Consider the following 62,907-nt stretch of genomic DNA (forward strand, 5'->3'; position numbering starts at 1 on the left):
AAAAGCCAATAAGCTCAGGCTATTGATCCCCACAGGGCGGTAGTCCAGCTGTGGTCATTCAGGGCTTACCCAAAGCTTATTGTCATAATAGAAGGCGTCCAGCAGTTTGACGATGTAATGGTGATTACAGGATGCCAGGATGTCGATCTCCACCATGTAGTCCTCCAGCTCCTCCTCGCTCTTGGTCTCGATCACCTTGGCAGCCGCCAGGACTCCCGTCTCTTTGTTTTTTGCCTGTAAGACAAGACGTATAAAAAAAGTAAAGCGTCGTACATTTCCCTACGGAGGTCCAAGTACAGCAGGGCTGTCCAACCCTGTTCCATTTCACTCCAACCCTAAAAAAGAATACCTGATTATACTAATTAGCATCTCAAGGAGATATCTAGCTGAATGAGGTGTGCTTTGTTAGAGTTGGAGTGGAAACCTACTAGATGGTAGTAGGTTTCCAGGAACAGGGTTGGGCAGCCCGGCTCTAGCTGGCGAATGAGGTGAGCTTTGTTAGCGTTGCAGTGAAAACCTACATGACAGCACATCTCCAGGAGCAGACTCAGGCAGCCTGGATGTACAGTATGCCAAGTTGATGGTGAATCAGAGCAAATGCAGTCAATTAAGTTTGTACGACCATTTCCTGATTCATGTCACAACCGTTTCCGTGAAACCTTGTGGCGCTTTCTCTGAATGTTTTCCGAACACATACACAGATGACATTCAAAAAAACGAAACACTGCAGGGGGTCGATTTCAAACGAGATTTACAAACACAGACCGCGGAAAAGGCCTCGTGTTGGCTTATATGCTGCTATTGTGTTCCTGTCAACAGGCTATTTAATTAGATGTTGGCTTCAGCGATCACAGGCAAGGTGCCTGGAAAATGCGCTTTGTTTCTGTGTGCTGTTTATTCACTGCTGACAGACTGAACCCGAACAGTATGCACTACGAGAGAAAGAGACTGGGCCTTGCCACTAATGTGACCAAGGCTGAGCTCTGGCCTTTTGGCAGGAAGCTTGCTTGTGCCAGGTGAGCCATGGTTCTGTCCGTGAGAAGTTATTTAATTAGAGGAAGCTAGAGGTGGAAAGGTCAGGGATCAGAAAGTAAAAGTCCTGCCATGTTTCTTCCACCCATTAACTCAGCCAGCTCATTTTGCTCATTAGTTCTACCTCTTGGCTGAGGAGTTGTGCTAATTAGCAAATCCAGGTGATTGTAACAAAATACTGGGGAGGACCTGGATTTTCCACCTATGTTTAGGGTGCTACAACCAGGGATGCACAGCCAGGACCGGTCCGTTTCAGGATTTTGTGCCTTAATAAACTTCTGCTCTGAATTATTTTATGAGCTGAATCATACCTTGATCTGATATTTGTATAAACAACAGCTACAGCTAGAGACTGCAAGTGCAAGATTGTACTGTGCTAAAGTTCAGAAGTGAACCACCATAGTTCATAGAGCTGTCAGAAAACGAATATGTAACTGGTTGGAACAAAAACCAGCACACAGACCAGACCTCCAGGACCGACATTGTGTAGCCCTGGTCTAGTCAGCCATTCTCAGGGCCTTCATTGCACAACCAGAGTCAACTCAGAAGGTGGGGCCCTGTTTGTGGCTAGCTGGGGGTGTTTGAGAGGAAATTACAGTTATGACAACCACCCAGTTTCAAAGATCACTTCTGTTTTCTCAGCTACGATAAACCAGAGAAAGATGCCGGTGGTATTTAAAAACAGCTCTGTGAGAAAGGCTGCAATCAGTGTGAAATGCCTGAATACAGCAGCGCTGAATAAAGCTTAATGGAATGGCATGCCTAAAAACAAATCCACCCTGCTTCTAAAAAAAGTACATTATGAACATCTTCTTGCGATCAAAACTTATAAGGCCATCCAACTGTGATGATCTCCCTGTTTTCTGTGTCACAGTTGTGCCAATTCACAGGAACGACCCCCAAATGAAAACCAAAACTGAACTGAAAGACCTCTTGCAAAACACAAGCATCTAATTAACATCTTGCTGAACCGCATTTTGAAAGCACAAAGGAGAAAGGAAACTCCACGCCCCGGTATTGAAGGAACCTCAACCAACACAACAGCAAAAACACATTTATAAAGACATTCAGCACTTTAAAAAACCCCTGATACTTAATATTACTAATCATCACAACAGGAAATATCAGTGTATCAGCAGCTAGGAAAGCGGGAGACAGTTCAACATGTTCTGTATCACAGTCTGAACTCCAATGGAATAAATGAAATGCTACACTATAAGGCCAGACCAAGGTTACTACAGCAGGCTCCAGATTATCTAGAAGAAAACAGATATGGGATTACTGGAGGAGAGAGAGGTGAAGATGGAGGGGTGTGAGGGAGAGAGAGGGAGAGAGAGAAGCAACTTGTGTGCTTCCATGTGAACCAATCCAAGGGACAGTGATAACCTCAAGGCAAAGTGCTGACCATATTGATCTATGTTCCATTCATACTTTATAACAGATGCATTATTCTGTGTTTGGTATTTAACCATTAAGGTGTGAGACGACAAATATGCGACTAGAATGTTCTCAACGGAACATTATTCATCATCAACCCATCTTCAAACTCCCTTCCAGGACACCTGTTGGTGCTTGTCATGTCCATTATCATAAACAGGACTGCATTATGGCTATCGTTAGCACAGAATACATGGTTTTCAAATACTTCTCTCTCTCTGTTTAAATTCCTACGTATTGTATTGTCTTTTACATTTGAAACTTAAAAGACCTTTAAGGTCATCTTGACCAGGACTCCCTGGCAGAACAGAGATACTGTATCTCAAATGGGACCTTCCTGGCTAAATAAAGGATAAATATATGATTATATTCTAATGCTGATGTAAAAATCCGTAGACTACACACAGACTTCTAGAACAGTGACTTTGAATTTAGAAAAAAACATTCCACAAAACCATTTAAAAAGGGTTAAAGACCAGTCTGTAGCTCCTCTCCCAGGTGCTGTAAGACACTGCCCAGCTCCACTGTTGAACAGCTGACCTGCAACGGCTCTGGTGTTTTTAAGTTGATTTAAAGTGCCAAAAAACAGCTACTCTTCAAAGGGTAAAGAATAAACCGAGAGATCAGGGATGGAGGAGAGAGTCAGGGAGGAAGAGAGCTCTATCAGAAGCACGGTAAGCTGCAGATTCGACCCAGACTAAACACCCCGTGGCCCCCAGCATCTGAGAGCCTTGTGTGGGGGGGTGGGAAACATCTGGATAAACAGCGCAGCCACAGTGAGTGTTGCTACCTTCAGACACATAATCACACATTTACTGTACAGCCATATTTAAACACTGCTGTCCGACAGTTTGTGTTTATCGGACAGGCAGCCTGTTCATGACCCCCAAACCCTGTCTTTAGCTCCCTCTCTCTCCCACTCTCTCGCTCGCTATCGCCCACCCCTCACTCTCTCCATGTCTCATACCCCTCCTCGCTCCCTCCCTCCCTCCGTTTTCCCAGGCTCAGAGGGAGGTCTGGCCTCACCCTCTGCACCCCTGTCTGAGTGGCGGCCCCTACATCTGCTGCGCCTCCGCCCCAGGACCCGGGGGGGGGGGGGGTCGGACGCTCCACAGTTCGGCATCTTCTCATCTCCCCAAAGGAGGGGAGCCAAATGCCGACAGGAAATGACATAGTAATAGGAATGCCTCGCAGTTCCCACACGAGACCCACAATTTCCTGGAGGACATTAAAAGCCTAGAAGCTGCCATCCACTCACACAGAAACCTGGTTATACCAGAGTAAACAGGCCGCTGAAGCACATAACCAAACGCTGAGAACTGAAAGAAGAGTTTTGTGCTTTCTCTCGTCATTTAAGGACGAGAAACCATTTCGCTTTTACCATCACCCTGCAGCCACATCTGAAGGCCTGGTATCAGCCCATGATAGGAAATGATCGGTTGGCAGTAAACTGCATCCTCTTCCTGTTCATTGAGACGACATTACACAGCAAACCACAACAGTTAAACCTGCACTTGCTATTCAGACAAAACCCCTTCTGTGCACAAAAGTGACTTTCAAACATTCAAATCCAAAACGGGTTATATTTTCCGCTGAGTACGTGTGTGACACACACAGCACTGGGATCCACTCCCATTGGTGGATTAGGTGGATTAGCATACCTGCACGAGAGAGGGGTAAAGAGAGAGGGAAAGAGGGGTGTAAGGAGAGAGAGAGGGAAAGAGAGAAGGAGGGAGAGGGAGAGAGGAGCTTTGACCTCTACAGAAGGGTGGCCTCTTGAGTAATCACAGATCAGCAGTGTCAGACATGTGTTCTGACTGAATGTGTTCAGGCACACGTGTGCCGAGCTCTTTACATAAACACACACATGCACGCAAGAACATACATGCAGACACATGCTCATGTGCGCATGCATGGACACGTACACGCACAGACATACACACACACACACACACACACACACATGTCCCTAGCTACCCCCTGCATGGGTAAGCAGTAGGGATTGCCCAATGGGAGCTGACTAAAGGGAAAGTCCAGCACGGTTAGTTTAACATGACTGCTGTGTGATCTTACTAACACAGCGTAACTTCCCTTAGGCAACCGTTTAATTGCATCACAGTGAGGTAACGTTTGATCATGTCGCTCAAAATGTATATCAAATTAAGGATTACCCTCAATCAAAGGCTTGATGTACGTGGTTTAATTTACAGTGGCAGGGTGAGCACTCTGACAAAACCCAAATCTGAATCACTGTATCACTCGGACAAAACCCGAATTATGAGCGCAGACGTGTAGGTGGAGGCTCGTGAACAGGAAGCAATAATCCAGTGAATGTGCAGTTTCCGTTTACCTCCCCCCTTGGTTGGCCACATCTGACATCTTTCCACAGCGTACTCGCAGGCTGACTCAATCAGAACAGGAGACCTAACAGGGGGTTTGTTTAGAGAGGACGAGGGCGATGAAGATTATGGATCGGATTGTCCCGTTCGTATCAGACTCTGTGTGCATTTTTAGGACACGAACCTGCTGTGCTTCCAGGAGCTCTCACTGCAGAGCGTACATCAAAACATCTGCTCCCAGCTCCACTTTTAAACAAGGGGGGGGGAGGCTTTTGATCTTAAATAACTGCAGACAGCACACAAGGCCGAATCTTTGGATCTTTTTTCCCCACACAGGAGTGAAGGCATTCTGCCTTCTGGGACAGCATAGCCAGACCCCTCTCTGTTTTGTGAAGCGCTGCTTTATTATTATTGAGACCTGTGTCCGACCAGGAGCCTGTGATTTCAGAACACACTCACTGAACGACTGTGGTTCTAGAACACGCTCTTCTCTGCAGTAGCTACCCAACCGCTGTGGTTCTAGAACACGCTCTTCTCTGCAGTAGCTACCGAACCGCTGTGGTTCTAGAACACGCTCTTCTCTGCAGTAGCTACCGAACCGCTGTGGTTCTAGAACACGCTCTTCTCTGCAGTAGCTACCGAACCGCTGTGGTTCTAGAACACGCTCTTCTCTGCAGCAGCTAGTGAACGGCTGTATAATGGTTGTGGTTCTAAAGAAGCGAGGAACACACTTGCTTCTTTAAAGCTGCCACTGATAAGCCATGCATCGGAGACACACAGATAACTTGTGTTTTACTTTTTCTTTTTTCTTTTTTTTTTTTGTGCTTAGTCTGCAGAAAAGTCACAGAGCCGTACCGCCCTCCAGTGCAACAATTTCAGGGTCACCGCGGACACCCAAGCTTTCCGACAGGAAGTGACGACCCCGCGTGCAGAGGAACGCCACAGAGGCACGGAGGGGCTCACTTCCTGCACACGCCCAGTGAGACCCTCTCTTATCACACGCGGCACAGCCCAACTGGGACTGCAAGATTAGAGGCCTGCGCTACTGTGTTGGGAACATCTGATTTCACAAAAGCCTTTTTTAGCCTTAGATACGAACAGCAGGGCTATGGAGAGTGCTGCCTCTGTACGCAGGGCTATGGAGAGTGCTGCCTCTGTACGCAGGGCTATGGAGAGTGCTGCCTCTGTACGCCAGGCTATGGGGCCAGGCTTCCTCTGACACGTGTGCCTGTCGTTAATATTTAAAGACCCGTCAGAGTGCTCGCGCTTCACAGACGAGCAGCCGCAGAAAGTAAGAACAGAAAACGCTCGAGTACAAAGGTCAAGTTGACCTGCCCTTCAGTTCACACAACAACAACCATTTAAAAATTCATCCCACAAATAGTACGCTAAAAATAGCACAGTATATGAACAACAGTAACAGAAAATCATTCGTTAGGAGTATTAGATCACAATAATGGAAAAAGCTTAAGCTTAGTTCGGGACTAAATTCAGTTTTGTATGGAGAATCTCCATTCAGAACGGGAATTTAGACTAGGACTCGGCTTAACCTGTGTCTGTGAAACTGGGCCAATTAGTTATCCATACTAGCACAACAGTGTGCACTTATCCAGTAAATACCTGCATAAGCCTTGTGAGTGAAGGCACTTCAGTAATTGCAGTCACGGTCACAGACACGGCGGAAGGCAGATACTGTTCCCCTTCGCACTGTAAACACTGCCGGGTGGCAGCGGCTGTCCGTAGTACCATCTGGCGACTAATCATTAGCTTAAGAGCGATAACGCCGCGCCACCTGCCACTCGGTCCCGAAGGACCACTCTCGCCTGCGGAGGAACGCAGGCCGCGTGCGGAGAACAGAGGCCGTGCGTGGAGAAGGTGCATGCACACACCGTCAGAAAGAGGCTACACCAGCCCGGGTACGGGGAAGAATGCGTGGCGGCCATTCGCTCACATTGAAACGCCCGTCATATCTCCCTCAGACACATTGCCACGGAAATGGCGCTGGGTGATTTCAGCCACCCCGAGATACTGTGCGAGACACTTTCTCTCTCTTATTCTACTCGTTTATACTACTTAAAGTGTCAATCCGTTTAAAAAAAAAAAAAAACATTTCATACGTCCTCGCAATGGCATTTTTGTAGAAATATGGATTCAGCGTGTTTCTATTCATAAGTCTCTGCTTTAGATGTCGGTTTAAACTAGTCGTGTCGGATGCGACATCCCCGCCGCATATTACAATTTGATGACACGTAATGAGCTGCAGAGCTAGAGATTCACCTGAGGTCTGACACATGCACGAATGCACAAGTGTGTGAATTCCAAAAGGTGCATTTAAAATGAGGTCTTCTTTCTCCAAAAACACTACCACTGGTTTATTTCATAAGAAACAAGGCACTGGATTCCATGGCACATGGCACATGGTCTTCCCATGAAATAGCTTTGTTTCCAATGGAACTCTGGTTTTTGTAGTGAAAAAAACAAGGATGTCACTAAATGCACAGAAATGGAAGAACTACAGACAGACACTTTAATGCCCACTTTGCTTTGTGGTGCAGACGGCAGGTCTATTTTAGGCCTATTCATGTAGCATAGCCCCTGAGACACTTCCTACAAGCTTTCCGGGACGTTTTTTTCCTCCCACCACAACTTTCCCCTCTTGTCCGATTGTTCTCCAGGCATGGAAACTCCCACGACCGATCCACTCAGACAATACCACAGTGGGAAGGTGCGAGGTGTAACACAATATCGTCTTCTCATGGTATTTTTTTCTATTTTCCCCCAGTAACTGTTTAGCGCATTATTACCATAGGTTTGCAACATGTGAAAATTTGGGGCAATATCAATAACCAACATACAAAGATCTCACATTCATCGAAAGTAGATGAGCACAGATGTCACCTTATGAAAGAAGCATTTCAATGATATTTGAATAACAAAGTATTTACCTTTGCATACTTCACTGTTAAGCAGAGAGCAGGAGTACAGAGAATCTGTATATCTTTGTGAGTTTGTCTGGTAAAAATGCCCAGAATTATTGAAAATAAACAGTTTCAGATAACTATGAATAGGCTTTTGAGGATGATGGTTTCTCTTCATTGACATTATCAGCAGCACACCAACATACAGTACACGCACCTGCCTGACATGTGTACTGTATGTTGCATCATATTATCAAACAATCATCAGGGCCATAATCGTAGCTCATCGGCTGATGCCTACTCGTTCATTTGAAGCCCTTATGGGCCGATACTGATATGACCCTGATGTACTGTAGGCTATCACGCATCCCCAAATTGAAACCAGAACAGAGAATTCGATTTTGACTGCGTTCCGCTGCCGTGCACTTTGAACACCATTCCTGTTGCCAAACATCCAACACAAAACCGCCAATAATATCAAAACTGGTCATTTCAAATTACAACAGATAAAGCCGGCAGTGAGTAAAAATATTATAAATAAATAATTTCCAAAACGACTGATTAGACTGAGCAGGTGAGTAATTAAGGGAGCTGTGTGGATCTTATCGTGGCTACACTGGGGCTTGCACCACCAACCTTCCGGGTCCCAGTCACGTACCTTAGCCACTAGGGAACAGGCTGCCCCGAATACCTGGGGGAATGTGAATGGGGGGGCTGTTCTGGCTCGTGTTGATGCGCACAGTTCTGACTTATGAACGGGAGCCATAAATTCCAGCAGCAGACTATTATTCACTCGGTGACATCCATAAAAATTCCACGATGCATTCTCACATGTCCGTTCACAAGGCATGAGTGTGTGTGCGTGCGCGCGCGCGCGCACAGACACACACACACACACACACACACACACACACACACACAATGTTCCAGAAAGCTCTCTCACTTCCTCCACAGCGCTGCAGACTCAATGGCAGCTACTGTACTGCGCCGGGCACGGACTCGCGCTTTCCACTGCCGCGTCTCTCTCTGCAGGGGCCGACGGCAGGCCGAGGTTAAATAACAGCTCCGCCGACCCACCCAATACGGTCGTTCAAATTAAACAAACAGCGCTAACTGCAGTGCTGTTAACCAACCCCCCGACACCCCCCTTCGTTCCCCTCCTGGGGCTCACACAGAGAGCGTACTGAACAGTGCTGTAATAGGCCGAGGCACAGGCGCGGCCGTAATTAGTGCTTGATTGGGGCTTCCTCTCGGTCAGCCTTATAAACGTCCAACCGCGAGCACTGGGTCTCCGGACCATTCCAAATCGGTCTTACGGTTCTCTGGGCATTTTTCTTCTATGAAAGGACAGTGAGATAATGTACTGAGCAGCTGAAACCCTGCAAAGTCCCCCCCTCCTCCGTCCGGTCTGGTCCCATCCCCGTCCCACTCCACACATTCCAACTTCCTCCTACCTCCCCAGCATCAGTGTGGTTGGGGTGGAGTTGCCACGGCAACGCACAACCCTGCCAAAACCCACAACACTGTGCAGGTCTCTAGGCCTACTGTAGCAAAACAGCATGACCAAAACGTCGTACTCTTCCGCATCTACATCATTTGTCACACTCAAGTTAAGATATCAGCACGGCCCTTTGGGATCAGTTTTAAGAACTGCACTTCTTAATTTAACATGTTTCTCATATCACGAATGAATTCATAACCCAGATTAAACTATTTAATTTTCTATGCGTATAAAAACATTAATAACTGTTGATTCATGTAGCCTACGGAAGACCAAGGCTTTAGTCTCAAAAATACAGACTGACATAGCAATCAGAAAAACCAAATGGACTTTTGCGTACTTTACAATTATGACAATTACAAGAGTAGGATAGCACGAATTCAATGAAGTAGAAAATTAGTCAACAATTGGTGTGCATTGCCATAATACAGAAAATAATTGACGAGTATGATTTAATTCATAAGGAAATGTTATAGCTCCTGTTTCGAGACTGTAAATGTTAAAGACTCTTGAGCACGCTTTTATTGCTGAAGAACTTCCTGTGAGGTTTTCAGGTCACGCCCAGAGTGCAGACACATAAATCCTTTTTAAGATGCCACAGGAAACTTTTCAAGTAACAATAAATACAGAATATAGAACGGTAGTTCAGAAAAGTTTTTTATAAAATAAAAATAATGTACACACTGGCCGAAGAGAGACTATTTTTTTTCGAAACGGGTATTTCGAACAAATAACAGACGGGAAATGTGGCAATTATTTCACGTGATCAGCAAAAACAATCAGGGCTGGTCTCTCTCAAACGGGAACTGGGGAAATCAGAGTGATCCAAAATGTTAAAATATCTAGCTTTCGTTGGTATCAGACTTAAATGTGCAACAGTACGACCTATAGCCTAGCCACAGTATCAATGTGCTGGATGTGAGTGGCCAACTTCGGCATGTCACTCACAACGTTGAAGTGCTCTGAATGCAGCCTACGGCAGTCGCACTCTTCTCTCTGAGTGATACAGTTGCCTGCCACAGTCTGCATTTGCCTTGAGCACATTTGGGGATAGCGCCTTCTCCACGTGTGGACATTCAACTACAGTAACCGCACTGACCAACGTTAGATTTACTATGGATGAGAAACTGGTAGGCAGACGGTGGCAGATAATGGTAAACACATGCGTGCATTTTGGTTGCAAGAGGAAGACATTTCCGACATCGTAAGATTCTGGCGGAACGAAGCTGTAGGCTACAGGTAAAATGTATTTAAATGAAGCTAACATTGAACGTAGCTTGGCCAGGACCAGTTTAATGTCAGCCCATTGCAATGTCATCTCCGCTTTGAAGCGCTGCTCAGCTCCGTGAGTTCGATCTGACCGAACCGGTTTATGACCGCCACTGGCAAGAACGTATACACAATCGTCATTCGGCTACCGCATGCCATTCGCATCTATTATCGTATAACCTTCAGGTAGAACAACAAAGCCACGTCTCAGCAAGCTTTTTCTTAAATTCACCGCTTTGGTTATATTTTAATGAGTGCTCCGTTTAAAAAATATCAAAGACAGTTTTAGCTAGCCTTTTTTCTAACTTACCTTGTAAACTTTGCCAAAAGCTCCATCGCCCAGTTCCCCGATAATTTCCCATATATCGTTTGGGTTTAGGTCCCGATGAACGTGTTCATATTGTTTGACTTTCTTTTTGATGTCCAGAGCGGAGAGCCGAAGTATTTTGCTGAATTTAGCAAAAGCCATAATAAACAACAGTCAAAAAATGTTCCTGAATGAAAAAGTTGCGAAATTCGCGCTGTACTTTTGGTCAGTCAGTGTCATTCAATAAAACACTAAAATTGTTGTTTCGGTAAAGACAAACCTAAATGCCACTTGAATTTTGTATCTATTATAATGGCAATTGGATCGCCAGTTAGACATCTAAACAACGTCCAAATTAAGGGTTAAACATATTGACTGCACACCGCCCATGTCAGGCTGCGATTTTGCTGCTATAGTCCACTTCTCGAATAATTACAGAAATCGTCGATAAATCCACATGGTTCAGCCACTACCACGCTCATCCCACCTGCTAGCACCAGCTAGACTAACCTAAGAAGAGTTTACTCGGCGTCCAACACGCAAACCCCACCCTACGGCGACCAGCTGGTTCTACTACCATCTTGGAAGTGTAGTTCCCTCGTGCAGAGTTTCAATTTGTTTGTAGTGTTACCGAGACTTTAGTAAAACTTCATCTCCCGACTTCATCTCGGCGCATTATTATTGGACTATTTGACAGTTCAGGGGGAATCGCTCGAATTTACTTGCATCAATGCAATGCGGAGATGCGAATAGCTGACGCATAAAATACATAACTGTAAAAATACATGTGTTTGTTTTTCGCTGATCCTGCGCAGAAGTTATTCCCTATGTATTTCATACAGTTGAAGGATACTTGGCCAAATTAAAGGGGACTGCGTGTATGGTATATGTATGGAAATAAACAACTTAAAAAACGAGCGTTTTGTGGATTGGGCCTCTAGCTCTACATTTAATAATCGTGAAACAACATTGACGTTACGTTCCGAAAATTATAGTTTTGCGAAATAGACATAAAGTTGTTGTGAAATAACTCAAAAACTGTATCTGCGTCATATTACATTGAAGCCATATTTGTGTCAAACAACATGGTAAGTAAATGTATGCATTATTCCTAAACAAACTAATGAAAAAATAAAAATAAAATAAAAAATCTACATACCCTTTACATCTAACTCACTGCTTTTTCATGAAAAGAGAACTACAGGCTCTAAAATGCGTTGAACATGTTGGGCGGGGTAACAAAACTGGAAAGGTCCGTGTCTACCATCTAGTGGTCAAAATCTGCATAGCGTGGCCCGTGGTTACGTCTCCACGGCACAAACAGTAACTTCACAGCGTAAAAGCCCTGGACTAAAAAAGTTTGCTTTTAGGTGCTTCACAGAGACATTTGCAAAGGACCTTTTTTTGCACGGGAATGGGAGTGCTACATGCCTGCCCCAGGCATATGTATATAGAGCTATATGTATCACTACATGTGGCTCCAACCAACAACACCCAAAATCCCCTCCACCAGGCGCGTGAAGGCTGCCAGTTGCAATTAGTGGGAGATATGCAGCCACTCCTGCATTTTGTGCCAGTTCTCTTCAGTTGAACAGTGCAGCAGCGTCATATTTGTGTGTGCTGCAGCTGCAGTGCTTCAGATGAACAGAAGAGGGCAGCATAGCAGTAATTCCACAGGCAAAGTTGTTGATTCCAAGCATACACTCAATGAGGGTTTCACTTTATTAGGTATTTATTAGGTGAGGATAGATAGATTAGACAGACAGACAGACAGACAGACGGTATGTGAGTTCAGAGATTTTAATTTACGGCATTATTAGAATTATTAGACATAAAAACATTAAATGTCTGTTACGGTTGATTTGATCTGACAAAGTGCACCATTCAATAGCAGTGCGTGCATGCATATACACACACACACACACACACACACACACACACACACACACACACACACACACACACACACACACACACACACACACACACACACACACACACACACACACACACACACAATCAAAATTTAGAGCAGGGGTGTCAAACTCCATCCTGGAGTGCTGCAGTGCCTGCAGGTTTTTGTGGTTTCCTTTCAATCCGATTAGCCAATTAGCCAATCAATGACTTGAATGAACCACAGGTGCTGAGAACAACCTGATAACCAGCAGACACTGCGGCCCTCCAGGAGTGGAGTTTGGCACCTGTGATTTAGAGAGAATCAGGATTGTCAATCAGGTTCTGGCTTCTACCATTCACAAAACATGAATACGTCAGCGGAACAAATCAGACAGTACACCATATACTGTAGAGTCAAATTATGTATCTAATTGTGTACAGTCATCTGTGCTGAAGCGCAGGTCCTAAGACCAGAGAGACCTGCTGTGAAGGAGTTATAAAAGTGAAGAAATCATAAACCTTCTCATCACATTGAAATCAAATAAGTGCCTTTCTGAAAATAAAACATTAAATCATTAAATCTCCTAAAATATTTCTACTAGTTCTCTTTTCAAGGCACTCCAAGTAACTACCTTTATTCCATTCCTTTGTAGTTTATTTTTCGCAAAATTAATTTTTCACTTGAAGCACTCACCTTTATGATTCAAAAAAGTTTTGCATGAGTTTCATTGTTGACATTTTTTCGCACAATAAAACTGCAACAGGTTTGGATGACAAAAACATGTTTATGTTTTATATTTCTTTTATTTTTATTGAATGTAACTTGTAGTGTAAATTTCAGCACAGTTGAGATTAAGACCATAGACAGGGGAGAAATACATTTCCAGGATTTAAGGGGCTGACCAAATTTAGTTTCTGTGGGTCAGTCAATTGAAAATCTTGCTCTGTGACGCCTCTATGGCGCGATAAGATCCAGCTGCCAAGTAGTGATTCTCTGCAGGTGGCCTCAACCCGCACCTCCACATTCTTGGCATAATCCAGGCATTCTGGGAAGATTTTTCTTTTCTCAGAATGCTTTATAATTATATTTTCTGGGTTGGGGACGGGAAAGGGGGCGTTATCTGGTAACTGCGATTGCCAACAAGAAAATACGAAAACTCCCATTTGTCCACATTTTAGCACTTACAGTGAACAAATTTATATCCATTGGTAAATAACTGGTACAGTTACATACAGCTACGACGAGCAAAATGGAAACGTCCCGTGCACTTATCCAGAGGGATAGTGGGATATTTACGTACACATGAACAGTCCACTTTGACTTTTTCAAGAAAAGTCTTATTGTTAGAGTTGTATTGTTTACATTTTTCCTATATAATAAAAGGGTCTTTGATGAGAAAAACATGTCGCTGTGAAAATGTTTTCAGAAATATAGTAGGCACTGAGTAAAACCCGGAACCTCCAAAATCTGCAACCTATGGCTGAATTAAAAAGCTGTTCTGAGTTTTTCTCGCAGTTATCCAGGTAAATCCTGCTTCGTGATACAGGACCCAGGATTGGGTAAATCTTCGTCATGACTTAATCGTGCCACTAGATGGCAGTAGTTTCATACGCTATTTAGGACGTATCGTGGGATACCATGTCTGCAGAATTATCGTGTAGAACTGTTTGATTAGCAGCAGCAAATTTGTAATATTAAAATTTTCACTTGAAAACATGAGGGAAGTGTGTACTTCCCCCTATCAAATTGATCATCATCGGCATTCAAACCAAGATAATGTATTTTATGAATGCGTTCATGTGGAGAATCTCCATTCAAAATGGAATTTAGTCTAGGACTAGGCTTAATCTGCATCTGTGAAACCGGCCCTCAGTTTAACACCAACGTGAATTCTTGGCATGCAATAGCGAGTAAAATGTGTTTCTCTGTTGAGGGGGCAAGCGAATAATTGTGGATTTGCTTGAATTCCCCAATTGCTTAAATATGTAAAAGTCAGCCATGGAGGTGGATCAACTTCAGCCACAATCATTTTGGCAAGCTTTATTTGGACAAGGGTAATCGAAGAGAACGTGCTGAATTGCATAGGCTACTATACTTTGGCACATAAACTTCGCTGACAATTAAGTCCCGCCGCGATGAAATCTCTAATGGATGGATGCACTTTATGGAGTCATTACTTAATGCTGCGTCTGGTCAAATATAAAGAGTCGAGGAAAAGTGTTATACTAGAGGTGCCCAACCCAACGCCTACTAAGTTTTCCATCCTGCCATTGTTCTCAACCAAAATATTGTCGTTGTTGATTGTGTACGGATAATTAAAGTCAAATCAAATAATAAATGTACATTTGCTCATTATACAGTATACCTACCTATTACCCAATAATTTCCATCACAGTAGGGGGAGTGGGTATCATAAGACACTGGCATTACATAAAATAAAAATAAGTTAATAAAATAAGTAAAAATAAGTTTCAAAATTGGACAAATTCACTCATTATTCTAACAGGATAACTTGTGTAGATTTGATCGTGAGGTGCCTTACAACTAGATTTTCTCAGAATCTTTCCAAAAGTGTCGCATTGATCGTCTATTCAAATTACGAAAGAAGGCTGCTGTCGTTGTACTTTTCCATTGTCTGCACAGTGAATTTAAATACTCACAATATGCTAAGAGCATAGGACTATGTGCAGATCCCACATTCACAGACGTCCACTAGCAAATGAGAAGTGACACGGGGAAATACCACGGTGTGAGGTAATCAAACGAGACACGGAGGGGGAGTCGTTGGTCGCTTATTTCAGCTGACAGTCTGCGCACTGACACCGCGCAGCCTTGGTAAGCTTTCTTTTCGGCCGTGGTTGCAAACAAACATCGGCTACGATTCATCGAAATACGAGACCACACACTTCACTTGCGTTACAGTTAAAACGCGCAGCCCGCGTCGCCAGTCAGCCGGTTGCTCCCCGGTCGGTCGCAGGTGCCCAAATACTCCGAAAGCTGCATCTGACGGCTGATGCCCGGACCAACTCACTCTTCACGTGCCTTTAGTTCGCTGCCTGTTTTTGGATATGTGCTTTATATGACAAATCGCTGCAATTAAAGGTAGGCATTGGTTTTTCTATGGTATATTTTCAAGTATCTGCATGGTCATTCTTTATCATTGCGTAACGGTGCAGAGCAGTATTGTAATAATGGCATAGGCATCAGAAGTCGGAAGGAATGGTTTCATTGTACGGGAGCATCTCAATTAAGTTTTGAATACTGCTCTCAATAAATGTAGCTCTATGGGTAATATTTTGACCTCTACAAGGTTAAATGCATTTTTTTCCTCAAAACTGGCGATATCAACGGGAACTAACTTTATGCAGATACATACACCGATGTAAGGCAATTGTGTTTACAATAAGGCGTTCTGTAACTGTTGTTTGTCGTGCGTAAATGGTTCCACCTTGCGCATTTTCTGGTAGTCTAATGCAGTCCTAATCCTGGATTTGTGCAGTGCACGCTAACTGCATATATTTGTTTCAGTTTAGCTCCACTGAGATACCAAAACGACATTTTCAAGGACAAAAGTTATACGTTCCTTTGGAAACTTCAGCCGTCTTAATATACTATTGAAAGATAGTTGAGCCCTCGGTGAGCATCCTGCATGCATTTTCATTTTATCTTTTCTTTTGAAAGGTTGTGTAGTATTACAAAGAACACGGGAGTCAAAATGATTGCGTTTATCAATCTATTGTATGATTTTTCCGTTCCCTCTTCCCTCTTACTTGGTTTATTACATTTATTTCGGAATGACAAACTATACATCAAGGCATGGCACGAGGTTGTAGCAAGGCTACCCAATTTAATTTTCTTTGTAAAAGCACATCACGGTAATTCATCATTCTGCGGCAGCTTCCTGGGAGATGGCAAATGGGAATTCTAAACGACTTGTAGTATGAAGCTTCTATGTTGAATGTTTTTTCGCTGATGGTTGAAGAGCTCACCTTCTATAATGTTTATGTTCGCTATTGTTTAACGTCACGATGGTTTTTTATGTATATAAGTGAATCTAGATAAGTATAGCCTTCTGATAATTGTGAAAGATATTTTCAGCTACTCAAGTTGGAAGCAATTTTTACATTCGCACAGGTTGGGTTGCAGGTAACATAAGTCGCCAGTGGAGCCGCAGGCTGAATGATGAACCATTTCCTCGACAATGTCTCTGAATTTTATGAGATGATTTCCGTGCTGAACTGAAGAATTACCAGCACAATAAAGACATGGGTCTCGGACAGTCCAGCAAATCACCTGTCGCCTCGGACACTGAAGAGGGTGAGAGACTCAATTTCCCAATTTAAACATGGATTGATAGTCGTAGGTTTTAGTCATGTGTATAAATTTGTCATCATTCTCAAGTTCTAAGCATATAGAACTATATAATGTTTGAGAAACTGCTACTTTCATGTTTTCATGCAGTTTTGTGAACATATCTATTCAAAGCTGTACACTATTATTCTTACTGTTGGTAATTTTCTTGGTTTATTCTTTAAAAAAATATAATCCATTAGTCAGTTATTTTGTGAACCAATTCAGGTGAAGTCTGTGTGTGCTGAGTGCACTTTTAGTAAAGGATTTTGAAAGGGTTATTTGACCTGATTCCATTAGGGAACCCTTTTTATTTAATTATGGAATTTATGGAACCCTCTGTCATAGGTGTGATGTGTTAAAACTATCAGACAAATAACTATTTTACCTGGCAAAGAACGCTTTAACTAGATAGGGTCCTTCTATGGAATTGCAGGAAATCCCTTTTGGAACCAAATATATATATTTTTTGTGTGCACTGTTTTGACCTCTTGGTTACAAGCTCAGAGCCCAGCCCACACCAACTAATCACTCCTTTATTTAAATAATATAAACGCACTGCCCAAATTGTCCCTGTCTGAAGTGACACTTTGCTCCTGAATTCAGATGCACTGAACACATTTTAACCTGAAGTGGGGCATATTTTTTTAAATAGATCTTTTTGCTAAATATTTATGAGGTCTCTTAATTATTAACCTGCTTTAAATGTTCAGTTTTTTCTTTTTTAAAGCCATTACATTATTTATTTATTTATTAATGATCTGTCATTTAGGGGTTTTCATTTCTTAAAAATGGATGTAATGTCTCTGAAGTTGCTCAGTCTAGCATAATAAAAATGTAAATGTCTTCAGATATCCCTTAGGGTGGCACACTCACTAGTACGTTGATTTGTCTCAATAGAGGAACCATTTTTACTTCTTTATAGAACCCTCTATCATAGAAGTAAAGTGTTTTCTGACTAAGAGCCCTTGAACTATATGGGGTTCTTCTATGGAATCACAGGTTTTCATTCCAACCCTAACTAAGCTGACCTCATTCAATAGCTATGGATCTTGTTGAGCTGCTAATTAGTATAATCAGGTTTGCCAAATAGAAATGAAAACCTAGGGGAAGGTAGATCTCCAGGAACAGGATTGGGCAGCCTTGAACATGACAGTGTATGACCATTCAGTTGTTATGCTAATGATACTAGTGGACATTGTTTTTATGTACAGTAGATACCTGGAAAGTCTACTAACGCAATACACATTATCAATAGCAATGTCTCACCCAAGTATTAAACATGTGAGCTTTGATTTGTGGGTTATTTTACAGACACAGGTAAAGTTAACTGGAGCAATTTACATTCTTGGTGCAGATATTGTAGAGAAATAATACCTTCATAACGCAGTGACCTGAATTCACGGAATGACAGCAGGTGTTGGAGTTGATGAACAGGCTGATTAGATGGCTATTGACATACAGTTTACTGCATTGATTGGGCTGACTGTGGGAGACAGATAGACAGGGTGAGGACAGGTAATTAAATACATCTCTTCAAAGCAGGAAAAAGCTTGAGAAAAACCACCAAAACTCACTAGAGTATAGTACATGCCTTCAATCAAATAGTCTGAAATATCATCATCTTTATGAAAAGGAAATGTGAGCTTGGGATATTTTGGATAAAAATTCTGGGTTAGACAGGAATTACCAGTGATGAAAGTTCCAGCCCGAAGCGAAAAGTGGTGCTGAAGACCAGTTAAAAAGTGAATTTATGACAAAATACAAGCTGCGGTACTGAATCTTACATTGATGGTGGAGTCGATGGCTTTTCAGTGCTATGTGGTCACACATACATTATTATACAGAGAGAGGGCTGTGTCTTTTATAATTGCTGCAGTTCTCCAAAACGCATTTCCCTGTGAGTGTGTCTGTTAGCAGATCATGCTTTATTAACGTTTGGATGCTGGAGTCCATGGGTCTGGTTTCAGTCAGTATAGTGTACAGTGACTCCCCCATGGCTGTTCGGGGGTAGGAGTTGTTGTTTATTTCCTTTATGTTTTTCTAGCAGATGCCATTAGGCTGTTTGACTTTGAAAGCTTAATAATTCTTTCTGCACTTTTCATTACATTTACATTACATTAAAGGCAATTGGCAGAGCGAGGTACAACAAAGTGCACACCCACAGCCAGGGACAAGTGCGTTGAATGACCCCCAAGGAAAGTACGGCTCCGAATGCTAAGAAATACAAAATGGATATCTACCAAATAAATTCTGGTTGCAAACCTTTCTCATGGACGCTGTGTCCCAGGAGATTGAACCAATAACCTGGTGGTACAGCGATGCAGTGGTCAGCACTGTTGCAGTTAGACCCTATCCTCATGGAGTTATCCCCATGATCACATGGGACTTCCTCTGGATACTCCAGTTTCCTCTCACCGGGGTAAGATGGGTCAAATGCAGAGGACAAATTACCCCACACGGTCAATAGGGTATAACCTAAAATGAACTTAACTTAAACCTGCTGCTGGTTGTTGGCTCGATTTCCGAACCTCAATACAGCACTGCTTCCAAAAACACGTATGATTTGCGAACATCATCTCATTGCGACCGTGAATTAAACCGAGCGCGACAACAAAAAAAACAGATTGTACTGGAAAGCGCTTGGAGACGTTCCTTTGGCAGAGGCGGCAGACGGAATAGATTGCAACAATACACAAACAGCAAAGCCGCGATATTTCACCGGCTTCCTCCGCACCGCGAGAGGGATGGGTAAAACGGCCACAGAAATAGCAGCGGCGGAAGTGGGTCTGGCGAACGGCTAACAGAGCATATCATTACCTGTCAGATCGCATTCGTCCTCTGTGGGCGGGGGGACAGGAGGGGGTCCGCGGAGTTAGCGGCAGCTGCTCGGCGCGGCAGGAGACGGGGGGGGGGGGACTTAATTCGCAGAATAACGGCTGAAGACGAAATAACCTTCAGTCCCACGTCTTTCCGCCGGGCTCCAATTTGAGATGGATTTATGCAGAGGGTGGTGGAAACAGACCGTGTGTGTGTGTGTGTTTGTGCGTGTGTGTGTGTGTGTGTGTGGGGGGGGGGTGTCAGTCAATATGCAGACGTAACACAAAGAAAAACTGAGAGACAGGCAGAATGCCTACCGCAGGGATCATCACATCGTGGTCCTTGAGGGCCGAGAAAGGCTGGTTTTCCACCCTCCCTTTACCTGGGAAAGAAAGAAAGAAAACCAGCGCTGGGTTTGGATTCGAGGGCCAGATTTGATGATCCTTGGCCTGCAGCTTTTAGGTGGGATTTATATATTTTTATTTAATTTTATTTTTAAAAATTATATTAACATATAATGCTCCAACTTTATTTTTCTGCCCATTTGCATTCTCATTCAATGCAAATGGCATACAGTATGAGGATGCCTGTAAGTCCATTGGTCAATGTCATAGGCAAAAGTCCAAACACAGAAAGGCAGTCCAAACAAGCAACGGTACAGAGCATAATCCAAAAGTTGAAATCCAATAAACCAAACAAAGTTCAATAACAGGTAATCCAAAACAGAATGCAGATCCAAAAAGCTGGAAAGTACGGTCAAGACACATAATAATCTGTCAAAGAAACTAGGGAACAGGGCGAGTAAAAAAAACCACCAAAAATTTATTATCAAATAGGCCCTAGTCCTTATCTTTGTTGCACAGGTAGCAGTTGAAAATGTACTTCCCTCTAGGGTCTTTCAGCGCACTTACCCCTGGTAATGGGTATGCACTTTGCACTATGTCACTCTGGATAAGAGTGTCTGCCAAATGCCATTAATGTAATGTAATGTAATGTAATGGGTATAAATACACAAACAAATGAACTGAAACAATGAACAGGTATGAGTGCAGGGAAACGGGTGACGAGACACATGTGAGTGAATGACTACGGAAAGCGAACCAGGACAAGAAACACAAAAACTAAGCAGGAAACGGAAAACGCTAGGACAAGAGGGCACAGAGTGTGACACCTGCATTAAGGGGAAAATAATCACAGCATTATGGAGATGGGCCCAGTGGAAATAGAATATGTAATTGGCAATACGTTCTCATCGCTTTCCTCAGGGATATCCAGGAGAACATTGCATTGCCCAAGAAGGCAGGTTCATATTCACTTCATTCAGCATTCAGCTCAGTTTTCTGTTATTGGAATAAAGCTGTTCTGTTCCTCAGAAACGTTTGGCTTGTAGCACTATTCACAAACGTTAGCAGCCTGGATAGCTTTAGCAGACACAATAACACAGAACAAAGTACGCCTTAACCCTTAGCACCCAATGAGATGCAAAATACACAGTGAAATGTCCAGTGTTAATTCAACTCTAACAGAGTACGTGAGTCCAATCAGCACCATATTTACTCTTTCAGGTGATTCAACACTGAACATTTTACTGCTTAGGGCCCAGTTTGAAATACAGATTACACATTAACCCCGAATCATTCTATGTCTGATATCTACATTTAGAACAGCAGATTTACATGTTCTTCACGTGACATAATAGTTGAAAGTAAAGGTATTTATAATAAAGGCAATGCTACCACAGTATACACAATGAATTAAAAGAAAATTAGTCAATGATGGGTGATCCTCACTAAAACAGGAAAACTCTAGGACTTTTTGGATAGGATGTTCAATTTTGGTCATTAGAGATCCAAAAGCACTTATTGAAATGGTAGGGGTGTAGCCCCCAGCATTATAGTAAAATTTCCACACTCTCAGTCTGGCACATGTGATTGCCTGCTTTGCAGCTGGTTGGTTGCAGTTAACTGACCTAGCCCCCTGGTGGAAATTTCATCTCCCAGCCGAAGATGGAGTCTAGTTGGAACCAGTTTCTGCTCCAGCTGTACACTGTCTGGTTTGGTGATGGTCTATTCTCTGGACAAAGCTGGCCCAACAGCTGGACGTGGTCTTCCTAGCATGGTCGCTATGTGCACCATCTTGTTTCCAGCTTCACCATAGCCTAACCACCTTCAACCAGCTGGACCATCTTAAACCAGCTTAAACTAGACCAAGCTGGGATTTCCACCAGGGCTAAACTTCTGAATGTGTAAAATCATTTTAAAGGTAAGACCTCAGAGCCAAACCTCTGCAATAAATTAGAGTAGAGTAATCCCATGGCAGAGCTTGAACCCTTTAAAACAGAGAATATACTAGCTCCACCATTACTGTAAAATGGTAAGATGGCTGCCAAAGCAATGTTCTTTTATCTGGAAACAGTTGAGGGCTTGGAACAAATAAAACAAAATAATGAACAACAAAACAAAAAAGAAACAGGCAAAGTAATATAACTGATTGAATATGGCATGATAAATTACATTATGCAAAATGAAAGTTCACCATTTAATTAAAACATTGGCAAGTATTTGCAATGTGGTAGTCAAGGTTTCCTAAGTGAGAACTTTTGGTTTCAGTCATGGCTGTTTTATCCATGCTCACCCTGACCTCCTTAATAATTAAGATAAGAAGAGTTATGGAACATTTCTGAGGTATGAATAAGCGCACTACATAGTGCTCAGACTGACTTCAGGCTCCTGTTTGACTGATAACCCCCATCAGTCAACAGGTGAGATGTCATGGTTCTGGCTCAGTCCAAGGCCACCATTCTTGCTGAGGACACAGTCTGAAAAGGATTGAGACACATGTCATTAAATTTCACCTCAATAATTTAATTAACCTGGGGGGGGGGTTCACTGTACTTGCTGATCAAGGTGAGCCAGGTACAGCAAGGCTGCTCAACTCTACATTCTGTGGACCACAGTGTCTGCACCTATTTATCCAACCATGCACTACACCACCTGATGAGCACGAATAAGCTTACTTAAATGCAGACATTTAAATGCAGACATTTACCTCTAGGTATAAAATTACAATTTAGATGAGTTGAAATGTAGCCAAATGGAAATGAACTGTTGGTATGGAGAAATGGAAAATGCTTGCTAGCCATTGACAGTATATGGCAGGTGAAATAAATGACTCTCTCTGTCTGTCCACAGTGAATTTTGACCACTTCCAGATCCTAAGGGCCATTGGGAAAGGTAGTTTTGGAAAGGTGAGACTTCTTCCAGTTGCCTACAGTAACAGTACAGTACAAAACAGCAATTTTCTACAGAAAAAGAGAAATGAGTATTCTCAGTTAGATGGTGTCCATTAACCTACAGTATTAAGGTATAAGATCATGAATAAGTGATTACAATGTTCTTAACTGAACATTCTAATGCTGATGTTACTAACACTATTGGTAGAAGTGGTGTTCTAGAACATTGATTTAGAATTTTGAGGGGGAAAAAAACATTCCAAAAAACCTACTTGTCAAAGGTTCTGTCTGATATCCCAATTCCCTTCTGCTGATGACATTAACACAGCACTCCCTGTCCCTGTGCAGGTCTGCATCGTGCAGAAGAGAGACACCAAGAAAATGTACGCCATGAAGTACATGAACAAGATGAAGTGTGTCGAGCGGAATGAGGTCCGGAACGTCTTCAAAGAGATGCAGATCATGCAGAAACTGGAGCACCCCTTCTTAGTCAACTTCTGGTGCGTCCTTATATCCCACAATTCTCAGAGTGTATGAGTGTGCGTGCTTGTGTCCACATGTCTTTGACAAGTGCTGGAAATTATTGTCATCCACAAGAGAGAAATTTAGCCCTAGATTGGATATCCAGACATTTTAGTGTGACATATGATTCACAACTGCAGCTTTGACACAGTTGATAACACTGTGACCGCAATTTCTTTTTAAAGACAGGAACACTGAACGTCATAAAAATCCAGCTGTGAAATATCTTGATTCAAAAACGGAGAACTGTAAACCCTGAAACCCTCTAACATGAGACTCCCCCAGTGAAGGAAAATGCATTGCTTATAATGTTCGGGTAAGATCATATTTGTGAACTTATTTGCGTAACTACGCAATCTTACACATTACAGGGTTAATGTGGTTCATCCGATGTCCATGTGTTCTTTATCCAGGTGGACAAGCCACCAATCACAAGGCAAAACTACAGTGTGTGGGAATGTTTGACAGTTGGTGAATTCGCTGTATAAACCCGTAAATACCGGGAGTATTCTCAGACTTGTCCGAAACTCAATTGCTTCATAGTCACTCTGTACTTGCTGCACTCGGTGAACAGAAACAACTCATGTCCCAGGCGGTGTAGGCAGGAGTCCATTTTTCTGGGTGCCCCGAATCAATAGCAATGAAGTAATTATGCTTTAGAGAATAATAAGCAAAAATATCCAGTGCTGAGCGGTCCAAGGGAAAGACTGGACTAGATAGACAAACGGAGCTGGCACTGTTGCCTGAAAAATTCGATAAAACCTTTAACGTTAATGGTTTTGGCAGCGCTTAACTTTCCAGCTCCCGGGAGATGTGCTGCAGTCAGCTGACGGAGGGAGTCAGCTGGCCACGCTCGCCTGGAGTGAAAAGCTCAAGGTCGGCGATAGTGAAAGAGATTACCGGCCTTTTTCGCTGCGAAGGCTGGCCGCACAATGACCGCGGCGCCTCCGCAAACTCGCTACGTGTCTGTCGCCAGCACGGTACAGCATAGCAACGGGACTTTCTTATTAAAAACACAGAGACTGTTCCAACAGTGTCACAGTAAGATCAGATGTTAATCCATCTGCATAGAGCTGTATCTGTTGCACTAAAAAAAAGACACCCCCTATTTATTGAAAAATAAAACAATGAAGTCAAGTTAACTGATTAATCAATAAGATTAATGAATAATATCACGTGTTATATACATTTTATCAATAATATCATGTTATATTTGTTCAATAATAATAGATGGAAACTGTTACCTTATTTGTATTGGGTAGATACAGTGCAGCATTTTTTTTACAGTGCACGTGAAGTAAAACAAGACGAGTCTGCTTTAGGCCACTCCTTCATCGTAAACCGAACACTGCAGGTTGGCCGCCATATAAATCCTGACCAGAGTGTGCGGTTGATGCTGATTTGACAAAGGTTTTAATCTAGCTGACTGTAATGTCCAGTAAATGCTGACATAGACGGGTGACTGAAGCTGATTATGCTCAACGTCTGCTGAAGCTGACCGAACTATTTCCCACTAAGGCAAAAAACCAACAATATACCTGAATCCTCAGTAAAAAATACGGGTCTGCATTCAATCGACATTTCTCCGCAACCTTCACTTGTTTGTAAATGTATGCTTGTACATGGACACTTAAATACAAATGCTTGTGCAAGTATTGATTGAACTTTGAGCCATGAATTTACTTGCTTGTGACCACTTCAGTTTGGAAAAAGACCTATCCTGTATATAGAATATTACTTCTTGTCTCGCCTCTTTTGACGTTGAGGCTTATTTCAATTTTATTTGAATAATGTACTGTGCTATTTTCAGGGAAATCGTAATGAATAGGCCAGACACAGATCTGCTATGTATATTAATTTCCATAATTTCTAACAAAGTGTTTGTATCTCTCTCTCTCTCTCTCTCTCTCTCTCTCTCTCTCTCTCTCTCTCTCTCTCTCTCTAAATAGGCGTACTGTGTAGCCCATTAAATAAATATGAGTATATCGAAATCAAAATAGGCCAAAGTATTTTATTTCAGCTGTAAAATATGTGCTGGTGTTCCACCTTGTGCAACAAGTACAGTGAATCCTCGGGTTCATTAAGCTAATGAGGTGAACACAAATGACACGTGTCTATCCTTCTCGCCGAGTGTCGCCTCGACAAGGATTGTGGGAAGGCCTCACCTGTTCACAGACGGGGGTTGTCAGTCAAACAGCGGCCTTAAAGTGATCTGACAGGCCGCACTGTGCTCTGTACTGTATGCCTTTTCACTGTTCGTTTGATTTATTTCTGAGTGGAGCGATCGACTACACGCAGCTGTGCACAGTCACGTTCTGTCAATGGTCTGAGACCACATTGAAAATCTGCTCTTCCTTTCCTTGTAATCCTAAAGAAAGTTTTAGGATTTAAAGCTTTGCAAGAACTACTCGAAGACCATCCACAATCACCTGACCCCAACCCCACTGAACATTTATGGGGGCACTTGAAGACTGACAAAAAGCCAAGCATTCAGTAACATCACAAAATGCTCTTGTGCACTGGAACATTGTCAAATAGGTTTTGTCCATGCCAGCTGGAGTGCACATTGCCAAAAGGTGGACATACCAAATACTTGGAAATTCAGAAATTTATGTAATGTTTTTCAAAGATTCAACTTTTCACTCAAATTGTTATACTGATAATATAATTAGTAATGAGAAAGTTTGTATTAGGAAAGAATGCAAAATAAAAACATTAAAAAAAGTAAACATAGCCTGGGAACAGCACTATTGATACCAGTGAAGTCATTGTTATTCTAGCCAGTCTCACTCACTTGTATGGACCATAACATCTGAAGCTTATGTGCAGGAAACCTGAGAAGACAGAACATTATGTGAAATTAATATCGCAATTACATCGCTACCATAGACCAAGGATTAATTAATCACGGTCCTTAAGGGCCTAGAACTACTGGTTTTCCACCCTCTCTTTACCTGCGAGTCAGGAGTGAAGACAGTCTGGCCAATCAGTGGCATTAATTGTTCAGTTAATTACCTTGGAGAAAAGAAAACCAGGGCTGGATTTGGAATCAAGGGTCAGATTTGATCATTCCTGCCATAGTCCCATTTGTCTCGGTGACGGGTATACAACTCCAGTCCTAAAGCCCGGTCTGTGTGTTGGATTTTGCCTCAACCAGTTAGCTAACTTTTAGTGTTCTCACAGGTGTATAACCTACACTGGTTCACCCCTGTACCTGAGCACAGCAGAATGATTGGGATGATTACAGTACTAATGTCAGATCAAGATATGATTGAGCTAATTAAATAATTAAGAGTAATCGGCACAAAATCTTGAAATGGATTGGCCCTTGTTAAGCTCCCCCGGTCTAAATCGTGGTGGGTATTGTAAAATTCTTTGTACTGAGGTTTGCCTGTGGTATGCTGAAAGGAAATTGTTGACGTGAAGGACATGTTAAGGGTCGTATGAAACTGCACATATTGCAAAAATAGAATGGGCAGTCTCCATGCCAAGAACGCTAATGAAAATTCTGGTCCAAGGTAATGATCAGGTACACTATCAATGCAATGCAGACACCCGCTGTTGGCACTCTGATGTTATTTATTTATGTATTTATTTATTTACCTTTTAGAGAAATTCCTACCAAATGAAATTGGTTGTCAGGGGCCGTCACAGTCTAATAAGCATTTTCAAGCAATTCACTAATTGGCTGAGGGAGGCATTGCTTGGTTTTCCCTCTGTGGTAATGGCTTCTCTATCTCTGTGGGAGTCTTATTTACTGCTGGGAAAGTCTTTGGGAGTTCAGGGTGTTAAGGTGATCTCAGCTAAATTATGGTCATCAGAAAAAGAAATCTTTCAGATGAAGCACTCGCAGAAAAACAGCCTCTTCCAATTCAAACCGCCATTGCACGAGAGTTTGTTGTCTAAGTTTGTTCTCATGCTGCTGTTGTGTTTGCCTTGCTCATTTGGCTTGTGTGTAACTGCTCAGAGGCTAACTTATGACACATTGTATGTATTAAAGGTACAATAGGTAATTTTGGACTTCTGACAGTCAAGAGAGGAATTGCAACAACAAACACCATCAAACCACAACACTGTTTATCCCGCCCCCTTCTCTGTGAACGTTGAACGATTTCAGCATTTAAATATTTTTTCAGGGTGATAAGGGGGGCTCCTATTCTGAGGATAAGATTGGACACCTCTGCATTGGATGCTGATGCTAGGCTAAGCATCAAGTAAGCTAACTGACAGGTAGTTTCTTAATAGGTTCATAACAGTTCAAGGACAGTTTATATGTGTATGTAATTATTGTCTGACAGTTTGCTTAGTAGCTTATGATTAAATAGCGTATGATTAAATAAAGACTTGTCAGTGTTGTTTCGTAAAGGGATGACGGCAGGTCCCTCTATAAATGAACTGAGTTGATTGCACGACTTGAGGACAGTGTCTGTGTTTTTCCTGGCTTAGTTGTGTGGATATGACCCGGGGCGAATTACCGTTAGCACAACCCAGATGAGCCCGACTGATATTAGTCTAATTAGACATTATTAAGGTAGCAAGTTCAGCAGGAGATCATTCTGGATATAAATAAACAGTCTAGATGAGAATATGTGATGTGCATTCGCAATACACAGATAATCTGAATGTGTGATTTGATTGTTTTCTGGTGTTTGAGAGATTTTTACAACATTTAGCTTGGTGTGTGTGTGTGTGTGTGTGTGTGTATGTGTGTGTGTGTGTGTGTGTGTGTATGTATGTGTGTGTGTATGTGTTTGTGCGTGTGTGTGAGTATGTGTGTGTGTGTGTTTATGTGTGTGTGTATGTGTCTGTGCGTGTGTGTGAGTATGTGTGTGTGTGTGTGTGAGTATGTGTCTGTGTGTATGTATGTGTGTGTGTATGTGTTTGTGTGTGTGTGTGAGTGTGTGTGTGTGTGTGTTTATGTGTGTGTGTATGTGTCTGTGCATGTGTATGTGTCTGTGCGTGTGTGTGAGTATGTGTGTGTGTGTGTGTATGTGTCTGTGCGTGTGTGTGTGTGAGTATGTGTCTGTGTGTATGTATGTGTGTGTGTATGTGTTTGTGTGTGTGTGTGAGTGTGTGTGTGTGTGTTTATGTGTGTGTGTATGTGTCTGTGCGTGTGTGTGAGTATGTGTGTGTGTGTGTGTGTGTGTGTGTGTTTATGTGTGTGTGTATGTGTCTGTGCGTGTGTGTGAGTATGTGTGTGTGTGTGTGTGTGTGTGTATACTCGTGCGGATCTGTGTTAATATAGCAGGTGCTTATATGACTGCTCATTCACTTTGAAAAGCTAAATTATTTTTTTCTGGATCTTGGGATTTCAATTTTACTAGCTTTGCTCTTTAGTCCGCAATAAGGGAGTAAAAACATCAAGTCATCAGCTAAGCAGAAGAAGCAGATTTTCCAGTAGATTAAACATCTGCCAGGAAAGACTCCACGTGGTCATTGATTCCCCTTTGGAGCTGTCACCTCATCATCCTCCCAACCAGTGCCTCATGAATATTGTATCTGTGGTGTCGGGGTCATACTGTCCAGAGGAACCAAATAAGAACATTAATGTGCACTCAATTCATTTCACAATCTTTAAGCAATATAAAAGTGTGTTTTTCTCCTTTGGGGCAAACCGCAATTAATGTCCCACCTCCTCAATGTTTTGACAGCTCACACAGGCATGAACTTTGCAGAATCCCAAACATCTGAGGTACTGAGGATTCTCAGGAAAGCAAAAAAATAAAAAAATAAAATATATGTCAATCTGTGAATGTTAAAAATTGTTCGGTAGGTGCCTGGAGAAGGTCTTTTGTGGAACCACCGTTATTTTCCGCTATTTTCGGTTGTGTGAGACATTGAGGCTGTTTTTACATTGTTTTTGGTGTCTCTTCTTGTTAGCTTCAGTGGTTTCCAGTCGGGCAATGCTGTGTTTGTGTCGAAGAAAACATAATACCTGCTTAATGGAGTTAAATGGTTCAATTAGTGTTCTGCGTCAGTCAGTTTTGTCTTTTAAATCTCAGCCTGAGTGGTCCAAAACCATGATCATTTCGGCTGAAACAATCCATCTCCCTTGCAAAAATAAAAATAAAAACCCTCCCTGTCATGTAGCAGTCTGCTAATCAATCCTCATTTCATATAATAAATAATACACGTGATATTAATGTGTGTGTCTCTCCTGCTGAAAAAAGCAGCTCAAGCTAGGGTTTGAAACAGCTGGTAGCTGGTTGACCAGTTCAGACCAGCTCCCAGCTCGACATAGTTTAGTTGGTTGCCCAGTTCGCACCAGCTCCCAGGTTGACACGGTTCATCCAGCACAGGCTTTGTTTAGAAACAGCTGGTAGCTGGTTGACCAGCTCATACCCAGCTAGACCATCTTATGGTATGGTATGGTATGGTATGGTATGGACCAGCTCATTCCCAGCTAGACCAGCTTATGGTATGGTCTTGGTCATGCTGGTTGACCAGCTCAGACCCAGCTAAACCAGCTTATGACCAGCTTGGATTTTACAGCAGAGTCCTCTTTATGACTGGTTGACATGTAGCTGCCTCGATAAACCACCTAGTTCTGATCCACAAATATAGAGAACAGTGTGACTTACTAATGAAGGACCATGTGAATATTCAGCCTCTCCTTAGCCTTACACATCCATAAGGTGTTGTTTTCAAGACTGTGATTACTCTGTTGCGTGCAGATGTTTTGATGCTCTCTGGTGCATTTACAACCCCCGTCTGCTTTACCCTGAGGTCTTACTTGGCACAATGTGGAGTACCCCCCCTCTGTCCCCCAAAACTGCTGTCCTATGGAGTACCTCCCACCCCATCCCCCAAAAGTGCTATCCCCTGCATGAACTGATCCATATGCCCTGTCTTTTCTGCCTAGCAACCAGTCTCAGCTATCTAGGATATCTCATGCTCAACTTCCCAATGTTGCTATCTACAAGCTCTGCTGACTAGTGTTTTGATTGGATCTGAGCACACGGTGGCCTTGTGGGTAATGAAGTTTTTTTGTTGTACACGAATGGAGCAGGACCTTCGTGCAGTAGATTCTGTCCTTGAGCCCCATACTGTTAATGCAGTGAATGCATCCAGGCGTATTAATGGGTGGCGTATATGCTATGAGCTATGTGAGTCTCTCTGCCAAGCGGATAAATGATGCATTACCATCAACTGCAGTGGAACTCATTGGCATGGGTCTTTCTTTACTCCTACCACACTATCTGTTTCACTTGTAATTGCTTTCACAGGAGTAGAGTGATGACTATATAAATGAGTGTGGCCTTGTAAGTGTTTGGAGAGGCGAAAGTTGGTGTGTTTGTTTGAGTGTGTGTGTGTGCGTGTGTGTTTCTGTGTGTATGTGTGTCTGTGTTTCTGTGTGTGTGTGTGTGTGTGTTTGTCTGTGTGTGCAAGTGTGTGTGCATGTGTATTTGTGTGTGTGTGTGTGTGTGTGTGTGTGTGTCTGTGTGTGTGTGTGGCTGTGTGTGCGTGTAAGTGTGTGTGCATGTGTATTTGTATGAGTGAGTGTGTGTGTGTGTGCGTCTGTGTGTGTGTGTGGCTGTGTGTGCGTGTAAGTGTGTGTGCATGTGTATTTGTATGAGTGAGTGTGTGTGTGTGATTCAAAAGCATCCTTTGTTCCTCGGGATGCTGACGGTCAGGTCTCTCAGAAGCACTGCATGCAGAAGCTCAGTGTAGTCACATCAGTCATCATTGCTACTGTATTTCATGCAAGTGGAGTAAGGTTGGCGACGGTAACCTCACCTTCATGCTCGGCCCAAATTCTCTCTGGAAGAAGAACAAAACTGGGAATAAAAACAGGCCAATACAATGGGCAGGGCATTATGGGAACAAATCATGACTTTTTCACACAATTGAATGTTTTCTGAAAGATTAGAAAAGAAGCGGTCTCCTTCAAATCATGGGCTGAACCGGGGGGTGGGGGGGTCTCTGTGGGGGCAGGAGGTGGGGGGGGGGGGGCAGGGGGGGTGGTGAGGGTGACTGATGACACTCTGTGGGGGCGGGGGGGGTGGTGAGGGTGACTGATGACACTCTGTGGGGGCGGGGGGGGGGGCAGGGGGGGTGGTGAGGGTGACTGATAACACTCTGTGGGGGCGGGGGGGGGGGGGGGGGGCAGGGGGGGTGGTGAGTCGTAATTTTTTATTTAATGCCCGGATGAAGTCGACCATGCCACAATGCGGCATTTTTTTATTTTGAATGAGTACATGCACCAGTCCAGCTGACGTTCAGAATCGATGGGCGGCTGCTCCCTCGCTCCTGTTTTTGGAATCGATGGCGGTTTCTTACGGAGCGGTCTTTGGAATGGGGGCTGAAATGCCGTGGGATCCCGGGTTCCGCTCAGCTGATTGGCAGATCGATAGGATTCCCGGACTTGCAAGCGCAGTTGTTTGGCAGCGTGTGCATTTGACAGAGCGCTTTTCAGCAGTGCATGCTGGGGGATGAGGTGCTTAACCAATGGGGTGGTTGGAGACTGAGCTGACTCTGCTGTAGAGATCCTGTGGGATCGTCGGCTCGCTCTACTCAAATTAGAGCTTTTTTGTAAAGCAGGGGTGTCCAATCTTATACAAAAAGGGCCAGGGTGGGTGCAGCACTGACCTGGGTCAACTAATTAAGTAATCATGGTTTTCAGTCAAATAGCATCAGTGCTGGGCTTAAACCAAAACCGCCACCCACACCGGCCCTTCTCAGATTGAGTGCCCCTGTTCGAAAATCACATCAAGGATGCATTCCAGTCCTCAAAAAAAAATGCAGCCTCCTTCCCTTCCCTCATCTCTATTCTGCAGTACAGGGGGAGGAGAGGAGTGGAGGAAAGGAGGTTGCATTCTTTGAGTATTGGGACAAACCTCAGTACGTTCACTTCCTTTTTGAAGAGAGCAGCAATCTTCAATCTGTCAGACCTGTTACAAACGCTACACTAACACACAGAAACAGAAACAGACAGCTCCAGACAGCTGGACAGGAAAGTTCAGGGGTCAGAAAGGGAAAGTCCTGCCATGTGCTTCTTCCACCCATGATCTGGGTCAGCTGATTTCGCCAATTAGTTCTACCTCCTGGATGAAGAGTTGTGCTGATCAGCAAATCAAGTTGATTGAAGCAAAATACTGGGCAGGACTTTTAGTTTTTGAACATGGATTTTTTACCTTTGGCAGACACTGATTGACTGTGTGTGTGTGTGCATCTGTGTGTGTGTGTGTGTGTGTGTTCTCCTACAGGTACTCCTTCCAGGATGAGGAGGACATGTTCATGGTGGTGGACTTGCTCCTGGGAGGGGACTTACGGTACCACCTCCAGCAGAACGTGCACTTCTCAGAGAAAACAGTCAAACTGTACGTGTGTGAAATCGGCCTGGCGCTGCATTACCTGCGGAACAAGCGCATTATACACAGGTCAGTGTCTGCCCCAGAGTGCTTACACACACACACACACACACACTTACACAAGCACACACACACACATACAGACGCACATGTACACACACAGGCAGGCATGTACACACACATACACACATACACACACACATACACACATGCGCACACACACACACATACAGACACACACGCACACACGCAGGCATGTACACACACATACACACACACATACACACATGCGCACACACACACACAGGCATGTGCACACACACATACACACATGCACACACACACACACACACACATACACAGGCATGTACACACACACTCTTACACAAACACACACACATACAGACACACATGCACACACACAGCATGTACACACACATACTTACACAAACACACACACACACACATAGATACACATGCGTACACACACAGCCAAGCACACACACAGTTGCTGTTGAAGCAAACACAGCAGGTCATAAGGGAACTAGAGATGTCTGCCCTGCTGATACAACACTGATACAGCATTTCACGTTCACACTGGAAAGCTTAGCCTCTTAACAAGCTTGGCCACAATCGCTCGAACCGAAGGAGATATAATAGGGCTCTTCGTTGTACGTCGCTCTGGATAAAAGCGTCTGCTAAATGCCATGTAATGTAATGTAATGTAATGCTCCCCAATCTTCTATATGCAATAGCATTGGCTGCCCATGAACAGATCTGTAGCATTTGGAAAAACTGACAGATGACTTTATTCTTTAGTTTTTCTTTTTCTTTATTCTTTTCTTTTTTCTTTATTTTATAATTTAGCCACCTGGTACAAGGGATACACAGGGTATTACATAATATTACATATGTATAAAATCTAGACAGATGCAGTTTTTTTAGCAATATACTGGCCTCAGCTTTAGCACAGAACCACATCTCCCTCTCCAAGGGTTACAAATGGGTTTGCGCAAGACTTCTGTCTACTTCTGTCTTTCCAGGGTGGGCAGACAACCCTTTTGGGTGGGCAGTCTCCATCTTTTAGGTGGCCACCCTCTGCCCACCTGCAGCCATGACCCAACCATGGGGCCCTTCCTTGTATTAGACCAGAGCCTTAACAGATACCAGGCTATAGAGCCCATCCATGCACTAGAACAGTGCCTTAATAGATACCAAACCATAGAGTTCATCCATGCACTAGAGCAGTGCCTTAACAGATACCAAACCATAGAGTTAATCCATGCACTAGAACAGTCCCTGAACAGTATGAGCCACTAGCTTGGCCTTTGATATCTAATATCTATGCTTGAAGTTGACCAGCAACTAAACTCATCCCCCCTACAGCTCCCCCCATACCAAACGTCCCCCTGTGTGAGCCTGACCGATTATTCCCAGTGACCCGAGAAGAGGCTGATAATCCCGTGGACGGGCCCTCCGAACAGGACAAATGGGAGGCAGTAATGTTCTGGAAAGGCTCAATTAATCACCGGACCTATAACAGATTACATTATTTAGCGCGAGGATTTAGAGCATATCGTCACCCTCCTGATATATTATCTGAGAAAATAAAAAGGGTTATTGCTCTCATGTTTTCTTTTGTTAACTCATTTTCGCATTTCAACTTTGCTATATATTCAGATTTCAACTTAGATATATAGTGAGAGAGAGAGAGAGGGCAGGAGAGAGAGGGGGAGAGAGAGCAGGAGAGGGAGAGAGAGAGAGAGGGAGGGAGAGAGAGAGGCAGCTTTTAGTTAAGCAGCTCTGAGGTGTTTTCTCTTTGGCTGAGATGGCTGTGCTCTTTTCTACTCCCACGTTATTAGGGCGAGAGCATGATGTGCCGATTCTAATTTTCACCTCATCTGAAAACAAATTAGCACTAATTACCGCTGTTGGAAAGTGAGAGTGCCAGTGAATCAGGTCTGTTGTTTATGTGGAGGGAAAGCACGCCATGCGCCCCGGAGTTGTGCGGCCTCGTCGACGGGTAGCCTGCCTTTCATCTTTTCCACTTCTTAAGCATCGCGCCACAAACCCCCGTCCGTCGCACTTTCGGGTCTCTCTGCCCGAGGGAGGGGGGGCCTCGTGGCAACGGCAGCTCGAAAGGCAACAGGTCTCTGCTAATGCGACAAGTTAGATTTGCCTGAGTCCAAGGTGGGATCCAAAAGAGTCCGAAGACAAACACGATACCAGTCAGCTAAAATCGCCCCGAGCCGAGGGCAACAATGTTATTTTGAATTTGAGGGTTGTGTCGCCAGAGAGTGTTGTCACGGTAACCTACGAGGACTTAGCTTTACCTCACCTCACTGTGCTTCACTAGCGAACTAGCCAAGCAAGACCCTCTACACTTCCACAATATCTACCCACCTAGCCCAAGAAGACATCAGTTATTACATCAGGACTGAATCACAATTCGCCTGATCTTTGGAGACGGGCTTCCCACACAGGTCAAGACGGAGGATCATTGATTGCTTCATCCTGGTCGTCACCGTTCCTGGACTCCCTCAGGAATTATATTCGATGTAGAAGTACGATGACACATGTGCTTGGACAACCCTCATCACACAGCACTGCCATCTTGAATCAAGTCAGGTGGGACACATGGTGGATCGAACTACAGGGGGCATTTTTTGGGCAGTAGGGAGGTGGGGGTATGTAAGACAGGGGCACAGGACATATTGCTGGTAATTGGTTAATGAGGTTTCATAAACCACGATGATGGATGGAGCTAAAATGACTGGCCATTAGGGACCATTGATTTTTGGGATCGTGTGCGAAGTGCAGAAGTAAAGCAGCACTGTATCTATCCAGGTTAGTCAGAGATTGAGTGCCCTGCCCTTAAGATTCAACAGTACACTGCAGGCCATTCCACTTGACAGACACCCCCTTAAAAGCATAAACAGAAACAGGTTGCGCCATAATTTCAGCGTCTAGCTTAAAAACAGATGTGCATGTTTGTGTTGTGTGTCAAAGTAATTCAGAAAATGCATTCATTTTCATTAGAAATTAGGCCTGCTGCCTTCATTACTGAATGAGTATCATATGCCGATGCCAACCCCCATAAAAATAAACTTTATTATTTTGGGCAGCATGTTGACACGAGAATAGAATAGAATAGAGTTTTATTGCCATTTGCACAGGTACAATACAGTACAGGTACATTGGAATTTGTGTGCGTTCTCTTCCAGTCAGGAAGTAAAAAATACACATAAATAATAAATAATAAAGGTGAGGCTAGTGCAAGTAAAAACAGTGCAGATGTACATACAAAACAATACAATACAATACAATACAATCATCTTTAATACAAGCAATGATAATGATGTCTAGATACCTGCTACTTTACTAAATTCATCAAGGACAGAAACACTACCTGTGTTGCTGCCTGTTTCATCAGCTCATGATCTTCCTGCAAATTGATGGAGGTTTTTCTTCTCGATCCATTAAGCACCACACTCAGAAGTCGCTGGCTGCGTAGATTTTATAAAACAGCACTGAATATCAGGAATATGATTGAACATGACACAAATATAAAGACATCTAAATATCCAGACATACCATGTGTTTACTTGTTTGAATGAACGAGGCATATGTAAATAAAATAAAAATGAAGTGTTAGCCAGTTGAGTCAGCTAGCCAGTGGAGTCAAAAACAGACACTAATGCCTTCATGAAAACAGCTATTTTAGGAATTGCATTCATGGGAATTCTTATATTTCCCAGATCGATGAAATGGCAATTAAATCAGTGACTTCAGGAGACCTGTTTACGAAGAGACACCTGTGGGTGTGTGTTTCTTCCCTTGGGCGTATTTTCACATGACAGTTAGGATCTGAACCGAAGACGCGGCGATAACGGGCAGGTATTCTGGGGCGACGGGAGGCTGACGCCCCATTGCATCATGGGAGGCGTGTTGTTTAGATGAGCGCGTGTTACGCAGGTTGTCTTGTGAGGACGGGCCCCTGAGCCCAGGTGGGACCTGCGATTACACGCTTCAGTTACTCCAGAAGCCCCGGGGTCGGTCTGTGGCTCCTTCTCCTCCCCGTCACCCCCCCACACCACCCCCCCACGTCCCCCCCCCCCCCCCCTCCGTCACCCCACCAATGTCATCCTCCACAGCCTCAGCTGCTGCTGTCTCCTGCTTTCAGCTGCGTTCAGCCCGCTCCCACCCCTCTACCCCCTACTCTGCCACTTCAGAAGAAAACCTCATTATAAATGTATTAATACACATGTTTATGCAACTTATAATATCCTAGCCACAGGAGACAGATGGGCACCCCTCCTCCACCGCTTCTCCTCTTATGACAAAGCCGCTGAAAGAAAACGCAAAACGCACTGATGGCAGAGCGACGTCAGCAAGGCATCACAGCCCACCAGCCTTATTTTCTTACTGTCACAAATAAAACGGTGTTTTTGACGAACCAGAAAGATAAAAATGACCGCGTTGAGCGCGATAAAAAGAAATCCGACACAAAACGGGGGGGTGAAACGCTTGATATCGCGTTTCGCAGGTAAAAAATCGGAAAAGATGAGACATCCTTCCCTGGATTTCATGGCAATCACGCAGTTTAGTGCATCAGTCATTTCATATTTAAATGATGTCATATTATGAGTCTAGAACTGACAGGAAGCTAAGAGCGTACAGCATTTCTCAGTGGTCGTAATCATAGTCATCTGTGGGATGATGTTTCCTGTATTGATTCGAATTGTAGGCTTAAATCGCCCACTCTGGTATTCTAGTCGAGTCCTGAAGTGCCGGCTGTTTTTTAGCCTGTCGGAGTCGCTCTCTTTGGCAGTTGGAGTGGGTAAATAACGCAGCAGCGGTAACACGCTCCCTGAGCCGCGTCTGTGAAAGCGCTTCGTTGAGTTCGGTGAAGGTTATTTTAGCGCCCCTGAAGCAACGGGGCCTGTCAGGATGAGAATGGTAGTGTCGCAGCCGTGAATGAATAACAGGCTTTCTCCCGCTCGGAGGGCCAGGACGGACTTTAATGAAGTCCAATGTAGGGGATAAGCGTTGGCACACATCGGGAGAGCAGGTGCCCGTCATATCTCCAGCTGCTGAACGCAGACCTGTCGCCCTGTTGACCTGTCAGTCAAAGAGCGCGTCTCCTTCTGAAATCAACAGGTTGCGCTGACAGGGCGGCGCATTCGCCATGATTTATGTTTTTCGGGACGGGACACATAATACAAGACCTCCCCCACAGAGGGTCGAGGCGCATCAACAGAGATGCCATCAAAAGCTGACACAATTCCGCTGAAAACGCGGTCAAGGACTCTGCTCAGATAACGCTCGGCCAAATTAAAGCCAGGGGAACTACAGCACAAAGCCTTTTCCAGACAGGCTCGGTGATGTCTTTTATGGGTGAGACAGGTGCTAAACAGGTTTGTGGTGCGTCTGGGGTGTGTGAACGAGAGCACAATGGGGCCCGTTTTGGGAGAGGCCTGGGGATGTGGCGGGGGAGATAGGATGGCGGGATCCGTGTCTCGGTTACGCTGCTCATTGGGATAAGTGATGTAATGAGGTCATTAGATCCAGGTAATAGGTTGTCGGACTAGTCAAGCGAGAGAAAAGGTCCCAGTATCAGGTTCAGCCTCGCTCGCCCATCTCATCTGACTCCACAGAATCCATAATGAGCCCGGTCTCAGGGTCAGAGTGGAGCAAAACAACCTCTCATCAGGAGGAGGGAGGGAGAGAGGGAGAGAGGAGGGAGGGGGTGAGAGAGAGGAGATAGGAATGAGAGAGAGGAGGGAGAGAGAGTGAGGGGGGGAGAGAGTGAGAGATGGGAGAGAGGGGGGAATGAGGGAGAGTGAGAGGGGAGAGAGGGAGAGAGAGAGTGAAGAGAGGGGGAAAGAGGGAGAGTAAGAGGGGAGAGAGGAGGTAGAGAGAGAGGAGAGAGGAGGGAGGGAGGGAGAGAGGAGGGAGAGAGGGGGAGAGAGAGGGAGGGGGGGTAGATGGAGAGTGAGAGAGTGGGGACGGAAAGTGAGCGGGGCGAGAGAGAGAAAGAGGGGATGAGGTAGAGTGAGGGAGAGGAAGGGAGAGAGAAAGAAAGACAGGGGTGGAGGGATAGAAAGAGTGAGGACAAGAGAGAAAGGTAGGAACAGAGGGAGGGAGAGGGGGAGAGAGCAGAGGAGAGAGGGGCGCTTGACCATGAATCGCTTGACCATAATGACAGCCCACAATCAGCAGTATAAATGGGTCAGTGCACTTTAAAAAATATATATCAACCACATGATAATTGGGCAAGGACCATCTGCATTTTGCAATACGTCAGTATAGTATGTTCTCATGCTGTTTGTCACATATAATCAGTGTGAATAATCACTGCTGGCAGGTCTCCCAGCATGCACCACATCAGTGTTACTCATCTCCTATTGGCCACCCAGGTCTCTCCACTCTGTCTCACTCCTCTGGCTCTTTGGTATTGGAATGTGCTCCTTGTACCACTGAGAACAGCAGAGACAGAAAATGTAGAGCACTACACTACACTTCATTTGACCTCTCTAGATTAGATTCAACTTTATTGTTATTAAGGCAATGAAATGTGTCCTCTGCATTTGACATTACTTAGAAGCAGGGACCAGCTCCAGTTCTGAAGCCAGCGCCTTGGTCAAGGGCAACAGCAGGAGCACAACAAGGGGGTAGTTCAGACTCTCCAGTTAACCTAACCTGCATGTCTTCTGACTGTGGGAGGAAACTGGAGTACCCGGAGGAAACCCGCGCAGACACGGGGAGAGCCCCACACAGAGAGGCCCGGGTGTGGCTGACCCTGGACCCTGGCTGTGTGCCACCGTGCTTCTCCGTTCCAGGTCCAGTTCTAATTTAGGATACTGTATATAAAATTTATTATTCCTGCTTTCAGTCGATTGGACTAAGCAGGAGCAATGGAGAGTTAAGGGCCGTGCTCAACAGTTGTGGGGCTCCTATCGTGGCTACACCAGGGCCTGAACCACCAACCTTCTGGGTCTCAGTTATGTACCTTAGCCACTGTGCTACATGCTGCCCAAGGCTTCTGTAGATCACTGTAGATAATACAAAAATAACCAAATGCACAATCATATGAACAAATAATGACCTTCTGACTATTGCTAAAATAGATATTGTTTGCTTGTTTGTTTGTTTAATTGCGAGTATCTTGCATGAATTTTATCATGTTAAACGTGTGTATAAACAGTTAAAATATTTTAAACGTATTTAAAATATCTTCGTATTACAGCAAATTACTGCACTTTATCTTCCGTTTTTACTCACTGAAATTTAGGTCCCTTTTATTTTCTACTTTTGCTATAAAGTATGTTGTTTGTGTTTGCTTGATTGGTATTGAGTTTTGTGTGAGCTACATTACTCTAAATATCTATGGTGTTACTGCCTTCCCTATTCTGGTAATTGAAGATCCTAGTTAATTGCACTTGGCATATTCCATATTAGCTGTGGAAGTTGCTTTGGATAAAAGCCTGCATCTGCTGAATAAATACAATTATATAGATAAAATCTTTCCAATTTTCATAACAAAGGCATTGACCTGTCTGTTCTGTAAATGAACAGGAAGGAATGTTTTTTTCTAAACTTATCCCCCCCCCCCCATGCAACCCACAGGAAGTGTATCTATACAACATCATCCAGCAGCATAACAGTATATACAGTGCATACAGTACTGTGCAGAAGGCACCCTAGACTTTATTATATATATGTGTTAGTATAAAAGAACACATTTGAGATTTCCAAATATTCTTTTTCCAAAAGATTTAATTTTACAGAGACATGTTTGTATTTAATTTAAAAAAGTAACATATTACTGTTAGCAATTAACTACATAAAAAATAAAACTTACATAAAAACTTGATCAAGGCTGTCTGAGATCAGAAGCAAGGACCCAACCAAAGTCTGGAGAAGAACTGTGGCAAGTTCTACAATATGCTTGGAACAACCTCTCTGCTGATTGGCTTATAGAACTGCAGGACAGTGTTGGCCTGATCTCAGAGAAGTGATGCAGTTTTAACGCCGAAGGGTGATCTCAAAAAATATTGATTATTCTGTCAAATTACTAAAATGTAATGTAAAATGTATAGTACGTTTATTTAGGATCTTTCATTTAATTATTTTTGTGTACAGAATGTTATACAGGTGCCTAAGACTTTTGCACTGTACTGTACCTGTATCAAATGAAATGTTAATAGGGAGCACTGTACAATTTTGTTTTTAATAATAGTTACAAACTCTCTCTGTCTTGCTTGACATGTCTTTCATTTCTTTGACATAAGCCACATCTGAGGACCCCTTATACATGATTTACACATATTCCCAACAGAGTTGGATAGCGTGGGGAGCAGAACAGAGGCATACTGTAAATTCACCCAAATAATGACCCATTCATTCTATACAGCCCAACCAAGGTCGCATCCGTTCCCTCAACATCACAAGGGAGCTCCAGACACTCTCTCTCTCTCTCTCTCCCCTCCCTTCCTCCCCTCCTCTTTGAAGAAGGAAATGTCAGCTAATTAAATGTTGACAGGCTTGCCCTTTTCACCTTCACTGTGGCCTGGTCCTGCCTGGCGTTCTGCTCAGAACCCAGCGTGCAAGCTCACCTGCGTTGCGCCCCGCTCTTTTGATATGTTAATCTGTCGATCTGACTGATCGGGCTGCCAGGACTAATTAGACTATGACTCAGATCCTCAAAGTCTCGTGTTAAGTGTACATGGCTGGCTCTCTGTTTGACAGAAATCCTCCCTGCTCCCAATTTGAGCTTGAGCGATTTTCCCCAGCACGATAAGCTCTCAAATTTACACCCTGCGCAAAACTGTTTCATCCCTAAAATAAGGTGCAAGTAGGCCCAATTTTTGTAGCAGCTATTAAAGAACTTTGCATTGGAATGATATGCCACTGTGACAAATTGCAAGACAGTCAAAAGCAGCCTTTAAAAGAGATAGGATAATAATGGAAAAGTATTTATATTTCTTAGTATCAGAGTTATGTTGTAATGAAATTAAGCAGTATGTATGTAAATCATGTATGTACAGTACTGTGCAGAAGTCTTAGGCACCTGTATAACATTCTGTACAGATAGGATTCTTTCAAATATAATTCAATGAAGTTTGATTTTAGTTATTTTAGTCATTTGGCAATTGAAATTTTACTTCCCTCTAGGGTATTTCAGTGCACTTAGCCCTGGTTATGGGTATGCACTTTGTTGTACGTCGCTCTGGATAAGAGCGTCTGCCAAATGCTAATAATGTAATGTAATGTAATGGCAGAATTGTTAAAAACGGAATCAAATCAATATTTTTTGTGACCACCCTTCGGCGTTAAAACTGTGTCTGAGATAGCGAACGCTGTCCTGCAGTTCTATAAGACATTCAGCAGGGAGGTTATTCCAAGCATGTTGGAGAACTTGCCACAGTTCGTCTGCAGACTTTGGTTGGCTCCTTGCTTCTGATCTCAGACAGCCTTGATCAAGTTTTTATGTAAAAAGTAGTCAATTGCTTACAGTCATATGTAACTTTTTAAAATTAAATCCAAAAATGTCTCTGTAAAATGAAATATTTTGGAAAATCAAAATTAACATATGTATAAGAAAGTCTAGGGTACCTGACTAGGGTCTAGAGTACCTTCTGCACAGTACTGTAAATTATGTATCATGTATTGACTGTGCGTATTCATTTGTGAAAAACTAATTGCAATATTCTTGCATGGGCATGAAAGTGTAAGCTTGGATCCCGCGTGGTTGCTATGAGAACAGGGGGGTCTAGAGCCATCTCACGGTCATTAATTCTGTTCCCATGGCCACCCCTGCTGTCTGTCCCTCAGGTACTGCTCACCTGATGCTTGGGCCACGCCTTAAAGTAAAGAGGAACAGACAAGAGGGGGGCTCATAGCATAGTGGCTTTGTTCAGAAATGATTCTGCTCAGTTCAGTTGGGCCTGATGATTTGGTAGAAAATGCATTATTATAAGTATTACTAGCAGTAGTTTTTTTTTTAGAATTACATTTTATTCAACCATTGCATTCGGTTACAGAAAACTATAGACAATGATGGTTGATGGGTTTTACAATTTACAATCTCTTACCCTCCTTTGGGTAACTTTGGATTTCTTACACAGTACATTGTCAGTAAGCTGTATTTAATCTTTTAAGCTGATATTCTAAACTCAACATTCTAATGCTGATATAACAATCTCTATTGGTAACTGAAAGCAGTGGAGTTCTGGAACACTGACTTTGAATTTTGAAGGGTGTTTTTTTTTTTTCAAACCTCGTCTGCAAAGGGTTTAATTACTGAAGCAAAGTAACTGATTCAAGGGTTCAGTGATATTTCCTCATCTGGAAAGAAGCAGCCTAACTGTTACTGTCCTATTCTACCTCAATACTCGCACTACCTCGGTCACACTCAGAACAGATCTTTGGAAAGGACATGCATCCCATCTCATGTGGGTTGAGAATGTGGGTTATGAGTGTCCCGGGCGTCCTGGCATGCTCCTTGGGTGGAATTCACCAAGGATGACTCTGTGTCTGGTACACAAGACAGAGCTGATTCACCATAGAAGAAGTAAGCTGAGCTCAGTAATTCACCACACCAGATCAATGCAGAAGGGCAGACTCCACTGCTGTTGGCATGAATCAGTAGAACCTTCTGGATTGTTTTTTAGACCTATTAATAATAATAATAATAATAATAATAATAATAATAATAATAATAATAATACATTTTATTTGAAGTGGCGCCTTTCTAGACACTCAAGGTCACCTTACATTGGGCAAAATACTAAATAAACATGGTAAAAACATGCAACATATCCAATTAAAAATAATTTACAATGAACATACAATTCATATCAAACAAACAGACAGCAGACAGAGATAGACACAAGAACATGTAAGGGAAGGAAACGGTCAGGGGTATGCAAGAGTAAACAGATGAGTTTTGAGAAGTTGGGGTGTAGTCGTGAAGAAGGTCAGAGAGATAGGGGGGTGCAAGGGTGTTCAAAGCCTTGTATGTGAGTAGGAGGATCTTGAAATCAATGCGCTGTTGAACTGGTAACCAGTGTAGCTGAGTGAGGATGGGTGTGATGTGGTCATGAGATTTTGTACCCGTGAGGATTCAGGCAGCAGAATTTTGTATAATTTGAAGTTTGTTGGTGAGTTTGGTGGGGAGTCCTGAGAGGATGCTGTTGCAGTAATCCAGGGAGGTGACAAAGGCATGGATTAGAGTTTCAGCACTGGTGTGGGAGAGTGAGGGGCGGAGTTGGGAGATATTGCGTAAGTGAAAAAAAGCAGTCCTTGAGATGTTTTTTATGTGGGGACCAAAGGATAAAGTATTGTCCAGGATGATGCCAAGGCTTTTGACTTGTGATGACAGGGGGACAGGGAAACCATCAATGGTTGTCGGGAAGCTGGGTGTTTTGGACAATGTGGATTTTGAACCAATGAGGAGGGACGGGGGGGGGGGGGGGGGCAAGGGGACACAGGGCCTGGTTGGGATATAGAGTTGCGTATCGTCTGCATAACAGTGGAAGTTGAATGTGATGGTAATGCATGATACGGCCAAGGGTGAGGAGGTAAATGATGAACAATAATGGACCAAGCACTGACCCCTGAGGGACACCGTGGGTAACTGCAGCTGACCTGGACCTATGGTGTTTTAGCTTGGCTAGGTAACTTTTAGTTGGCTAGGTAAGCAGTGTTTGGATAGTTAACTTTGGTCACTTTTGCTCTGTTTGTTTGTTTCTTTGTTCTCAAAAAAAAAAAAAAAGGCCCTCGTCCTTATCTTTGTTGTACAGGTAGCAGTTGAAATTGTACTTCCCTCTAGGGTCTTTCAGCGAACTTATCCCTGGTTATGGGTATGCACTTTGTTGTACGTCGCTCTGGATAAGAGCGTCTGCCAAATGCCAATAATGTAGGCAAGAACAACTGAGCACAGAAAAGTATTTGAGTCCAAAACAAATTTGTATTTGACTCAGGTCTGGTTAGGATGTCCCCTGTGTGATCAGTGTGCAGCTGTAACTGATGTTTCTCTAGACAGAATATGTTCCCATTTCTTCTAGAGCTCTGATTTTACTGATATTATCTGGTAAGAAGTATTAACAGCAGCTCGTATGGCAACAGCATTAATGTCACTGTCCATCACTGTCGCTTGTGAATTACGTCAGTGTGAATTCCTGTCTAATGCAGTTCCATTTGTGTTTTCTTGCAGAGACATCAAACCAGACAACATTCTCCTAGACGAACATGGTAAGTGCTTTGTCTTGCGTGGAAACTGTCACGCGTGATATTTTCAAAGCTCACTGTGTCACTAGGACTCCTTGGAGAGACCTTTGTTCGACCCCGTCCGCCAGGCTGACGTTCCGTAGCCCCGCTGCACCTGTCCCGGTGGGGGATGCAGATGAACGTGAGATGACTCATTTTGAAATGTGTTGCTGCTTATTTAGCAGGTGTTGTCAAGGAAACGTTCTGTCCGCAGTCCGCACACGTTGCAGACCGCCAACAGCCCTTCATCGGCATGTAAATTCAGCCTGTGAAAATATTCATGTGGCTCACCCACCTCTTATTTCTTCTGGGAAGGAGGGGGTGACACTGCATGGGTGGATGGGGAGAACAAAGGTGGGGGGTTGTGGGGGGGCAAGGCTATAGCCTCAGGGCTGCAGACATGCCTCTACGCTTTACAACCTGGGTTTTCAACAGGGGGTCCCTGGCCCAAGCCAAAGGGAAGAAATGTCTTTCAGAAGCATATCCAAGTAGAGCCATTGGGGATTTCCAGACATGACTGTGTAGTATCAGATATCAGAGCCCTGAGCACCAACAGTAACACTGTGTACCTTCTGTGTCATGCCCCCTCCTAAATTCATACCAGCAAGACTCTAAGGAATTTCTAAAAATACATATTTCAAGCCTTCTGAGGTGCCTAATGCAATTCCATTGTGATTCGACCTTGAGTCTCTCAATGCATCACGTTGCACGGAGACATCACCCATGCCCTCTGTGAATTTCTTTTTACTACTGTGCGCTCACTGAAGCAATTCAGGTTAAAATTCAGGTCCCTCGCTCAAGGTTAAGTGACTACTTGGCACAAGAATTGAGTCTGCTGATTTTGGAGCTGCTTTTTATGTGTTGACCCCAGTGATGACAGATGTTTCTTGTGTCAAATGCTCCACTGAAGTTAAGGACTTGGCAGGCCAATAAAATATGTGCATACTTTTTTGCCTAATGGTGCATAGGGTTCACAGAAGATGGAGACAAGTGGTAATCCCAGTTAACTGTTTATGAAAGCTGTGACAATCGTCTTCCCTGTCCGAATTGGACCTACCAAATAGGTTACGAGGGTCCTGTTTTATTTTTTTTCCACCACAGGCAAACAAATTCCTTCATGCACAAGAGGGAATTAAAAAACGCTAGCGCGTGTCAGTAATTTGTGCCTATCCCGTGAATTAGCTAGCGTAGTTCTTGTTTCCCCGGAGACAACGGACACGGGGCGTGTAATAGCGAGCCCAGCGTGGGAGCGGAGCCGAGCCGAGTGCCCTTGGCCCGTATCCAGCGCTGCTCACAATCCGCCCTGTCGACGGAGAGACCGCACCATCTGTCTGCGTCCGCGGGTTTCACGGCTCTTCCTCTGCCTCTCCTCTCGCTGTTCTTATCAGAGAGGAGCGCAGTGCCGCTCCGACCCTCTCTCGCTAGCCTGCTTTACATTCCCAACGCGAGTCTCGCGCAGGGCTGCCCCGGAACGCCCCCTCCGTTAAGTTCTGTCACTGCGGCAAGTTCCCAGGGAGAATCAGCGGGTAATAAACTAGGTCTGCGCTTGGCCTCCGATCGCTCCTGCTGCCTGCGAGACGGTGACTTTGGCAGGGCCCCCGGCCACTTGGCCCCGCTGATCCTATGCGGCTTCGCCGGCCGGCTTTACTGGGTCATTTTCAGCTCTTCCTGGGAGAATAATAGTTCTTGCCGTAGGTAGGCTAAGTTGTCACAATGTCACATTAGAGAATTCAGAATTAAATTCAGCACGCTTGCTTATGCGCCAAAGAAAAGATGATATTTTTTTTTACCTTTCAACCTGGATGTCTTCATCGGAACAACTCACGTTCAATCCTTGACCTTCAAACGAGCTTGAGAAAAGCGCAGGTTAGGGGCATGTGTGCAGAAGGGGGTTTCACTGAAACTTGTTTTACAGTGTCCAGTGTATTCCCTGCACGTCTTGCGCTGTAATGAGCCCAGTGACATCGGAGCAGAACCGTGATGATGTCACCGACCTCATCAAGGGCCAACCAGCCTCTGGCACAGAAAGAGAGAGCTGAGCTTTGCGTTCCGCCCCATTGGTCAATCGCTTTTCATCTTATCCCCGCAGGACACGCGCATCTCACAGACTTCAACATCGCTGCCGTGGTAAAGGACGACTTGCGAGCCACATCCATCGCCGGAACAAAGCCATACATGGGTAACATTACTAAATTATTAAATTCAGCAGTTATTTAAAATGGAAACGGACTTGCGATAAATATTGTAGGCCTATTCGAGTTTTGGCATACCTTTTCTTTTCAGTTTGTAAAAGGGAAACAGAAAATGAATGAGGTCAATATCAGTCAGTGGCTCTAAGGTACTCCAGGCATCTGATATGCTGTAATTAAATGAATGCTGGATTCAAACTGCCGGCAAATTGACCCTGGAAGCCTGCGTGTCTGGTCCAGCGTGATTAAGTTAAACAACTGATCCTGTGTTTTAGTGGACCTGGCGGAGAAACAGCCATTTTGCGCAGGGCAGTTAGAGGTGAAGCTTTTGTTAGAGACGGCTGAATAAAGCCAGGCTTTAGAAGGGCTCTTGAGGTGGTACAAAAGCAGAGCATCATTAATTATAATTTCATATTCATAAAGTAAGTACATGGAGGCCAATAACTGTGAAACGCCTAGGCAATTTCTTTCATTTGCAAAGTACTGACCTGGTTCTGTTTTGGAAAGGCATACTCTTACGATGGCTAAAATCTTTTTTGTTTTTTGATGACTAAATTGTCAGTGAAAGATAAGTCTTACAAATACAGTTCAACCTTGACCTCAGAGCAAGGGGCTGTGACCTCTGATCTTCCATGTGTTGTACTGTTGCCCCAGCTCCCGAGCTGTTCCAGCCCTTTGAGGGGACCCACCCCGGGTACTCGTTTGCGGTGGACTGGTGGTCCCTGGGCATCACAGCCTACGAGCTGCTGCGAGGCCAGGTAAGACCATGCACATCCCACCACGTCCACCCCACCACGCACACCCCACCACGTCCATCCCACCACGCTCATCCCACCACGCCCATCCCACCACGTCCACCCCACCGCGCCCATCCCACCACACCCATCCCACCACGTCCACCCCACCACGTCTCCTCCAGCTTCAGCAGAGCAGCGCTGGTGTCCATGGAGATGTTTATGGCCCCCATCATGCACCCTGCTCCTGCTGAATGGCTGAAGCTATGCAGGTGTGGGCTTGGTAGGCACTCGGACGGAAGACCTCCTGGGAAAACTTGGCTGCTGGAAGTGGTGTTGGTGGGCCAGTAGGTGGCAATCTTCCCTCTGGCCAAATTGCCCCCAATGCCCCAGCGCAGTGATGGGGAGACTGTGCTGTGGGAGACACCGTGTTCTGAATGAGACATTAAACCGAGGTCCTGACTCACTGTGGTCATTAAAGACCAAAGCGTATGGTGTTCCCTGGTGTCCTGGCTAAATTCCAAACCCTGGCTCTTTCTACCTGCCATGTAATCACCCCCTGATTACTTTGGCAAAAACATTGTTCTCTCCCTCTCCAACTCAGCTGGTAAATCGGTTCTGGCACAAAATGGCTGCGGTGCATCACCCAGGAGGGGTTCTACACGCTGGTGGTGGTTGAGCCGAGATTCCCCCTCAGCACTGTAAATCACTTCGAGTGTCTAGAAAAGCGCTATATAAATGCAATGATCTATCTTTCTATCCATTTCCACTGCAGCGATGATCAGCATGTTCTCTGCCTCTGTTCTCTGTCCTCCTGCGGAGTGCCCACTTGGTAATCATTCTGGTGCTCTCCGCTTTGCCTTTCCCTTCCGGGAATAATTTTCTAACCGTACCATCCGTCTCTCCTGGCCTCTCCCTCTCTCCTCTCCCAGAGGCCATATGTCATGCGGTCCAGCACCCTGGCCAATGATATCCTGCAGACCTTCCACAACGTCCCAGTCAGCTACCCGTCCGCCTGGTCTACGGAGATCAAGCACTTCTTGGGAAAGGTACGCCCGCTAGCTCACATTACACAGTTGGGTACCTACACAGATGCCCACCTGACATAATCCAGTGTTTAGCTTCTTGCTATGGTTTGACCCAGGTTTGATTATATTTGCTAATATTAGTTATATTCTACCTGGCATACCTGAACTATAAATAGGCAGCTAACGTGACACCATGATGGATATCATGAAGCTGGACTATATAAGTATATTCTCCCTTGGTGACTAAGTTAGCTGTGGGTTGTCTCTCACCTGAAGAGGGTCACTGTGATGGTTAAAATGTTCTTGGCTGAAATTATGACATTATTTTCTTGTCCTTGTTAGTTTTTCACCTTTACGGGAACTTTTTTTTCCTTCAGGGAATCTTCCTGTCTCTGTAATTTGAATGCAAACCTGCAGCTAAATGATCATGTGATTATGCATCCCAAACCTCTGGGTGATTCACCATAGCAGTAAGTCTGTAAGATTGCACCCTCCTACTCTCTCTCTCTTTCTCCTCTCTTTCTCCTCTCTCTCTCTCTCTCTCCCTCTCGCTATCTCTTTCTCCCTACCTCCTCTCTCTCTCCCTCCCTCTGTCTCTCTCCCTTTCTCTCTCCCACTCCCTCTCTCTCCCTCTCTCTATCTCTCTCTCCCTCTCTACCTCCCTCTCTCTCTATCTCTCTCTCCCTCTCTACCTCCCTCTCTCTCTCTCTCTCAGATGCTGCAAATCGACGTGGAGAAGCGGCTTTCTAGCCTGTCTGAGCTGAAGGATCTGGAATACTTGTCCGACGTGAACTGGGACGGCGTCCTCGCCAAACAGATCCCGCCCGGATTCATTCCCAATGCAAGTCCAGCTCACTCTTCCACACACACACTCTCTCTCTGCCTCTCTCTCTCTCTCTTCCACACACTCTTTCTGTCTCTCTCTCTCACACACTCTCTCTCTGTCTTTCTCTCTCTCTCACTGTATCGTTTGTGTGTGTATTAGTGTGTGTGGGTATGCACGTGCGTGTGTATGTATGTGTGTGTATGTGTGTGTGTGCATGCGTTTGTGTGAGCGTGTGTGTGTATGTGTGTGTCGGTGTGTGTGTGCAGACAGCAGTCCTCTCCGTGTAAAGGCATCCTTACATTACCTGCATTTGCATTTAGCAGAATCTCATATCCAGAGCAAAACACACAACACTTGTGAAGTGTTACCGACCTGCAGCCTTTAGATTACAAGCCCAGGTCCCTACCCTTTATACAACCCTGCCACCAGACTGCCTTAAAGTATGTGGTCATATATCTGCCAAATGCCGTTAGCACCGAGTCTCCTTGCCTGTTGAGTGCACTTGCAGAGCAGCTGTCCCCCGGCGCTTTCTCCGCAGGTAAACTGGCTCAGCTGACAGGGCGCTGAAGTGACAGAGTAGAGCCTAAATTGGGGCGGACGCAGAGAGGCACACTGCAGAGAACCGGGGCTGTCCTGCCCATTCATTACACTGAGCCATTCACAAAAAACAGCAACAGTGCTCCAGCCAAAAACAGGCCAAGTCCTAGCTTGTAGGAGCTTGCGAAGTACTGGCTGATTAACCCTTTGAAGAGTAGGTTTTTTTGGAATGTGTTTTATTTTCTATTCTAGGTCAGTGTTCTAGAACTCTAAATTTTCTGTTCAGTGTTCTAGAACTTTCAATCAGCAGTAGTGATCAGCATTAGAATGTTTAATTCAGAACATTCTATTCACATATTTGTAATCTCATTGCTTATTTTCTGTTTACTACTGTATGTTAACAGTATTTGATAATGTTTGCTGATGGTAAACTAGAGTGACTGTTTATTACACAGATGTGTAAATATGCTATATGCTACTGTCTGTAAGAAGTGGTGTAAAAAAAAATAATAATTACCACAGGAATGTCTAAAGAAATGGCTTGCTTGACTGAATATAGTTAGCATTTGTTTTTAAGTATGCACAGCACTGTAGTACATAGCCACAAAAGTCGATGCATTTACTTGTTAAATAAAATTGGTCATCCTTGTTCATTTTGGCTTCATAAACCTTGCCTTTCAGAGTTCAGTGTGTAGTAACAGTCCAGAGATTTCCCCTGGTATTAACCAACACTGGGGTATACAGATCAGTTTTGAATGTACTCGCATAGTCCCTAGCTGGACACTCTTATCACATTCTTTATGCCCCCCTCCAGAAGCGTAGGCTGAACTGCGACCCCACCTTCGAGCTGGAGGAGATGATTCTGGAGTCCAAACCGCTTCACAAGAAGAAGAAGCGTCTGGCGAGGAAAACACGGGAACATGGACCCAACAGCTCCCCCCAGGTCAGGCTTCCCGCTGCGCCGTCACCGCCACCTCCGTTTTCTGTCCCACCCGACGCGCCCCAGGGTCAGGTGGTGACGCTCTTCACCACCTGGGGATTAACAGCCAACGTGGGACTCTTCCCTGAGAAGACAAAAACACCACCTCCTTAAATTTTCTCAACCCTTTAATGTGTGAGATCTCAAATATGGGATTAGATCTGATCTAATGATGATGTAACAATCACTACTTCGAGAATTCTAGAATACTAACGTAGTGTTCTAGAAAAAAAAGATTCCAGAAAACCTACTCTTCAAAGGGCTAAAAGCAATACTGGGTGGCTTGAGCACATTTTTATAGGTCTGAATTATTTGAGCGTAGCTTCTGGACATTGAAAATTGAAAGCTGAAAATATTGTGATTCTTTTCTCATGCCATGTACAATGAATCTGCGTGAACCACTTATGGGTGCCTATGCCACCAGGAAGGAAAAACCCAAAAGGTTAATTTGATCTGGCCCCCAGAAAGACATGTCTGATCAGTGTGGCCGAGGTGAGTGTGACGGTTCACCTCTCACTAATTAAGGGTAGATGGGAAGTTTGCGGTCGGCATTTAATTAAAGGTGATTTCAGCTTTGGGCATTTGTCAAGCGCTCTCTTTAGTGTGCCTGTTGTGTGTCTGGCACCATAAGGGCTGATGCCCTCCCCAGATGAAACCAAATGGGTTCTGTCAGACACCACAGTCTCCCAGTGCACCCTGTCCCTTATTCCCCCTTCCCCCAGCTGTGCACCTGGGATTACCGCCAGAAACACAGCACCCTTCAGCGGAATTTCAACTGTGCCTGCTCGCCGTGGGCCACTGGGGTTCGCGGGAAGAGGGATTATGGGTAACGAGGAACTATGGAGTGTTGCGCTCATTCACAGAAGGTGCTGTGTGTTGAACGTCGGTGCGGCGTGCAGTAATGCTGAAATTAATGAATTCATGAATTTTCTTGGTGTCTGTCCAGATGAGCTCAGATACATTAGCGCCTTTATGGGCTTTTCTGAAAGCATTACAGCATTAACTTGCAGACCACACAAATCTTCTGAATTACCCTTCTTATGATTCAGCCCAGTCAAAACACAGGCCACAGTATTTTGCAGTCAGGCTTGTCGTATGGGTTTACAAACTATATTAATGTGATCTCCAGAGGTATATTCAGATATTTATCTTAAAGATGTTCGCCATATTATTTATCATGCTATTGTACATGTATCATACTATACACATGTTGCATTAGGCAGATATACGTGCTGTATTTGGGGAAGTAAATGACCAGAGCCACTACTAAGTATACAAGTAATTTCAGCAAGTATCAATTGACTTGCTGAAATTACTTGTATACTTAGTAGTGGCTCTGGTCATTTATTTCCCCAAATACACCATGATACATGCTGAAACAAACGTCGCCAATTTAATGCAAAATACCTCCCCCTTGTGGTGTGTCAGTATTTACATTGCAATGCTGTACAACCACCTCACGCAATGTGGAATAAACCACAACATTACTCACATATACACTATTCTTTAATTAACCAAATAAAATTTGAAGTATGGTATGTCATTAAGCCAGCGGATAAAAATATTTTGTGAATGGGGATGTTCTGTTTCTAGTTCATATCAGTCCTTTGACGGTTGAGTGAAAGCCAGGTAACAGTAATAGCCCGACACCATGAACCTTTCTGACAGTGTCAGAGTCCGCTGGTACTGTGCTGCATTTAGATATCTGCTGGAGGCGCATTTATTGCCAGTGGCTAATGCTAATGTGTTTCATGAGCTAAGCAAAGCTACAAGCAAGCTACACTTACTGAAAGTGAACAGCTAAGATTCATTTGAGCTAATTAGTGAATTGAAATGCATGGTAGCTCCACTGTTTGCTGTTTTACAATATCTGTAGTGGAACTTCATTGGCAACCTGTCCAAGATGTATTCCTGCTTCTTGCCCAATGCATGCTGGGATAGGCTCCAGTCCCCCCGCAACCCTGACCATGTCCAAATCAGTGCACTTGCCTACTATAGAGTATTCCACAAATTGTATACTCAATAGTAGTCAAGTGTGCTGATTTTGACCAGGCCAAGGAATAAGCAGGTTAGATTACGGATGATTGATGGATGGATGTGAGACGGGTGCGTGGGGGGTTTGGACCCAAAATGGTGTAGTAAAGTCCCGTCAGGGCTTTATTCGGGGAATATCCAGAGAGCGTGGTCAAAAAACAAGCAATGTTCATCCACAAAAAATCCAGCCAAAAAACCAAAGCGCAGTACCAAGGGAGAAGGCAGTCTCGTAATCGGTACACCATGCGGGAAGTCCGGTAGCCAAGAAAGCTGTCTGCGGGGCAGAAGTACAGGCGGGTGGTAGGCAGGCTCAGGGTCAATGACGGTGCAAGAGTCAAGACCGAAGTCTGCTCCGCGGGGCTAAAGTACAAAAACAGCAGGCAAAGTCGTGGTACAGGCAGGCAATGGTCAACAAAACAGAAGTCAATAAACAGGCTTGGATCGTAACGGGTAGACAATGGCTTGACAAAAACGCTCAAAAGATGCACTGATGAACAGGAGGCAACAATTTCGCAAAGACAAGACATGAAAAAGTGTATGCTAATCAATGACCAGTACAACGTAACATGAAACATAAATTGTGACATAAAAAGTTTGCGAAATATGACAATAAACTAAATAACATGATGGCAAGACTAACAATTAAATCGTAACAACAACTAAACATGAAACATAACATGACATGAAGCATAAAAACGTGGTGATACTAGACTAACATAATACGTGACATGACAATAACATAACCAAGACAATAACTAAACATAAAACATGACATGACAAACATGAAACGTGACAGGATGGGTATGAAACGCGGCTCATTCTTCCTCAGAGAAATCAATGCAAAGAGGCTAAATTAATGGACATCTTTCCTTTTCATTTTGCTCCATCGCAAACAATAAAACAAGATTCACGAGCCCTGCTTCACCCTTCACTGCCCTCGTTCTATATGAACGCGATCCTGCGCTGCAGAGCAGGGCTTTTCTGCTGTGTGCTCGCTGTATCCGAGCTCACTCTCAGAGTAAAGGTGCTGCTTTGCACCTGTTCTGTCCCTACACCCTTACAACATTGGCACACTCACTGAAAATGTGTCATCCCTTCATAAGAATATGCGACTCTAATACAAACACGCTTTATTTCCAGGCTTTCTTTAAAAGTAAAATTTGTAATGTTTTTTTTCTGTACGTTTTTATACCAGTGCCCATAAGGGAGAAATAACCAATATGATTCTGTTCAGTGCCTACCTGCCAGTGAGATGTGAGATGCTGGGTGACAGTCAATGCTTGAGAGATGTGGCTTTGAACTGCAGAAAGGATTGCATTTGTGTGCCAGCAAAGAGGTAGAATAACTACCCTCCAGAATGGTTTTTGTATAAATAATTGTTGCATAAATGTGTTTTTGTATAAATTCTTGTAAGAGGAAGCAGAGATGAAGCCTGCTGTGGAGGAAAATGGCGGATCATCCCCGTGACCCAGATTAGTGTCGTCCCCAAACCTCTCACCAGGCTGGTGGAGTTCATGTGCAGCGTGATTCAAAGAAAAGGCAGAGCTGGCGGATCTTGGCAGCGAGGGGCACTTGTGGAGCTACCTGGAGCACAGAGAGGAGCTTTTGAGGAAGTCCATGCCCTGTAGGAGATGAGAGCGTGGGTACACTCTCAGACATAAAGTTACTGAAAGGGCCTAAGCAGTGCAGCTGGATCAATGAAGTCACCGGGAGTGCTGAGACAAATGAACTCGAGCCGTGGCGGGGATTTCGGGAGGGTGGGGACAGAAAAACACATCTTGGCTTTCCCGTTAAAGGTCATTTCATACCTCTCTACTTACCGCCTCTAATTGGCAGCGAGCAGTGTTCCTGCTGAATCACGGAGGCAGGGAGGTCTGCTGTTTGCCAGGACCCTTGGCGTGCGTCCGGCCGCGGCTGGGCAGAGTTTAAATTACAGTGGAGGTGCTCAGCTGTCCCTTCAGATGTCTGCCACCTCTGTGAAGAGTTTTCTGGAATATTCTGTCCTTCTAAATTCTATGTCAGGTTTCTAAAATGCCACTGTTTTTGAAATTACTAGTAGTTATTTGGTAATACTATATTTGAAAGCTCCTACGTAAAAGCTATGTAACCCCTTCATACATAGCACATTCATAAGGACTATATGAGAATTCATAAGCACTCATGTCAATAACCAAAATAAGGAACATGTGTTAGTTCACTATGTCACTTGCTGCATCAATTTGGACATAACACACCATATGCCTATTTGCGGTTATTGACATAAGCGCTTATGAATGTTTATGTAGCACTTATGAAGGAGTTATAAAGGTTCTTATGTGCTCTTACACCTTAACGCAGTGGTCTCAAACTCAGTGCCATGGAGGGCCCTGTTTACACTGGTTTTTATTCCAGCTTCAGATCTTGATTATCTAATTAGTTATTAATGAATTATTTGCTGAATTAGGGCTGTTGGTTTGCACGTCACGTACATAAATTGAAATGTGTTATTTGCAATAAATAATAACTATTGCTTATATATTTTTTATTGTTGCGTCTGAATGAGTTAATTGGAAGCAATTCATGCAGCATTAATTGGTCAACAAGTTTGAGACCACTGTTCTAATGACATTTTTCGGACCTCAAATTTTAAGGCAGAGATAGTCAACTCTGGCCCTCCAATCCAAATCCAGCCCTGGTTTTCTTTTGTCCCAGGTCATTAGTGCTGCTGATTGGCCATACTGTCTTCACACCTGACTCCCAGGTATAGGGAGGGTGGAAAACCAGCCCTGGAGAACCGTGTTCTGCTGATCCCTGCCATAGAGGGTTAAGGAGGGGAGGGAGTCCTGAGCCCTTGAGCAGCCCAGGGGGAGCGGCTGGAGAGGAGCCAGAGCACACTACTGCCAAAAAGGCTTTCAGAGGCGGGGGGAAGGGGGGTTCATCAGCAATAAGAGAAAGTGTTTCTAAAAAGCATTCCTGTAATGGAGCTTTTCTCCACAAAGCCTGGAGGACTGTTCTAGAAGGTCTGTGGGCTGCTCTTCCTCTTCATGTTTATCCTCCTCTTCCTCCTCCTGGGCATCTGCCAGTGCCAGGTACCCCACAGTGAGGGCAGTTGTGGCCCCTACCCTTATTTAATCAGGGGGGGCATTGAGGATGTGGACTCTTTTGCAAGAGACACTGTTGCAAGCGGGGCAAGAGACAGGGGGGGAGAACAGGGGTAAAGCCCCTGGGGCAGTTTTCGGGTTAAGGGCCTTGCTCAAGGGCCTGACACCAGTGTTCTTTTTTCAATTATGGACTCAACGTCATCTCTCCAGATGCGTATCAGTTTCCCTATCTGCCGACCGGGCACTCGAACCCGAAACTCTATGGTTGCCAGTCAAACACCCCACCACTAGGTTACCCTGCCCCGGTGAAGGGGGACACTAGGCGTCAAAAGGACTGTCACTAACTGTTAAAAGGTGTCCCTTTTTGGGGTCTGCTGGGGAGTTGTTGAGTAGTGTTTCTAGTCAGGAGTCAGGGCACATGCACATCCGCATTGCCTTCCCTCGACTGGAGGAAAGGAAGGTGCATTTTGACCCATAGATGCACTTGTCTTCCTCACCTTCCACTGTTCCTTGTAGAGATGACACTTTTCTGGGAGTTATTCTGTTTTGTTTATGCCTTAGTGTGTCTCCGGGGTCTGGAACACAGCCAGCCCGTGAGTCAAGCTGTTCGCCCCTCCTCTGACAGACCTCATACCGCGTGGCATAACGACAAACGTAGGGTGACCTCCCGATCTCCGCGAAGCATGAAATCCGCTTTAGAGTTCTATTGATATTCGTCTGCTGAGCTGAGCGGGCACCCGTCTCGTGGTGACAGCTGTTATTTTAGCATCGTGACTCAGGGAAACGCGTTCTCTTGGACTCGGGCTGCCTCATGTTTTTAGCCATCCTGTACCATCTCAGATCCATGTTTAGCAGCTTTTCAGGTGCTTTTAATGTGGTAAAAACGCTAACCGCGCTGTGTGTGTGTCACTGTCCTTTCCCCCTGCAGACGGACAAACTGCAGAAGCGCCTGGAGAACATTCAGAGAGACTTCATCGTCTTCAACAGACAGAAGTACGACTCATATTCTTGTTATCAACTCAACTCGTGCAAGCAGCAATAAACATTTCAGCATAAAATAACCACTTCCGATATGATTGCAATTAAACATTTTTATTTATGTATGAGAGTTTTATTCAAGCATACTTACATCCTTGTGGGTCTTTGCTGTTACTCACAATCCTCGCTGCCTGTTGGCTGTGTAATTGATTGAGCTGTCAGTTCATCTGAGCACGTTTAATCAACCCTTAGTATTAGCAGCGTCTTATACCGCTCAATTTATTTGCCTCCTTTGATCCTCACGAGTCTAGCGTCGCAAATTTGTTCTTATGCAACTGGTTGAATTTGAGCCAGAATAGCGATCGCAGTTTTCTGTGCGTTATGGTAGGGAAAGATGGCTCCTGATAAATCAGTGATGTGGAAGATTAATAGATTCACCTAATGTGTATGGTCTGTTTATGCATTCCTGTGTGACGTGGCTGAGAATTGTGGGAATTAATGATGCCCCTCCCCCTTCGCAGATTACGGAGAGCCAAGGAAGATGAAGAGGTCAACGACATCAGCACGAAAGAAAACTATGATATCACGCAAGACGGACAGAACAATAACATAGACCCGGTTGACTACATATCAGGATAGGACCTGATGCGTTAATGCCCCTGTCTTACCTGTGTGTTACCTGGCTACAGCTCCTAAAATCGACATCGCTGCCCCCATTGCTGGATCCCCCGAACATGCCTGACCAGGACAGGGCGGGAAATGTGACCTGTTCAGCTCGCTGGACCGCGAGGTGCCCGGTCTGATTGGATCGGCTGCCAAAAACACTCCGCCTTGGCATCACTGAGGGAAAACCGCGCTCAGGAATGTCATTTGGTTTTGACTCGGCTTCAATCCGTGCTTTGTATACATCTCCGCAATCTCATTTTACAGTCAAATGCGCAGTACTGTGTAGAGCACGGGTGTCCAGACTTATCCAGTAAGCGCCGGTGTGGGTGCAGGTTTTTGTTTTAGCCTGGCACTGGAAGACCATGATTAGAATCAGGTGTCTTAGTGCTGGACTAAAACAAAAACCTGCACCCACACCGGCCCTCTTTGGATAAGATTGGACTCTCCCTGTATTTATGGTCGGGGGTGTATTGAAATCTGGCTCCTCAAGGCCACACTCTCAGAAATGAAGTGACAGGGAGATACATTTTTGTTCAGTAAAGTACAGTAGTGTTTTCGTTGGGTACAAATTAGTGCATTCTCCAAGCAAAAAAAGGTACAAATTCATTGTACTATATTTGGTAGGGTACAGTTGTATGTACCTATAGGTACGGCCTCAAGCACTTTTCACACACTTTCACTTCATTTCTGACAGTGTGGCTGTGCTGCTGGTCTCCAGTCTTCCCTCTGATCTGAGTTAAACTCAGGTTTAAACAAGGCGAGTTTAATCTCTGGCTAATCAGGGGAATTGATAAATGAACTGTCAGGTTGAAAAGAAAAGCAGCCGTAGGCTACTACTTGCCTGGTCGGCCTGATTTGAGTATCACTGAAGTAGCTTTGCACTGTAATATCAGAAGCCTTGTTTCAATGTCTCTTTGAAAGTCGGTTCCTTAAATCTGTTTCGAAACTGTCCTTTGTGTACACATCATCAACATAGAGAGGCTTCTGATATTTTAAAAAGGAAAAAAGAGGAAGAAGAGTCATTTATAAAAAGCTTCACTTTCCATGCCCATGAGAGACGCCTTAAGTTTCACTATGAGCGATGTTTTGTTTTGCTAGCGTTTCGCTACCTATTAGCAGATGGTGACAAATCTGTTTACGTAACTTTGAAAGCTGTGCTTTGTGGGAAAACTTTCCTTGACAGAGAATGAGGAAAGACTGCATTAACTGCTTATGTGTAATTCATCAGTTGAATAAATAATAATTAATTGGTGAAGTAGGTAGGAAGAGAAAAGCATACATTTTTGCAGTAGATGCTATTTATATATATTCGGCACCAATTAGAGCAAGGGATTTTTAATTGCTAGTAACTAGCAAGGAGTTGTGAGAAATACCATTGAGGGGCACTGTAAATACTTGTTTGTACCGAGCGTGATCTTTGTAAGTGAAAAAAAACAACAACCAACCATGTAAACAATATAATGTTCACTGTTGCACTGATATGAAACAAAATGCAGGCAATATGTTTATTTCCTGCAAAATAAATATATTTAAATTCTGTGGGCTATTTTTTAATTTTTTTACTTTACAAATAGTGAATGTAGTGCCCTCTGGTGTATTGAATAGGTATTGTTCCTGCTCAAAGTTTAGTAAATCCCACTATTATCTTATTATCATTTATACTTGAAATTTCAGCCAATAGATATCCATGATTGATTTGATGTCTATGCTTTATTATAATCTAATTTCATTAGAGAAATTTGGAGAAGGTTGAACCATGCACAGCAAATTTAAAAACAGAAAATAATTCATCTCTGCCTCTTACAGGCAGGATAAACAGTAGGATAAACAAGTACTCACACAGAACAAATAAGAACGCCCTTTAGCCCGAAACTGTCAGGGGCACTAATTAGAGATGAAGAGTCAAAATCAATAGACTTCAAGTGCACAATGCCCCTCAAAAGTGTCACTTCCAAATGCCCCTGTCATGCTCCATCCAGACAACATTAAGCACCGCTGATTGCAGCTAGATTATCTTCAGTAGATTGACCCAGCCCCTGTGGAAAAAGAGCTGAAGACACTCAGAAAGGGACTGAGAATGTAGAAACACTGCAACACTTTCATTTCAGACATACAGCTTCCTCATTTTCACCTGTATAGAGTGGATCTTATGTGAAATCCACCAGAGTCTCCTTCAGGTTTTCGTGGCTCAAAAACAATACCATTAAATGCAAATGAATGTACTGGAATTTATATTAAAAAATGGCCATGTATGTGCATTTTCTCAAATCCACAAACTTTATGCTTCATACGGGACTCTCCAAATGGTCAAAAGGAAAGCACCCTAAAAACAATAACATTTAAATCTGATGGTGCTGGGGGGGATTTCAACAAAAACAATTCCACTGGGTAAAAAATAACAAGCCTAAATATAGAGCTCCTCGGTACCCAAGCAATCAGTTGAGGCCTGGCCTTTCGGAAGCAGGAAGCTGGGTTAGAATTGAATTGTTTGCCTTGCTTTAAAAAGGGCCAGTACACAAACTCCCAGATTTGGCACCTTGTGTTTGTGAAACCGCTTGAAAAATGAGGTCATAAATTAAGTTGAGGCCAGCCACTTTTAACCATTTCCACACCAGTGAACTAAACTTAAACTTACTTATCTGGCTAACTGAATAATCATGGTTTGTGGAACAGGCCCCAGCTATTAAGAGTGCAATGAATCAGGCAAAGAGAGTTGGGACCACTTTAAAGGGAACCCAAATGATTTTTCTTGAGATAGTCAAAGACTCTTTGAAAGGTTTTGTCTGGTCAGTACAGAAGATGAAAGCCACCAAATCTTTTCCATGAGCAAACCTTCAGCCGAGAAGAGATGCAGGCCTCGGGGTCAATAAAGGTTGGTCCAAAACTCACAGAAAGGCATTCTTTTTTTTATCACAATCACAGATTGGAGTTCATCTGGTGATATACACTCAGTGAGCACTTTATTAGGTATTTATTAGACTCATTTTGTAGATTTATTAAGTCTTCTGCTGCTATAGCCTATCCACTTAGAGGTTTCACGCATTATGGTTCAGAGATGCTCTTCTGCATACCACTGTTGTAATGTGTGGTTATTTGCATTACTGTCATTTTCCTGTCAGCTTTGACCAGTCTGGCCTTTCTCCTGAAACCTCTTTCCTTAACAATGCGTTTCTGCCTGCAGAACTGCTGCTCACTGGATGAGCCGCAGAAAATCCCAGGAGATCAGCAGTTTCTGAGATACTCAAACCACCACTTTTATTCTGCGAGCATAGAGCATTTACAATTAAAAGGCTGATGAAAAAGTAGGTGGGGAAGGTATGGAGACCCTCTAAACTATACACAGCCAGTGCCCCACACAGCCTCAACAAGTATTGTATTTAGTCTTATGTTTAGACTTTAAATCTTATTTTGATTACTTTTTTGCTACAGAAAAGACAAAATATTGCCATTTATGAGACAGGTTAACTCATAAAGATTTGCAGATGGGGTAAGAACATTTCACTTGTTAAGCAAACAGTAAGTTAAAACAAGCTAATATTTTCTACTTGGGGGGGGGGGGGGGGGTATGATTTTAAGTCTCATTACAAGACTAAAACACACTTTTTGCAGAGCTTTTTTGCACAATTAGAGCCTCATATTGCTGCCAGTATGGTCATGCCAGAAAGCCTGTTCGAACTAAATACACTCCATTATTATAAACTCTCAGAGAGTAATGTTATAACCCCCGGAATCTGGCAGAAAAAAAGTTTCAGCATTTTTTTTTTTTACATTATAGAAATGTGGCAGTGCATGTTGCAGTAAAAATATTATTGTTTTTTATTGAATATCTTCTGCTGAGTAGGGTAGTATCATAGTAGAATGTACGGATTATGACATTAAAACTAATTTCCCCTTCAAGGGACAACAATTAATGCCAGGTTTTAGGAAAATGATTAGTAATGTTAATCAAAATTCCTCGAAGATAATATCATGTTGGAGGATGGTAGAGATCTGCAAGATCCTAGAGAGCCTATAGCCTGTCAGTAGGAGTGCGTCATCGCCATACAAATACCTGTCATTGTAGTGAGGTTCATTGTCAGAGATTAAAAGCATTTTTGTGTGCTCACGATGATCTCTATAGAAACATCAACCCGGAACAGCTGCAGTGTGCGGCTACTGGGCTAGTGAGCTCTTGGCCAAGCAGACAGCTGTGCTGCTGATGATGATGATGATGAGAGAAATAAAACTGGACGTGTTTGTGCCAGAGAGGCGATACTCAGTCCAGTCATTAGTAGATAAAACTCTTTCTCCTTCTCATGCTCAGGACAAAGTTTAACATTCACAATTTCCTCCATGGCATACAGCAGGGCTGCTGTTGATTGAGGTGTTTGAAGTGAAAACCTACAGGATGGTATATCTACAGGAACAGGGTTGGACCGCCCTGGTTTACAGCTTCTGTGCTATGATCACAGGTGTAAAATCCGAGTTCAGAAAGTAAAAGTCCTCCCCTGCACTTTGTTCCAATCGCCTGGATTTGCTAACGACTGTAATTAGTGAAATCAGCTCATGTGAGGAAGACACACATGGCAGGATTTTTACTTTCTGACCCCCTGAACCTAACACCTCTAGCTATAATTAAAAACAACTTAACTTCAAGAGAAATAAATGA

The 62,907-nt window shown here is 43.9% G+C and overlaps 2 protein-coding genes across 4 annotated transcripts in view; one reads left to right on the forward strand and one right to left on the reverse strand.

Annotated features, from left to right (window-relative positions):
* The window catches only part of stk10 (serine/threonine kinase 10), a 41,518-nt gene extending 30,160 nt beyond the window's left edge, over positions 1-11,358 (reverse strand). The window contains exons 1-2 of one of the 2 annotated variants that reach the window (XM_061248575.1): positions 10,807-11,358; positions 70-234 (exon numbers count right to left, since the gene is read on the reverse strand). In XM_061248575.1, coding sequence (XP_061104559.1) covers positions 70-234; positions 10,807-10,965 — 324 coding nt within the window. In that variant the 5' untranslated portion in view covers positions 10,966-11,358. The remainder of the gene's footprint in view (positions 1-69; positions 235-10,806) is intronic. The other variant, XM_061248574.1, reaches the window with a different exon arrangement.
* Positions 11,359-15,606: 4,248 nt separating this feature from the next.
* stk32a (serine/threonine kinase 32A) lies at positions 15,607-59,796 on the forward strand. 2 transcript variants are annotated; one of them, XM_061248795.1, is made up of 13 exons: positions 15,607-15,802; positions 16,835-17,017; positions 23,062-23,117; positions 23,451-23,602; positions 32,831-33,004; positions 45,156-45,193; positions 47,298-47,387; positions 48,052-48,155; positions 49,064-49,180; positions 49,875-50,000; positions 51,337-51,465; positions 57,544-57,608; positions 58,115-59,796. In XM_061248795.1, the coding sequence occupies exons 2-13, from the start codon at positions 16,966-16,968 to the stop codon at positions 58,230-58,232; spliced, it is 1,221 nt and encodes a 406-aa protein (XP_061104779.1). In that variant the 5' UTR covers positions 15,607-15,802; positions 16,835-16,965; the 3' UTR covers positions 58,233-59,796. The 2 variants fall into 2 exon arrangements, with proteins under 2 accessions (XP_061104779.1, XP_061104780.1); XM_061248796.1 differs by having other exon boundaries at positions 16,847-17,017.
* The last annotated feature ends 3,111 nt before the right edge of the window (positions 59,797-62,907 follow it).

The sequence above is a fragment of the Conger conger genome, chromosome 7, assembly GCF_963514075.1.
Source record: "Conger conger chromosome 7, fConCon1.1, whole genome shotgun sequence".
Taxonomy (NCBI): domain Eukaryota; kingdom Metazoa; phylum Chordata; class Actinopteri; order Anguilliformes; family Congridae; genus Conger; species Conger conger.

Bases quoted from the DNA above. Each gene is read 5' to 3' on its own strand.
- stk32a (XM_061248795.1), top strand. From the start codon at position 16,966: ATGGGTCTCGGACAGTCCAGCAAATCACCTGTCGCCTCGGACACTGAA. The intron at 23,118-23,450 runs GTGAGACTTCTT...GTCCCTGTGCAG, and splicing joins GGAAAGGTAGTTTTGGAAAG to GTCTGCATCGTGCAGAAGAG. The intron at 45,194-47,297 runs GTAAGTGCTTTG...TTATCCCCGCAG, and splicing joins CATTCTCCTAGACGAACATG to GACACGCGCATCTCACAGAC.